Genomic DNA, 72,089 nt, shown 5'->3' with positions numbered 1-72,089 from the left:
GACTATATGTATCTAATTTATGCATGAGTAATATAATAGTTAGCACAATTATCCTCCTTTTCTTTCTCAATATAATGTGATAGTGTGTTTGTTTCCTGGCACACGGAGCTGTCAACAATGAAGACAGATTTTTTCTCTGAGTGGCTCCTGCTACTTTAGACCTCATCGGTGTGTATGAATAGTTCAAATTATTCTTTCCAATGCAGACAGCCTTGTAGAATCTGGCTCTATGAATGCAACAAATTTTAATTTAAAACCTCAGTCCTTTTACACTGATCATGAATGCAGTCTTTCACAGTTACGTGGCACTGACACCTCTCTCATTCACACAACAATTAATCTTGTGAAGACCAATAGGAACATTTTAACACTGAAAAAAGAAAGCAAGGAATGAGAAAACTAAAAGGGGGAAAATAATGAACCCCTTTCTGGATTTCAGTCACCTTCACTTCTCATCCCTCCTCTCTTCCCCTGGGAACTAAAGAAATGTGCTTAGAAATGCTAAGATGTTTACAGATTAAAGCAAGTTGCAAACCTGTAGGTGATGAAAGGAGCCTCAAACTGATAAAATATATGTCAGGGAGGCTATATCCTGGGTGTCCTGAATGAAGTTTGGTTTGAAGACAGCTAGCTCTCTTGCCCCCGCTATTCTGATAAAGTAGATTGTTTCCTACAAAAGGTTGTGTATCTCTGAACTGGTTAGTCTCTAAGGTTGCACCTGTCCTGCCTTCTGCCTGGCTTCAGCTAACCACTTCTGTACTTTGTGTGTGATAAAAGACTGTTCTGAATCTTGCTCTTCAGATTTTTTAAATCCTTTTCTAATTTCCAGGCTAAGTGTATTCCTGGCTAGTTTATAGCCATTTCTTCTTGTCCAACATTATCCTGCACCCAATTTTTTCCTTTTTTTCCACCACTAGCCATTCATAGATAGCAGGGACAGGCTCTCAGGGTCTTGATTTTATTGACTAAACCAGCCAAGCTCCTTTAGTCCCTCTCATGGGAATGATACAATCCTTCCCAGGAGTGTAACATGGGGCAAGCAAGCAGGACACATGCCCTGGGTGTCACCTTGAGTGGAGGAGTGCCAGAAGGATGGAGCAGGGACACCTCACCCTGCCATCCAGGCTGCAGAAGGAAGCCGGTGTAGGCAACGAGTGCCATGCAACACAAGGCATTCTGGGTGTTCTAGTTTTGTAGAGCAGCAGCAGAGTTCACTGCTGCGGGAGCTGGGGGGAGTTGGGGGTGAGGGGCGGTAAGTTTTTTGCAGGCAAAATCAGCATTGTTTGCCCTCTCAACATAGGTTTTGATGGTCAAAAAATAAGGTGAAAGTTTTCCCCCCAGCATTAAACTCCCTTGTGGCTCAGAGAGTTATGGTTTTCAGGCCGCCTTGTACTCGGTGACACTGCCTGGCTGCTACTGGCTGCGGTTCCTGTGTGCTGCAAGCCAGAAGGTAGAGGAGGAGGAGGGGGCAGGAAGGAGGAGGGAGGACTGCCCAGTCACATTTTTCCCACATTGCATCTTTGAGTCTCCCATTTTCCTTATTGTCCTAGCAGTCAAACTCTGTCCCTGAGTTCATTTTCCTGACCACCTGGGACTGTGCACAGTGTTTTCGATGAGTCTCGCCAGTGCAAAAGTGCAATACTTCTCTTCTGTAAATACCTGGCTTGATACATTTTGAATCACATTTGGCCTTTTCATGGCTACACCACACTGGGCGCCCACAGTCATACTGCGAATTTGCTAATACAACCAACTGTTCTCTTTCTGTGTCATTGCCAGCTGATGAGCCATCCGTTTTAACAGCTCTTTGGATTTCGAAAACACTCAGCCTTTTATTCGAACAACAGCTCCATTGCAAGTCCTGTGTCAAGCTATTGTGCTCAAAGAGGCAGCAATTCTATCTACAACATACTAGCTTATTGTGCATGAGTGAATGGCCACTGTTATCTGTTGGCATCTGGGTCTATGGAGAGGACCAGAGGCAGAACATTTCTTTCTGGCCGATGTGGTAAAAGTTCATGTTCTGACGTGGTGGTGATTCACCTGTGTTTGAATGTTATTACATGGCTTATCTCTTTTGCTCCTAAGTTCACTACTTAAATTGCGCAAAAATGAAGAGATCAAGGACAGGAAAAAATAGACCTTGTCTAACGACAGACCTCGGAATTGAAGCAATGTCTGGCTAATGCAGGGAGCCTAGAAATAAGATCTCAAAAGAAAGGGATGAAACAGATTGCTTTTGAGCCAGTGACTGGCCAGCAAACAGTGCGTGACTGTGACGGCCGGGGCCCCATCCCACCCTCATTGCCTGCAGCTTTCCTGCTGGCTGTGCAATTCTTGCTGAGATGCAGAAAGAAAGATGACCAGGTCCTGCCTCGCTGGCAGCTCACAAGGCCAAGGAGCTCTTTGCCATAATCTGCCCTAGGAGTGGCTTACCTTTTTGGCCTTTCCCTGAAAAGGCAGAAGCACAGTTAGCTAGTCAAATGAATATAGGAGGGGTGGGCGGGGGGTGGGTAGAAGCTTTCCTGGCCACTGATGTTATTCAGCTTTCTGGTTATCGGTCAACTCGGACACAAAGACTATGAAGAAAATTTAAAAGCATAAAGGTATCAGAGCCTTCACAAAGTTTGATTTACATATTGGTTTTGGAAAGGAACTTATTGTATCTAGTAGGGTTGAGCTGAATTTCCTTTCTCCTACCTATGAACCCCTCAAAGTCAGTGGGAGTATGTCCATTGGTATCAGCACTCTTTTATCTCCCCTTGTTGTCTACCTCCTCGCTTTTGATTATTATGTTGTATGATGTGTGGTGGTTTCAAGGAAAGCAATAACACTTTTATGCCTCATCCACACGTTTCTGCTCAGTTTGAGGACCCAGCAAGCCACAATAATGCTTAGGGATTTTTCTCTCTCCATTTCCAAGTGTCACCTTCACCTAGAGCAGTTCTGAGTAAAACTGATCTTGAAATGGCAATGTGATTTACATGTTAAGTGGAAGGGGCAACAGCAGACAGATTTTTTTTTTTTTTAATCTTTTGAATGTTTGGAGGATCTAGCAACTACAGCCCTGAAAGAAATGAGGAGTAATGACAAAAGATTGATCTACTGCAAAGAGATATGTCAAATGTCCACTTGGGGAAACAACCTAAATTGACTGACTGTATCTGGGTAGGGTGCTGGAGAACCAGAAGGTGGAAATGAAATTCAGATGCATGAATATGGTGGGTGATGTGTAGAGAAAAAAAAATGTCTGAGGCTCGAATAACAAGTGTTTAAAATAAACTCTCAGCCATTTACCCTTGGGCGTCTGAGTTTGTATTTAGCTGAGGTTGGCTGGAGTACAAGGTTGGTGGCTTCCCATTCAAGCCTCATGAGGACATTCATCCACACATCGAAGCCAAGGTACATTTGACTGTGGTTTATAGGCTTAGGAGAGGCCTGACATTGGGAAGTAACACATTTGGACTGAGGTGCTATGACAGGCTGGTGCAAACCCTGCTGCAGGCCATCAAATAGAATTCATTTAATGGATGTTTTGAATTTCGGGGTAAAAAGGAGGATTACGGTCACCTAATCTGACCTGCACAGCACAGGACAAAAAGCCCCAGCCAGTAAGTCCTACATGGGGTTCAGAACATCACTTCTATGAGCTTTGAATCCTATATGTGTAAAAGGTTGAATAATTTCTCCAGGTACAGCAGTACCCTTAGGACTTTGATTCAGATCCTCAAAGATGTTTAGAAGTTAGGTATCTAAACACCTTTGAGGATCTGGGCTTAATGATATCATTAGCAGGGAAAGCAGGAGTCCCTGCATGTTGAATGACGCATATCAGCAAGGAGCTATCTTTTTTTGCTACTAACCCTGCTCTCCCAGAATCACAGCCTTCACCTGGGTCTGGGTTTTGTGATCTGTTAAAAGAATTCAGATCCAAGCACTGGTCTATCCCAGGGGATGGGCAAAAGGGTTGAAATCTGCACCTGAGCTAAATGTAAAAGCATTTGTTGCATTGCGCCTGCACGATTTGGTAAGATAAAGCAGGGCTGTCCAACTTCTAAGTAGCTGGAAACTGCCCACCACATGGGTGCTCCTCCACTGCACCATGCTGCATGGACACCCTGACTTCAGACTCCTCTGGCCCTGTGGGACTTGCCACACTGCCCTGTCCCCTAAGGTAGGGGCAGGGAGAAGGTGATGGAAAACCCAGAGACCCTGACTGCTTCTGCAGCTGGAGCAATGCAGGGAGTGATAGACAGGTGGGAGCCCAGGGGCAACAAGTTAATCACTGAAGTGCACGCAGCCCAAGGGCTATGAATTAGACAGCCCAAATAAGGTGCCTTCAGTGTTAAGTTCTTGAAATCAGGCCCTAATACTAGGCTGACTCATTTGGAAACTCAGGTGTGAACTGCAGTATAGGCTGATTCTTGAGCAAAACATTAATTTCAGTTCACTTGGTTTTTTAAAGCAGATTTATGAAGAATGGGACTTATTCAAGATTGCTCCTCCAAGCCAATATCCACTGAGTATTTTATTCACCAAATAGTAGCTATTAGTCCTCAGAAGTGGTTTTTGTCTCTGTTTTCTGTGCCATTTCTGCATGGAGAAAGAGCTGCTTTTTCACCCAGGAGGTGGCCATATTTTAATGGCAGTTGACTCTCTTTCATCCATTTATGTTTCTCAGTATAAAGGCGTTGAAATGCTTCATCGAGAAAGGTATGATGAAAAGAAAAGCCATTAATAACTATTACGGGTTAAATACTGACATCTGTGTTCATCATGAATAGCACTTACTTCACAGCGTGCCCCACTGGCACCAGTGCAAATAAATGGATCAAAATCCAGCCCAGATTTTTCTTAACTCTTCATGATGAGATGTTCTAGCAATGCCACATAAAACAGATAAGAGAAAGTGCCTTTTTTCTCCTCGCTATCAAAGCAGCCTCAGTCCTGCCGTTGCTCACAGTTCGAATGAGTCATCCCAACTCCTCTCCTGCAGACCTTTGGGGAGCCTCTGCCACCTGGATCATCTGCAGTTTATTAGCTGCTCTCCGGAGCTGCATCTGGGAAGGAACATTACGTCCTGATTACAAGGCTGGAATTTATTTTCCTAATTGGAAAAACGGTTTTGAAAAATAAAATATTCACAAATAAAATGTCAACAAGTAGCTCATCTCACTGGCTTTTTCATCAGCTGGTGCATTTAGCAACACCAAATACTTGCTAACTAAAGAGTTTCCAGTCTGATGATCTCTGTTAATCCTGCAGGGCCCTGAGCCTATACACAGCGTGTGCTGCTTAGTAAGTCTCTAACTAGGTGGGCAGGGACATGGCTTGCTTTGCAAGCCTGCTAGGGAGTCTATTTTTCACTCTAACTCATGTCTAAGGGAAAAAACCTCTGCTCTTCCTCCCTGCCACCCTCCTAATAAATCCCATCTCTTGGCAGTTTGACAGAAGCATCCTAATCAGGAATTCGCCAGCACACCACTGATAATTTGGACGGGGACAGGAAGAATAGGTCGCCATGGGAGGGATGAGAGACTGAAAAGTCACTAAAGACTGATAATGAAGCTGGTGCCATTAGCAGAGATTTACATTTTAAATATGCACACTGGGCCTCTCACTTGCAAATTAGGCCTGCCTGCACCAGACCAACCCACAGGGATCAAACCAGCATCAGCTGCAGTGTCTGAATGGCACCCGCTCACCTCTGTGGAAGGAAGTGCAACCTTGGCCCTGGACTGGGTCATTACCAGGGATCCAGGGTTTCCATTTCCCATGGAAAAACAAAGGAAGCCATGGATTTTTCCCTGTGTCAGAGGAAAACTGTGATTTCTCATTTTACTTGAGAAACCTGCAGAGTTGGCAGTTTTGCAGAGAGCTTTCTCTGCAGGCTGCCAGAGTTGCAGCCTGCAAGGGGCTGGCAGGGAACAGGAGGGCAGTTAGGCAGGGGGTGACATATGCATCTAAATACACATGGCTGCCAGACAGTCTGGGGAGCAGCTCTGGCAGGGAAGTGGGGCTGGGATTGAGGCCCCTATAGGGAAAGAGTTGGACAGGGCTGGGACTAGGACTGCTGCCCAAACAGGCAGTGCATGGGGCTTGGGGTCCGGGGCTGCAATACAAGGCTGCAGGGCCCCTGCAGGAAGCAGGACTGAGCTGCAGGTGGCTTGTCTGGGGAGTCAGGAGGGGTTGGCTCCCCACCTCTGCATGCACTCCCAGGGGGCGGGGGGGCTTGTGCCCCCCAGATCTGTGCACAGGCTGGGAGCGGGCTTCCCGCTGCAGGCTCGGGCTCCCTGCCCTGCTGCCCTCCCCCTGGGCCTCCGCAGCCCAGTGGATGTAACCCAGAGCTGCAGAGCAGAGTGGGGCCATGCAGGAAAGCTTGTCGCTGCTGTGAGCACTGCGCTGCCCTAGTGACGGGGGTGAGGGGCTTTTCATTTAAATCACGGAGTTGGGGATTTTTATCAGAGAATTCACAATTTTTATCAGATCATTTGTGGTTTTTTATCAGGGACAACCAGGACCCTTGGCCATTAGACACACCTAAGGAAGAGGTGATGCATCAACTGTATGTGCTAAAAGTTCCCCCAGAAGGCAATGTTGTGCCTCAAATCCCTCCCCACTTCAGCTGCAATCTCCTTCCCACTCCCTTTGCACTCTGCTAGAATAGTAATTTGCTCCCTGATGCACCGAGGAGAGGTCACGGGCAAAGCTCTTCCCTATTTTATGCTCCAAGAGGGAGCAAATGCCTGCTTACCTCCTGTGCCTACAGACCAAAGATCTGGGGCACTGCACGGTGCTTCAGGAGAAGCGGATTCTTACTGGTCCTTACCATCCCAGCCTAGTCCAACTCCCAACCTAGTTGAGCATGTATGCTATGGAAAGGATGTTCTGTGTAACCTCTACCCTGCCTTAGAAGCTGCAAAAAAGAAACGACAGCTGTTGGGCTGAACCTCACCCAGGGTATCATTTTGCATGCCATCTTAATTTTGTGGCACCCACAGCACGAAAGAAATAGCAACGTATATGCTGGGACCTGAGGCTCAGATCTTCCCAGGTGAGTTAAACACTTGAGGACTTCTGCAGATACCGGCCTTACTTCCTATCAAGAGAAGTAAAAGTTATTTCATAGATTTCATAGACATTAGGACTAGAAGGGACCTTGGGAGATCATCGAGTCCAGCCCCCTGCCCAAAGGGCAGGAAGTCAGCTGGGGTCATAGGATCCCAGCAAGATAAGCACCCTAAGCGTTTATTGTGTGCAAAGATGTTTTTAGGTTATTATCTTTACCTCACTGCCATGCAGGCTCCACAGCAGATGAGAAACACAGCAAAACATCTCTCCTAATCCCCCTCATACTGGGACCGAGAAAACAGTTTCTTTCCATCAGGCTTAACTTCTGGCCCTTGCTTGGCTCACCTCTCTTGAATGAAAAGATTGGAACAGATTGGCAAATGTTTTCACTTTTCTCAGTTTCTGTTCTGGCCTTGTGGCAGTGCACCTTTGGGTCCCTGCCATGTCAAAGGCAGAGGTAGGCAGCTACCAGGTACCCAATGAGGGCAGCCATTGTGGGAACCCTAGGTATATGAAGGCTGCATTTTGCTGCTGCCAGCCCAGGCAGAAACATTGCCTGGCTGAGCAGCATGGAACATCTAGAGGTGAAAGCAGGAGGCTCTTAGTCCTGGGCATGACCTAAAACTTCACCCGGGCAGGGAAGGGTGGCTTGGTGGGGCTCCTAGTGGCGTGGAAGCCCCCAGGAAATGCCAGGCTAGTTACCACCCTGGTGAAAGGTGAGGAGGGGGGCCTTAACCCTAGCCCCCACCATCTGGTGGGTAATTCTGAGAGCTGGGAGAGCAGTGGGGGCCAGGTATGCCCATATGTAAGTGCCTGAGCCCAGCAGGGATGCAGATCCCAGAGACCCCAGAGGGGGTAGTGTGTAGAGCGCTGGGAGGCCCCGCACAGAGTAGGGCCGAAGTCAGAGTAGGCCTGAAGGGCTGTGCACGTGAGGGGGGCTGAAGTGCAAGCAGGCCTGAAGGACAGTCCCAAGGGTGCGCTGAGTAGGGCCAAATGGGAGTAATCCTAAAAGCCAGCGCAAGCGTCCATCCTGTGAGAAGTTGGTTGCAAGCTTGAGACAGAGACGCCAGGGTGACCCGTATTATAGAGTTTCCCAGTGAGGGTCTTGGGGCAGAATTAGCTCAGGGTTTGGCACAAGGCCAGACCACGTAGAGTACGGGAACTTGGGGGAACCGAAGGATTGTGTGCCGAGACCAGTATGGGAGTAGCAAGGCCTGATGGCCCAAGAATCATAGAATCAATGAGTGGGAAGGGGCCTAGACAGGTCATCTAGCCCAACCCCCTGCCATGGGCAGGAAGGAGCACTGGGGGTGGGAGGGGTCATAAGACCCCAGCCAGGTGCCTATCCAGTCTCCTCTGGAAGATCTCCAGGGAAGGTGAGAGCACCACCTCTCTGGGAAGCCTATTCCAGGCTGTGGCCACCCTTACCGTGAAGTAGTTCTTCCTAGTATCTAACCTAAACCTCTCCTCCCTCAGCTTGTGGCCATTGTTCCTGGTGACTCCAAGGAGGGCCCTGGTGAACAGAGTCCCTGCTGCTGGCCCCTGATAAGGTTGTAGGCAGCCACAAGATCCCCCCTCAGTCTCCTCTTGTGGAGACTGAAGAGAGTCAGGTTCCTCAGCCTCTCCTCATAGCGCTGGCCATGGAGGCCCCCAACCATACGAGTGGCCTCCTCTGGACCCTCTCCAGGTTCCCCATGTCCTTCTTGAAGTGTGGTGCCCAGAACTGGACACAGGACTCCAGCTGCGGCCTGACCAGCACCGCATAGAGGGGGAGCAAGACCTGTCTGGTCCTGTTAGTGGTGCCCCTGTTGATGCAGGACAGGGTGGTGTTGGCTCTGCCTATTGCTTTGTCACATTGGCGACTCATATTCATCCTGGAGTCAATCCTGACTCCAAGATCCCTCTCTGCCTCTGTGCTGCTGAGAGAGTCAGCCCCTAACTTATAACCATAATGCTGGTTCCCTCTCTCCAGGTGCAGCACCCTGCACTTGTCCTTGTTGAACCGCATCCTGTTCAGATCCGCCCACTTCTCCAACCTATCCAGGTCTGCCTGGATGCGGTCCCTGGCTGCCGGTCTATTCACTTTCCCCCACAGTTTGGTGTCATCAGCGAACTTGAACAGGGTGCTCTCCACACCCTCGTCCAGGTTGCTAATGAAGATGTTGAACAGCACCGGCCCAAGGACCGAGCCCTGGGGGACTCTGCTGCCCACACCCTCCCAGGTCGACATCGACCCGTCCACCACCACCCTCTGGGTGCGCCCCTGGAGCCAGTTTGCCACCCATGTGACCGTGCATTTGTCAATGCCACAGCCCCTCAGCTTGCCCACCAGAATTGGGTGGGACACTGTGTCGAAGGCCTTCTGGAAGTCCAAGATGACATCAACTTCCTCCTTCCCATCTAAGCTCTTTGTTACCTGGTCGTAGAAAGAGGCCAGGTTAGTCAGGCAGGATCAGCCTGGGACGAACCCATGCTGGTTACCCCTCAACATCACTTTCCCTGTAGGGCTTTCACAAATGTGGCCCTTGATAATTTCTTCAAAGACCTGCCCCAGGATAGAAGTGAGGCTGACTGGCCTGTAGTTGCCAGGCTCTTCCTTCTTCCCCTTCTTGAAAATAGGGACCACATTGGCCCTTTTCCAGTCCTCAGGGACTTGGTCCGAGCACCAGGAGTCCTCAAACAGCCGTGCCAATGGCTCTGCAATGACACCAGCCAACTGCCTCAGCACCCGCGGATAAAGGGATGTGGATAACCTTGAGAGGGTCCAGAGGAGGGCCACTCATATAGTTTCAGAGTTGGTAGGGTCAGAAGGGACCTGAGCAGATCATCAAGTCCAACCCCCTGCCATGGCAGAAAAGGGTACTGGGTCAAATGACCCCGGCCACGTGTTCATCTAGCCTTCTTTTAAAGACCCCGAGGGTAGGAGCCAGCACCACTCCTCTTGGAAGTTGATTCCAGATCCTAGCCGCCCTGACAGTGAAGTAGCGCCTCCTGATGTCTAGCTTGAATCTACACCTGCTTGAAGGGAGTGGCATAGGCTCTTTCTAGGGCCCCACTAACAAAGCAGCCCCAGTGCAGGAGAGGGGAACAAACTGTGGCTCTTCCCTGAACTCTTCACACACTTACCCCTGAAAGTAACAGGGAGTAGAGACTGGGGGCATTTGTAGACCTGTGCCTTTTTCCTCCCTGGCATGTTCTCAAATGTTCATCTGGAACAGGATGACTGCTGCCAGGCTTGCCTGTTCACCAGGGATTCAAGCAGAAAACTCACCTGTATGTTAGAACAGCAAACCATGCCACCCTGTACTGGTTTCCTACATGTCTTCTAGTGTGTCTTTTTCTCAGAAACCCAGTGTTGAATCTGAAGGTAATATATCACTGCAAACCCCAAATCACAAATCAGAGCTTAAAAGTAAATATTATGACAACTATGAGAGCTGACAATAGTGCTTTGTTGTTCACAAAATTAAGAACTTGTGATCATGTCCAAATCTTTATCAAATCTGCCCCAAAGATCTCCAAACCTTAACTAATGCTACACTAGTATTAAAAAAAAAAAAAATGATGGAGTTACCACTGAAACTTGATTGTAGCCCACCTAATATTAAAAAAAAAAAACAAAACATAAAAATAAAAAAAAAATTCAGCATGCAGATTCTAGCAAAGTAACAGCAATATATTCAGGGGATTTTTTTACCCCACGATGCTATTATTATTGTTTATACATGAAATCAAAACTGACAAAATAATCTTTTCACTAGAGTTGTTTCTATTTCTCTTTCTTATCATGAAAAAAGAATTTCACTTTTTAACAGTTGCCAAATGAATGGGATTGAAGCATTACTGGAATGACAGTATGTATCTTTTGGATGATGCAATTCTGGCTTTTCAAAGATTTTTCAAAGCAGGATGCTAATGAATTGGAGAATTATCATAATTAATGGTTGAATATGTAGCATTTTTAATTGTAGAAGCAGTTGCAATTATTGATCTTTATATTCCCAGATCAGATTCTCTGACAACAGTGCAAAGAAAGGATAATTTGTTGTTCTAAATGTCTATGGTTAGTAGAATAAATATACTTGTCATTCAAAGGCATTCTGATGTATATTTGTGCTGTAATCTAAAAAGGAATTTGCAAAGTATAACATTTCATTTTTTTAAACAATGTACACAAAGCTATCAAGAGAGGCTCTTCTGAAGAAAGTATCTGTGGGAGAGTGGTGTAACATGGTGAACTGCAAAATTGCATATGGAAAAATAACAAACGTTAGTAAAATGTGTTGAATCATTTTGGATAGAAAGCCTGCTGAGTTAGTTGTACAAAACTGTCAGAAGAAGATCCATCATACTCTGCTGCTGCCACCTTCTTTTATCTCATTAGTCATGGGTGAGAACACTTATCTGTGGTGTGGAAGACCCCCAGGATCCCCCCTCCAGCTCAGGCTATGCAAACCTGAGTTGGCAGCTCTTTCCCCTTCCCCACTCCCTTTCTGCTGAGCCCAAGAGCTGCGCAGGGGAGGGGCTGGGGGGAAGGCCACCCCTTGGCTGCAAGCAGGCTCCTCAGGCTCCTACAGGTAGGCTTGATCCCCAGTTTCACCCCAACAGGCAAACATCTGTTGGGTGGAGGGTGCTGTAACTCGTGGCACTTTATGTAAAGCACTCTGGGTTAGAGCAGGGGCCTGCACATCTGTTAGTGCTCAAAGTCTTTCTGTGCTCAGTTCCTTTGACTTTCCTTTCTAACCCAGAATAAGGAAAAACTTCAAGTTCTTAAATAGAAAATCTCTAAACTCTCACAGCTCTTACCCATCAGGACTCCCAAACACCTCAAGTATCCTACCCTTTTCCACCCCTCCCCTTGGAGGTTCTTCTTCAATCTACTCAAGCATTCTACAGGGATCCCTTTCAGTAATCAGCCTACAACAGACCAGACCTACAGGTGGGATGAAGTGATGTTTCTCCAACCCTAGTTGACCTTATCTTTGATTTGTTCCCTGCTACTACCTCCCTAACCCTCAAACTCTGCATTTTATGTGCTGTGCTTTTTTATTTCACTTGTCACCCTGCAACATCTTTTGGATTTAGGTTGTGCTGTCTTACATCGGGCATGGTAAAGTAAACCTAACTATTGTTGTAGCATACCCCAAACTCCCACTGACTTATCTATGTTCTTGGAAAAAGCAAGAAAAGCAAACCAAGGTCCATTATCAGACTATTAGCTAGCACTCAGATACTAATGCACTAGGCAGCAGTAAATAAGTCCTAAGATAAGGTAGCTGTTAGTAAGACAAGCCGGCTCCTCTTTTATCAATACAAAAATGATCATATTTGTCATGATCTGCAATGCAAAACAAAGCCCCCAGTGATAATTAGCTGAGCCCATTTTTTGTAGTTCACTAATTCTTATTTATTTTTTTGGAGGCTGCTGCCATCAAATTTACAATCCAATTACATTTTCCGGATTGAAGGAATGATTTCTAATTATACTGTTTCCCATCATCACTACAATTGTTGCAAGAAAGAATGGATTAATGTTGGGTGATTTTGCTTTCTTTGTTGCACGAGTCAGATCCCAGTGTTCCAGTCTGACTTAGAAAAGGCATATTAAATAAACTATTAGTGGAGTTTTTGCAACAGAAATAAGATGTTCCATAAACAGGACAAATGGAAAAATACTTGTTCATTGTCTCTTTCCAATACACCTGCAATGATTATGTAATAGTAATAAATATTCATTGCCTATTCCTATTTACGTAGTCTGTAAATAGAGAGGGAAAGTGGTTTAATGCTTGGGGAACTGGCCTGGGTTTTGAGAGGGTTAGATTTTTCTGCCCTAGACTTTCTGTCTGACTGTATGACTGTTGCTTAGGGCCAGATTCTGTTCAACCTGTTAGGAACCTAATTGGACTTAGAGACCCAAGTGTGTTCCATTCTATCCTGTGCAAGTCCCTGAAAACCTGTTAATACAGCTACTTTTGCAATGGACCATTATATTACCCTTAAGACTGTGTCACAAAAAGTGTGGCAAGGATGAGGAGGACCTATCTGCCTTTTGCATGAACTGTTTTTTCAAGGAGCTGAGCAGGATGAAATAGAATTGCACTTAGATGCTTAATTCCACTATGTACTTGATAGGTAGACTAGAATCTGGCTGGAAATCTTTCTGTACCAAAATTGGGTATAAATGAGGGCTCCTTGCAGATGTCAAGCACTTCAGGGTAGGAACTCTGCTATTACCTTTTTGCTGAGTGCTACATATTCATGCCCCAAATCATGCCAGCACAGGTTCAGAGCTGAGCAAAGGAACAGAGGAAGGCGAGTACAATTTTTAAAATTCTTGGGCTGTGGGGCCAGCGTGGTCCATGGCAATCTACAAACCAGACTTGAGGGTGGTATTTTCTAGCAACACTGCTGGCAATGCTACTAGAGTGTCACTGGAGAAGAGCCAGGGTGTAAATACACCTTGGTCGGAGTCAGAGAGCATTTCTGAGCACATCCTCCACAGAGGACTTTGAGGGGAGGAGGCAGGACCAATGACTCTGGAGGTAGCCCTATGTGTTGAGGACATTGTCCACATATACCATGATCTTAAAGGAAAAGCTGTAGCAATCTTCCACAGAGCTGTCCATTTAATGATGGATTCATCGTGGGCAACTGCAAAGCGCACAGAATCAGGGGAACTTGTTTCCACTCAATCCCTCCCCTAACCTGTAGAATGGGCCATCATTTTCTTGTACGAGGGGGTGGGAATGGCCATCTGCAACCATGCTGGGGGCTAGTCTGTGGCCACAAGAAATGCAACATTTCATGGACCCCAGGCACCATGTAAACTACTGCTGAGAGTGGGGGATGCCACAGCTGCCCTGCTGCACGTGAAGACAAAGGCTGAGTCACAACAGGTATCAGTACGTCTGCTGATAGCAATGGAGTCGAGTCCTCTGTGCCCCCTGCAGCAGCTGAAATTCTGGCTCAGGCACCACATCCAGCTCTGGTGCACCACCATAGACTGGAAGGTGATGATACTCAGGCCTTGACCCAAACTCCTCATGTGTGCAGATGCATTTGCTGATTTATAAGAACCCGATTCATATACATTTGGGTCCAAAATGTTTCTGTTCTTGTACTAGTTTTCAATCAATTACTATTCTGGTGGACTTACTTCTCATTCACTTTCACCACCAGACAGAGGGATTAAGCCTGTGCTATAACCGTGTAGCCATCACTGCATGCACAAACCGAGCAAGCAAGCCCTGGCCCTCCCTGGGACATAGTGGGTCCAGTGGTGGGACTTGCTCCTTCTACCCACCAGTCTGTGGATAGTCAATAATCGAACTGATTTGGCCTGGCAGGAAGTGGAGGAGGGGCAGGCAGAGGCTCATCATCCACAAATCACAAGCCTGAGATTTCTCCACTTCCCATGCTTGAGGGGCAGAGCCTGGAAAAGTCAGTCCAATTTAGATGCGACAAAAATGCTTTGGAGGAGCAAGGCTTTTTGGTACAAAATGGCAGATGTTCTCAAATATTCCTCCGAGGCCAAAAACCCCTCGAGCTCTCTTTGGAGTGATTTATTGCCCTGTGTGCAAGATCTGGACACTGGGAGCCTGATGGCTGGATGCCAGAAGTCAATGGGAGTTAAGTGTGCAGAACAGGCTCCGGAAGAGACCCGAGGGGGCACATCTTGTTCAACCCTCAGACCGCTCAATGTGACATCTCAATCATATCTAAGTGGCAATGCAATGCTAATGCGAGCTGGCACAGAGCGCCTGCTCGGCAGTGCGCCTCTTGCTTACAGAGTGCCTTATGCATCATCAGCAAGCAGCAGCAGCAGCAGCTTTCCCCAGTTTAATTCTTCCCATCTATAGCTTAGGGGAAGAGCCAACAGGTGGAGCACCCAGGAAGTCCTTTCCCCTTTTATTTTAATATATATTTTTTTAAGTAACACTTTTCTTTGAGCCTGACACTTTTGCTCTCTTCTGGCTGACAACAGCTGAAAAGAAATAATCGGGGAAGGTGTCAGAGGATCTCCGCTCTTGAAGAAATTTAATTTAAAGCTCATCCCTGCTGGTTTTAAAGCTGCTATGTCTTTTTAAGCCCAGGCTTGGCAGGTTTCAGCCATCTCCTGTTTCCATTTGACTTCCCAAGCGATACACCCTGGAGAAGTTTACCCAACCTGCCATTAAAGTGACAGAGCGCTTGCACTTGACTGGCACTGCAGACAGGATGGCAAGGAGAAAGCTCGGTGTGCATACCTACTTCCTTTCACCTTCGAGAAAAGATGCTTGCCAAGCTCACTGCTTGACAATGGTGGGAAGCAGCAAATTGTGAGGGATTTCAAATGCCAGTCCTTCTTTTTCAAACCATTTCTCAAATGGCAGGGCCGCAGTCATAATCCCTACGTGGACTGGAAGGAGTCAGAAAACTCCCCCCCCCCCCTTTGGTCCAAAATTGCAATGAAAAGCAAGAACTCTATCATAGAATATCATCCATTTTCCACAGAAATGTATATCTTCTTTCTTTGTAAAAATTCAAAAATAGTAACTGGGAAAAAAAAATTGGATTGAAATCTGTAACACTTTAATTTGGAAACACCAGCGTGGTGTCTTATAGAAAATCTTGTGCCCCATACTTTGATTCTAGTCCTGATCAGACTTCCTTTATTCAAGAAAGGAGACAGACATTCGTGATGCACTACAGCCATGACTTGCATAGTTCTTAGCTAACAAGACTGGGCCATAATGAATGGAGACATGAGGTGTCCAAAATAAAACTCACATGAAGCACCACTAGTGGCATTTCTAAGTTGAAATAGTTTTACGGGATAGCCGTTCTGAATTTCTCTCTACCTTAGTCATACCAGAGGCCAGCACTCTCAGTGTCCTCAGTTTTGGGTCCCCAAGCAGCTACTAATGAAGCAAAAAAAGCACTCCCTTCACCCAAGACACCCAGCAATGAAAGCACCCAGTATCAGAAGCCTTTTTTTTAAAATGCAGGTCTTTAATGCACCCCTTCCTGCTTGATCAGAAAATGAAAAGATATATTTATACGAACGCTACAAAGCATATAAATTAGCTGAGCCAAAAACAAGTGGTCCTTTACCCCATGCAACCGCCGACTCCGCAGTATCATCAGCCATGTTGAGAATTGACGTAAAAGCCCATAATGGGCTCTGTACCGTGCAAATCCATAATTAAGGGGCTCTTAAAAATATGTCTTGTGGCAGAGAAAGTGCAGTAAATTTATAGCCTGAAGCACAGCTGTAATGTCATGAGATTCAGAGAGGGGGAAAAAAAAGCCTTTCCTGGTTGTCATTTTGGGTTTCTTTTCTATATTTGGCAGGCAATGACAGTAAAACACAGCTTTGGCTCCCATTGGGCTGGAAGTGCAGTGCAAAAAATAAGGAGCAAAATTGAAAAAAAAAAGGTAGTGTTGAATTTTCCAGGGATATTTGACAGACTTTGAATCAGCCTTCTCCTAAGTTTGGTTTGGGGAATTGCCAAACCAGCTCCTTCAGAGGAAGTCATCCTGTTTCCGTTATTTGTCGGCATTAGGGTAGAATTTACCAGTCAGCATCAGAACCCTATTTTGCCAGATAAAAACAAAAGAGCTGCATATGAGAAGCTTATGTTCATGTTTAATGCAAGGCTTGGCAAGTTGGCTGGTAGCTTGCAGTCATTTAAAGAGAGGTGGGTCTTCCTGCTCAGAAGTCCACCAAGGCTCCTTTCTGAAACAACTACGGTGTACCGAAAGGCATGACTGCGACAGAACGTGGGCTCCCCCTCTCGGACACAGTGCAGACTGCAAGCAGGGGATCCAGACTCAGAGGCCTCAGCTGTTTTCACCCCACCTAAGGTGACCAGACCCCAGTCACTACCCTGTGCAGACTCTCTCTCTCTCAGGGACACCATGTATAAGGCTCATGGACTGAGTGGCATTCTAGGAAAATGTGTGCAAAAGAAACTATGGGAAATCAGTAATGCACTTTGAGGCAGCCGCTAGATTGTGAAGTCCACCTCTTTCAGAATAGGTGTGCCAGAGAGAGCAGGATTTTGAAAAGGGGAGTACAGATGGCACGGGGTTTCATCCCATACCGCAAGGGTAAAAAGAAACTAGAAGCTTTACTACTATGTTAGGGGTCTAGGGCTATACTATTTAGTTTAATGTTGAGCCAAAAACTAATACAACTTTGCTGAAATGAGTTAAGAACAGCCTGCAGGGCTGTGAAATAGGAGCTACCTTATCAGGAGCAGCTAGCAGCCACCAGGATTGCAGAAGAAAGGCTAGTTTGATTAGTGGAACATCATGACCATTAAAAAGGGCCATTAATACCTGTTGAACGACATATTTAGAAGGAATCAAACAGATTTATACACACACTTTAACTCTTCTGGAGCCATGTGCCAGTGCAAGCAGACAAATACTGGTGAAAGCACCTAAACACAACGCTGCTTTCCTTAACACGCTCTATGATACTCATCTGAGAGCCAACTATGCAGGCTGCAATGCCCTTCACCCTGCCACTGATTGCGCATCTTCAGACATACAGTGCTTGCCCCTGCCTTGCTGTAGTTCTGGTAGGAACTGCTTTCTTTTAGCTTGAGCCAGTGAACACAGCCCAAGCGCACAAAAGCCACCTGCTGCTCTTTTACAAACTATCAACTCTTGCATTCTTTATACCCTGATCAGTCATGTTAAACAATAAGCAGGTGTCTGTGATCTAAAAGGTTTGTATTGGAAGAGGGCATGGAATCCATAGCTCTCTGGGGCACACGACCAGAGGAGCTGTCAAGGGCAGCAGTAATATCTTAATATCCTGAGTGAAAGGTAAAATAGCACACTGACCTTTGACACAGACGCAGTGCAACCCAAGTGTCCACTACATAGATTTCATAGACATTAGGGCTGGAAGGGACCTCGGGAGATCATCGAGTTCAGCCCCTGGCCCAAAGGGCAGGAAGTCAGCTGGGGTCATAGGATCCCAGCAAGATAAGCATCCAATTTACTCTTGAAGGTGTTCAATGTAGGTGCTTGAACCACCTCCACTGGCAGACTGTTCCAGACCTTGGGGGCTCGGACAGTAAAGAAATTCTTCCTTATGTCCAGCCTGAAACGGTCTTGAAGGAGTTTGTGACCGTTCGACCTCGTCATCCCTTGGGGCGCTCTGGTGAACAGACGTTCCCCCAGATCCTGGTGGTCACCCCTGAGAAACTTATAGGTGGCCATCAGATCACCCCTGAGCCAAGCTAAAGAGCTCCATGGCTCTCAGCCTGTCATCATAAGATCTGTTTTCCTGACCTCTGATCATGCGCGTGGCTCTCCTCTGGACTCTCTCAAGCTTCTCCACATCCTTTTTGAATTGTGGAGCCCAAAACTGGACGCAGTACTCCAGCTGCGGCCTCACCAAGGCCGAGTACAAGGGGAGAATGATGTCCCGGGATTTGCTCGAGAAGCATCTATGGATGCACGCCAGCATTTTGGTCGCTTTACTAGCCGCAGCATCGCATTGCAGGCTCATGTTCATCTTGTGGTCAGTGATGACCCCCAAGTCTTTTTCTTCTGTAGTGCTAACCAACGTAGCACTGCCGAGCCTATAAGGGTGCTGCAGGTTTTTCCTCCCAAGGTGGAGAACCTTGCATTTTTTGGTGTTAAACACCATGAGGTTCTTGTCTGCCCATTTGCTGAGCTTGTCCAGGTCAGCCTGGATCACCCGCCTATCTTCTGGCGTGGATGCTTTGCCCACTTCCATGGCTGCCTCTGCACAGAAGCCCCAATATACTTGGAAGTGGAGATAGCTTAAGCAGGAGGGTAGGCAGTTAGAGTGCACGTGGCTCTCAAGCAACTGTGGCACAGATCTCTCTCAAAGATCTAGAGTGCTGGCAGTAAAGGTAGTGTTTTTTCACTGCCATTGCATCTGCAAAGTGCCAGCCCAGAGAAATACAGACATGCTCAGGGTGGCAAACAACCTAGTTCAGTGCCCAGCTCATCTCTGTCCAGAAAACACATCTTCAGTTCACTGAGACAATTTTTCCACTTACTGTGCAGACATGGCTGGGGAGGAGGAGGAGGAAGGGGAAGGGGAAGACCACTTTTGTTGCAGTCAGAGTTTGGAGTTGAGGAAGCTGTCTTGTCCTGTTCCTATAAATAATTTAAAAAATTGTTGTTGCTTGGAAAGACGAGGGAAGAGGAGGGCCACTGCTCAGTGCCTCAATTCAGGAGGGCAGGGTGACAGATATTAAATCTACAATTGTCTAACCCCTAGTTAGTCAATGAAGATAACATTGCTTAACTACCTGAGGAGCGAGGGTCACCCCATTCCCCCTTTTAGGGAGAGATACTGAGCAGGTAGGTGCCAAAAAGCTCCAGGCATCTCTGGCTGACATCAGTTTCTTGGATCTCTCTCAGTCTAGTTTTCATCTTGAATGTAGCAGAGGCTGCACCCATGGCCTTGGTTGATGATCCTGGCCTGAATACGGGGGCTGGACTTGATGATCCTCCAGGGAACCTTCCAGCCCAAATGTCTATGAAATATCGACAAGGAAAGTAGCCAATCTTTTAGCATCTACCGAGAATGCCTATACTTATTTTAACAGTCAGCGCACCCTTGACTGTAGTCAATAAGCTTTGTTTACGAGGAAACCTTCCATCTTTCATTAAACAGGATACAGTACAGGCCAAATTTGTATGCTGCCTTTTGTTAGATCCTGTGCTCTCCATGAAAGTCATTACCCTGGCTCTGAAGCGGCTGGGAACTTGGGATGGGGGCAGTTTGCTCTACAGCCAGGGTCGAGCCACAATCTGTTGCCTGCACGGGGGATCGCGGCTCTGCCTCGGCTCCAGACCAGGCTGTTACCACTGCAAGGAGCCGGGGCAGAGTCGTGATTCCCTGCCTGCCCATCTCCGCCCGGAGTGCACAGGCTTCAGATAGTGGCTCTGCGCTGGCACCCGAGCAAGCTGCAAGTTTTGTGAAACTGCCTCCAAGAGACAGCTCATTACAGTAAAACGTGACCTGTCTTGTTAGCCATCATGTGGCTTCTGATGGTGATGAAACTAGTTCCCAACAAGTCAACCACAACAAAGGCACAACTCTACGAGAGGCAACTGCTATATTTATTAGGAAGGCTCACTGACCAGTCTTAACGTCCTCACCATTCACTGACTGAGGAGATGGGCACATGCTTAAAACCTGTTTTTTAATTCCTGTATTTCTCCAATCTTGGGAAAAAACAACAAACAAAAACCAAACAAACTTCCCCCTCCTGCTCCAGAGTCAAAATGAAGCCAAGGTTGCGATTTGAACACATCTAGCAAGAATTGTTCATAATAAGACTTTAAATATGAGACTTAAGTTATTTATCTCTTGTGACTTTCAGCCACCTAATTACCAGGTTTTCTTGGAAGATCTGCCTTGCTTCAGTTTGAGTTATTTGTAGTATTGCAGCAGTTCAGCACTCCAGGAAACAGGACACATTCTTACGTGCTGTACAACATGATGGACAATACATTCATTATGAGCACAGATTTACCATGTCTTCTGTTATTGCAGGATTATAGCTCACCAGATTTTGAATGGTGGTATTAGGACACCTGCTCTCACTGCAGAGAGACAGCAGGAAGACTAACTACATTGTTTTCTTTTGAAAAAGCACAAAACTGCTTTTGGTAAATAAGGACACAAGTTTCTGCAACAGTCTTTATGGAGTGTGTACATATATATATTTTATAGAAACATCATGTAACATAAGTTTCCCCAGCTGATTTTAATTCCATTATAATGAAAACAACTTAAACTCAGTCAGTTTGTTATAGCTTCTCCTACTCATTTACAGGCACCAGTTTGAGTTATCCTTACAATTTCCAGGATGCATTGGTAATCATTTACAAGAAACAACTCTCACCAAATTTGTTTTCAGAATGCCAGCTCACTGCAGCAAGTCCTATCGTTTGCAGTATTTCAAAAACAGTCAAAGCAATGCACCAACCGGTCAAGGTGGAAGGAGAAAATTAAGACAATAAGCTGGAAAATAACGCAATTTGCAAGTTACAAAGTTATGAATATACATTTTCATAGGGAATTACAATTCCTCTCTTCAACAAAAATATAAAACTCTGAAATATCAACTCAGCCACTGCATGGGACATTGCTTCACCTTTTAGATCTCAAGTCAAACATAGTTTTTAAGGTAACAGGCAATTACCCCCCAAACTTTCAGCAACTGTAAAAGATAAACCCCCATGTATGAGGGTTACATTGCATAAAGCTCAGCAGCTTTGGACAGAATATCCGGATGCAAGTTTACACATCCAGCTGCATGGATCAACAGGATTCACCCTGTAGATGCAGCAATGTTCATTTAGTGGACGGCATACATTTCTACCTACAGCTTAAATTAAGTATTTACCAGCCAGTAATGGCCAAGTAAGATTGCTTTTATCCCCACCACCTTACCCAACCCCAAAAGTCCTGGGTGTGTGCACAAATAGCTACTGGACTCTACTTAAAGCATCATATATTGTGCAGTACTTTACATAAGCCAAAAATCAAAGTTTTAAACTGCTCTTAAAGCTTCCAGGTAGAATGGTGGGCTTTGTTCATTTTAGTAACTACTGCCTTGGGATGATTTAAAGAGAGAAAAGAAGTCACTGAGTTTCAGTAATTCAAAATATATATTAATTTTAGTGCTGAATTTATTAATTTGCTACAATTTACAATCAGGTGACCATGTCTGAAGAAAGGACAAGCTGAAATAAAAAGTGTATGCCCTTAAAGTCAAATTTAATTTAAAAAGACTCATGTCAGTCATATCAAGGTGATCAAGCGTTGGGGGCAACGAGTATAAGAGCCAAGGTGTTGTACTGACATTTCCACGACAGAAGATTCCAGAGGATTTTCTTTTACAGCAATTTCCTTTTCTCAAACTCCTTCAAAGAGAGAACAAGCAGACATATTACAGTTGTGACAAGTGTCCTCAAAGAGCTCTTACCATCAGCAAAGACAAAAACATAGGCAAAAATGCCATCTAATGAAGGCATTTTGAAGAAATCCTGTTCTAAATTACCCTTGTTTGAATATAATATTTCAGGGAGACCAGTGTAGGGCTTCAGCTTGTCACCTATTGGCGGAGAACAAAGCTATGAATGACAGCAACGCTTGTTTTTGGTGACAATTACTTAAGTAATGCATAGTGCTGTGAAAATACTGTAGTTGCTCTCACGTACCCTTTATTTTTAAAGCACAACTGCCCAAATAAGAAGTCAGATTTGATATTTGGGGGGAGGAAGGAGGAAGTGACACTCCCATTTCTATCGTCCATTTTAAACTATTCTGCTGGCTTTGTTTTAAATTTGAGGCTGATTTTTTGAGTAACACCGCCCCCTCGCCATATAGAGCCAATTTCTTATGCCACTCTCAGCAGGTACGGGGAAGGGAGGAGAAGGGGAGAGACATGGAAAGGAAATCATTAACAAAAAACAATTCCCACTGCTAGAGCAAGCAAACAACATGCCTTAAAAATAATAAATAAATAAAATCAGAAGCATGGTCTTGGGCGACAGCAACTTTGATGACTTGGTACCCAGTTAAATACAAGCAGATGGTAGCATGGTGGGGAGAAGTAAGCTCCACAGCTCAAGTTCAATAAAGGTTTTTTGTTTTTTTTTACAGCAGACTTTCCCTGCTTCCAACATCTGTCGTAGACTTAAAAGGTTTACCAATATTTAGTCACTAACATTTCAGCTGGATGAGGCAGATGCATTGCAAAGAAGCTTTGGTTAATATGGAGAACATAAGAATTTCTGTACTGGGTCAGACCAAAAAGCCCATATAGCTCAGTGTCCCATCTCCAACAGTCTTGCCCTGCAGCAGCAGCCTCAAGAAAGATGCTGCTGCCTCCAGGTAGAACTGCCTCAGGTGCCTCCATTTTCAGAAAGCATCTCAGAGCCAAACTGGGAAGAGCTGCAGCAAAAACAGTGTGCCTACCGGCATAATATAATGCAGGCAGATGTGCCTTTCTGCTGCAGCCACTTCTTAGTTTGGCTCCATTCTTTAGAGTAGATTGCACTTTTATTTTTGTGTGGCAAGACACTAGACAGCGCATGTTTTGACAGAAACACAGGCCAAAAAAGCAAAACATAGTATAGATCTTTCCTAGTTATCTAAGCAGTTCTCTCAGAAGTGTCAGACAAAAGCAAAATACAGTTGTAAAGGGACTATATATGCACAAGGGCACAGTCTGAAGGGGAGGAATTGGAAAGAGGATTTACATTTTTTGTATGAATGATTGATTTCGGCCCTGTGCACATGCTCAGGGTTCAGAATTATTCCACATGCTTCGGAAAAAAAAAGAAATCAATTCTTGTGGGAAAAAAAATTAAAGGGCATTCTCTCATCTAGAGATTAAATTTGAATTTGTTATTTTAATGTGACATTTAGCTTCTATAAATTAGAACTTGTTAGTCCATTGTAATCCAAATATTATAGTGTCTCCATTTTGCTACATGGCTTTGACAAGACATGAGACAATATATAAGACTGCCAGCATGCACAAAAGCCTCAACTTTTAAACAGAAGCTGCAGTTTTTGTTTAGTAGAGCCATTGCAACTCTAGACACAATTCTGAATTGTTTCAGCTGGGGCACTGCACATTAGACCTGTTTGCAAAACAACCTTCTCCACCTCCAGCAACAACAAGGCTTTTAAGAATCTTGTTCTGCTTAGCACAGGACTTAGGGTCGGAAGGGACCTAAACAGATCATCAAGTCCGACCCCCTGCTCTGAGCAGGAATGGGTGCTGGGATTGTATCACCCCAGTCCAGCCTCCTCTTGAAGACCTCCAAGGTAAGAGGGAGTACCACCTCCCTTGGGAGCCCATTCCAGAGCCTGGCAGCCCTAACTGTAAAGTAATGTCTCCCAACATCTAGCCCAAACCTGCTCTCTAATAATTTGTGGCCGTTATTCCTAATAACCCCAGGTGGTGCCCAGGGGAACAGAGCCTTCTCCAATTCCCACTGGTCCCCCCTGGTGAGTTTGTAAACGGCCACCAGTTCCCCTCTCAGCCTTCTCTTGTGGAACCTGAATAGCTTCAGGCCCTTTAGCCTTTCTTTGACTGGCCTGTCCTGCTGCCCCTTGACCATGCGAGTGACCCTCCTCTGGACCTTCTCAGAGACAGCCACATCCCTCTTGAAGTGCAGCACCCAGAACTGGACACAGTATTCCAACTGCGGCCCGATCCATGTCATAGAGGGGAAGGATCAGCTCCCTGGACGGACCTGCTTGTGATGCATCTGTAGATGCATGACAATGTGTGGTTAGCCTTACTGACCGCTTCCATGCATTGGTGGCTCATGTTCATCCTGGAGTCAACAAGTCCAAAACCCGTTTCTGCCACTGTACTGACAAAGGTGTTCTCCCCAGCCTATGCTGCTGGTTCATTCTCCCTAGATGCAGCACCTTGCACTTGTTTGTGTTGAACTCCATCCTATTCTCATCTGATCACCTCTGTAATTTGTCTAGATCTAGCTGGATTCTGTCCCTCCCCTCAGCGTGCCCACCTTGCCCCACAACTTAAGTGTTGTCAGTGAATTTGGACAGCATGCATTCTACACCCATATCCAGATCGCTGATAAAGATGTTGAAAGTACAGGCTCCAGGACCGAGCCCATTGCCCACACCCCTCCATGTCGAAAATGACCCATCCACCACCATTATGTACATGCATGTTCCATAATTGCAAATAATTCAGGATGTCCAAATACTGACCTTGTGCATAGTGCTACCTAACTGAGCAGGAGACATGCTCACAACAACGCCAGCATTTTGAAGTGCAGCAATCTTCTCTTTAGCTCCACCTTTCCCCCCAGCAATGATTGCCCCAGCATGACCCATCCTTCTGCCTGGAGGAGCGGTCAGGCCAGCTATGAATGACACCACTGGCTTGGCATTAGGACCCTGTGGTGAAAGAGCAAAGATTGTTTATATACTGTTAAGAGACACTAACCACAGACATTTGAGTTCTAGAAATTTTACAAGGAAGCAGCGGCCTGCAGGGATGAAGACAGCTTTGCTCAGAAGGGATGTGTAAACAGTCATCAATTTAAAACAGTTCCCATAAAGGGCAGGCATATATGGTTCACAAAAATAATAAGAATGTTAGCTAGCAAACAGCATTATAGGACTGAGATCAAAAACTGATACCCTGGCCTCTGAAGAGACTTTACACCTCACTGTTAATTGGTTTTAACTAAATTTTCCATGTTTTTAGTTCGGTCTCAAATCCTCAATTAAATGAATTTCTCTTAAGTGGCAAAAATGTCCAGAATGCCTTAACTGTATGAGAGCAGCATGCTTTAGGACTTACAGAGTTATTTTCCTTCAAGAAGGCTGCAGCATCTTCTTCAGCACTACCTCCAATCTCACCAATCAATATAATTCCCTCTGTATGAGGATCCTTCAGGAAGACATCAAGGCAGTCAATAAAGTTAGTTCCATTGAAAGGATCTCCCCCAATCCCTAGAAAGAGGAGTAAAAACAGGAGCATATTTACTTTCAGACTAATATCAGGACTTAACCAAGACCTGAAAGACTCTAGCAGGTACTACACCACACACAAACCTAGGCAACCCATGCACAGTTCCTGTAAACTAAGATACAGGTATACAGAAGAGCTTTGGAGAAGTAAAATATATATAATTCCATTTTATAAGGAATGAAAGTATAGGCCAATCAAATGCCTTCTCTCAGATGAGAAAGACTGCAATAGTGCTGGGATCATTTCTGTTCCAGTCCACACCAAATATTTTTTGGAGAGGTGGGGGAACCTACATAGGTACTCAAAAACTTGTGTTGAAACACCAATCTATACTGCCCCCCCCCAAAAAATACATTTTTACCATGCTAACACACCTTCGTTTTCCCCCCACTATGAATTCTCATGGAAAAAGGTCTCTGTGCAGCAAGGTTAACCTCAGGTGCTCAGAAAAATACAGATAGATGAGGTCAGTGTTACAGAGGTAAAAAACTAGCTGGATTATGTCTCCACTAGGATATCCCTATGAAGCATCTAACTTGCATTAACCATCTTGCTATACCACCACTGTAGAGAATTTAGTCCAATAAGCATGCTAAAACTAGTCTCCCTTTTATATTTAATTAAGAAACCATGCTAGGTTCATGTGTTCTCATGGTTCTTAGTGCAGTTCTGCTGTCTGGGCTTTTAACCAATTGAGAAGATGAAGGTTTGTTATATTCTGGCACGGTACCTGGATACCTTGGACAAAAACAGTGCAGTATTTCTAAAAACATTTAAAAGCTATTCAGTGCTTTCCTACTAGCCTCTACAATGCAACATGCTGTAGTTTGCAATGAAGAAAGAAGCTCAACCAGTGCACGACAGACTGTTTCTTCAGGAAGACACCCACCAACACAGAAGGACTGTCCCAATCCAGCTTGCGTTGTCTGATGGACAGCTTCGTACGTCAGGGTGCCAGATCTTGACACAATACCTTAAAAGAAGGAGACTGGTTACTTCCTTCTATACGTTAAAATCAGTTGGCTTCTACTCATCACCCTTATTCATGTGTTTTTAGAGCGATCAGGAGATCACAAGAAGTAGAAAAAACACGTTTCCAGTTACTCCACCAAAAATACATATTCTGTTTAATATTTGATTTGTGTCACTCATTTCCTGGTTGGTTTTCTTGACGTTCAGTCACCTGAAGCTGTCCACAAAGTCCACAGCATCAAAGAAGATAGCATTCCTCACACTAGGGTGGCAAACATCTGGCCAACCGAGCTGCTCATCGGTTGGATGACTCCTCTCCAGATACGACTTACAGGGAGTCTATCCAGAGCTGCTGAAGCTGTGGTAGCAGCATGAGCCAGAAACTGGGGATAATGCCACAGCTGCTTGACCTCCTCCCTTCCCCCTTCACACACACAAATTTCAAGTTTTTGATCACTGCTGGAAACAAACAAAAAAATCAGCATTAGTTCACACTGGGAAAAGGGGAGTGAGCCGTTTTAATTCCCTGGGAGCTGACTGCAACACCACAGTGGCTTCAGCAGCCACAGCAAGAAGCCCTGCGATTCCGATCTGGAAATAAGTCATCTAGCCTCAGAGAAGGAACACAAGCTAGATGACCTGCTGGTAGGGGAAAACGGCCTGCTACTCCATTAAGTTTGACACCCCTGCACTAGAACTTTACCTATGAAGTCAATTTACAACAGCATTACTTCCTTCTCCTAAATGCATGCTCTACTGCTGTCCACACCACATAATAAGGCTGGCTGCAGTCTAGCAAAGGAACAGATTCCATATCTTTACCCTCAAAAGTATTTTGCAATGGAAAATGCTTGCAGAAACCTAATTGCTTCTGTAGCTTATTACTGTGTCATTATTGCCGTTTAGCATTGGTGCCATGGTAGTACCCACAGGACCCAAGTCCAAGAGCTGCTCTCATACAAAGTCACTGTTGTTACTTGTCATCTTGAAGCAAACTGTTTTTAAGGTAACATATTATGATGGACTGATTCATACAGGATTGAAGCCAAACTTTTTGTTAGCACTATAAAGAAGCTATCCAGAATATGGAAGACACCTGGGCATCTTTCTTAGGGAAAGGGGTAGGCAACACAAATAATGCTATTACCAATACTTAGAAAGATCTAAACTTCCAAGTCTATGTGCTGTTGAAGCAACAGAAAGTCCTCCCCTCACAATTAATATCTCATTTGTAAAATATTTGCAATCAACTATTCAGATCAAATATCTTTTAAGAAACTGCAGTTTAAAGATCAGAGGACTGGTACTATTTTTATAGCTTATTTCCGTTGCCCCTTACAGCAACGATATCCCAATGTAATTCAGTAATAGAAGGGAAGGATACTTAAGACTACAGCCAAGGACCACACAGCACTACTAAAGAATGGTACCAAAAAATATGGCTCACGTCTGCACTCGCACAATCCTTGAACTACTGCTGGCCAGGCAGACGCGAGAGATTTAAGACTATCACATAGTACTTTACGTGCCTTGCACTTAAGATTTCTCTCTAAAACATTTTATGAGTACAAGATATTTTCAAGAGCTTTTTAACAGTACTTTGATTCAGAAGAGAATGCAAGGTGATGTCAGCCATTTCTGTCTTTTATCATCAGGCCAATATTTTATGATTCCATCTACAAAAAGGACATAATTGAACTCCTCTTTGATTTTTCAATTTCAGATTTATAGGTACTTCTGAAACTAGGTGTGTGACTAGGGTGTTAATATTTCTTACTGCACTAACCCAGAACAAACTAGTCTCTAAAAAAAGCTGATGCCAAGAAGCTAAACACTAAGTGATAAGGAGTAATTTGCACTATGATAATGAGCACCACTGTGTAACTAGGGTACTCCTTTGGGTACTATTCACCCTGATGGTGCATCCTTGCAAGAAATCATCACATGCTGCATCTCAAAGGCATTAGACACCTCTCTTCCCCAGCACTTTTTGTTTGATGCAAAGCACTAACATTAATAAGAGTGCTGTCACTGGGGTGGGCGTTTACAAACCTGAAGAGTCTCACCAGCCACATTCTGCAGAAGTCCTCTATTTACTAAGTCCCAGTATTTGTTTTTGAGATTGTATACAGGCTATGCCAAGAAAAGCCTATATACATGTTTTGTTTTGTTTTTTTGATAAGTTCATGGTATCTAGTGTTTTAAAGCAGGGACTAGGAAGTCAAGAAAGCATGATTCTATACAGCAAAGTAGAAACCAACTTTGGACAAATTCTCCAACTTCAGAAGCTGGTATGATTTGTTACATGTTCATCCCATGATGAACACATGCTATTTTACCCAGTAAGTATTTAAACCAAAAGTAAATTTGCTTCCTTTCTCTACATAATGCTAAGCTCCTTTCAGGTATAGGTTCCTCAGCCTCCACTGTCAAAGCACTGAAAGATTAAAGATCAGAAGTGTAATGCTTGAAAATCCTCATATAAAGAAGAGTCAAGGAAAGATAAGCCAACCACGTTACCTCAGGAATCTGTTTCAGTACCTTTATGTCCATTACTACTGCTCAAGCAACATCCATCAAGGTAAAAATAAGGGCTTTATTACCAGTGCAATCACTCATCTGTCTGCATTTACACATTATTAAATTCAATAAATGATTACATAGCACCTCAAATGCCTTAAGGGTAAGAGTTGATTAGCAATTCGTTAAATTACATCATAAAGGATGATTTCATCTTACAATAATGCAAATTAGAAAGTAAAACTTACCAATTCTTCCTTTCTTGTGAATGTGACCTGGCATGATGCCAATTTTACATTCTCCAGGCTAAAGAAAAAAGAACCATAGATCAAAAATCAAGAAAAAAAGAGTCTGGAGTATCACTAAAAATGGTCCAGTCTAAGGCTTTAAAACACACAACATCTTTGCTTTATAGAACTTACATTGATAACTCCAGGGCAGTTTGGGCCAACTAACCGAGTCTTATCTTGACGAGTCAGTCTGTGCTTAACCCGAACCATGTCCTGCTGTGGAATACCTTCAGTAATGCACACAACTAAAGAGATTTCAGCATCAATAGCTTCATTAATGGCAGCAGCAGCAAATGGAGGAGGCACATATACAACGGAAGCAGTAGCACCTGTTTGCTCTTTGGCCTAAGGAATATATTAACAAAAATGTATTACAAACACATCAGAAGAATCTTGAGAACATCTATCCACTAACCACTTAAAATATTCCTGTTCATGGATGTGATCTAAAAAGAAGCAAATTAAAAAACCAAGACCACAAACAAAACCAAACAAAACCCCAAAACAAAAACCAGAAGATTCAGGGTATGAAGTCATACCAACTCAATGCTTAGCAATTTCATTTGGGTTGATGGGACATAAGGAGTAGAGGAGTAACTGCAACACACATGCCTAGAAACAGGCTATATAGTGTTTACACGTATACAGTGAAGACTACTCATCAAGTCACACTTCTTTATTCCATGCGGTAATTAGCAGAAGCTAGTCACATGCACAGAATATATGTGCAAACAATTCAACTGACATCTCACCCCTTTAATTTACACAAGTACGTGAAAAATGGATTTTACAATGAAAACAAAATTCAGATATAGATATAGGCTGGACAATTTTATATTTTACTAGTACTTAAACCAGAAAGTTAAGTCATATCTCTGCTGTTATTCCCTCATGTCATGTCTGGATGCTTAAGGGAGCATTCACGTATCCAAATCTGACAGCCTTTCTGTCTCCATCCCTTCCTTTCTAAGATTTTGTCCACTCTTGGAAAATTACCTCCTTCACAGAATTAAAGACAGGCAAGCCCAAATGAGTTTGTCCCCCCTTCCCAGGTGAAGTTCCTCCTACTAGACTGGTGCCATAATCCAGTGCCTGTTGGCTATGGAAGGTGCCCTGTAGAAAGAGGCAGAGAATTTCATAAACAATAAAACTCAAATCTTTGAAGACTAAAAATCTTTGAAAGCATTTTTAAATGTCTTTTTAATGCAAGGCCTACTATATCCAAGGCAAAGTAACAACTTTGTCCATAAGAAAGACATGTCAAAATCAGAGCAAGATGATTTTGCTGCACACAGTAAAAAACAACGCGCCTTAGTTAAAGTGCCCCCTCCACCATTCTGAAGCACAAAGATGCTGATACATGAGACAGTCCAGGTCCTTTAATTAGAGCAGTTCTGGAAGCCACTCTAATTAAAATGCTGCTGCCCCCCACCTCTGGAGTACATGTAAAAACACCCAAAGGGGCCATCCTGCCCTCCCTTAAGGCATTAGAATTCACTGGAGTGCAACAATGGTCATTTAGAAAGATTCAGGTTCACACTGCATGATAAATGCACTTAACACACAAGCGTTCAAGCAATAAAACACGCATTGTGTGCTTGTAACATAGCAAAGTTATGATTTTTTTTGCACAAGAAGCATTTCCAGATAATATTAAATAACATGTGTTCAGCTATCAGACTTCTTCATAGTGATAAGGTGAGCAATTTGCAGTCCTCACCCAGCTCCAGGTGAGACAAGGAGAGCCACATACATCAGGAAGAAGGATCCTGGATCTTTCACTTATCAGGATCCTCCAGAATCGAGTACCTGCAGCCCCAGAGGGTTCAAGGGCTGGGACCAACAGTCAGATGACTGCTGGTCCCAGCCCTGGCACCTCTCCAGGGCCAGTTCAAGATTCCAGCTGGGAGCCACAATCAGTGACTCCCAGCTGGAATTACAGATCACAGTAAACACTACCTTGCAATTTTAATACCACACAGATTTAACACGTGTTAAGCGTTTGTGCAATAAGATCCTTATAAAGCTGCTCTCTTTCTGTGCAACGGAAGTGATGACGATAGTTTCAAGCGAGATGTGAAAAAAGAAAACAAAGTAAAGAGATACAAAAGTTCCTGACAGGGGACACACCATGGCACCAAAAGGAGGCAAACAAGAAGCAGGCAGATGGAAGGAAGGGTAGAGGGGAAAAAAAGTGTTAAGACAAGAAGTCAAGGGTAAATATAGCTTGCATTTAGAAACAAGACAGGAAGACAAAGGAAGTGTTCAAGAACGAAGAGGATAGCTTCAGAAAGTGACCTTGAAGAGTAAGACAAGTCTGGTCAAAACTCTGTCCCCTTCTAACGTATTTCTAATGAAAAATGAAAAGTTAGTTATTAGGGATACAGAAGTTTAAATGATTTATCATTTAAATGATAACTGCAGTGATAACTGGTTATCCTTTAGTTCAGGGGCTAGGCATCATGGCAAAGAAGTGGGGAAGGGAAGCCATGCAATGCCCGAGCAAGAATCAGAAAGCAGCAGGGCAGGTAGGAGGGCCAAGGGGGACTAGTACAAGCAGCCTAGTGATGATTCATCAATTTGCTGGTTCACAGGTGCTCCCTCCCAGTGAAGGGATTCACCTGGGCTGTGTTGTCTGGCTTGGCTTGGCTGCTGCTCCTCCCCGCTCCACCCAGTCAAAGGGCCTCAGGTGTGGCTCCCAGCAGAAGCTATGGGAGCTGCTGTGCTATCGTTTAATCGATATAATTAGAGGAGGTTAAACAAATATTTTTAAAACAATATTTACATCCCTATTAGTTACCGAGCAGTAACATGCTTGTTTAACCCAATCCATGTCCCGATTGAGGATATCAGATAACATGCAGTTTAGCTAGATGCAGTTAAACTGGTTTATCACAAAGAAAAGGGTTTGAGACTGAAACAGAAGAAAGTGCATGCTATGAAAAAAAAAAGAAAAAAAAAATCAAAAAGATAATGTACAAAGTAAGATGCACAAAAACCTCTCTTGGCTCCCAAAATTCGAACAACTCAACGTAGGCGTTTCAACCAGAAGACCGGCATGGAACACAAAGGCTACAGTTAATAGGTCCCCCCATTCCCGATATGAATGTACAATGTACAGCACAACAAACTGATAGGACAAATAAATAATCTAAAATGCACAGGAATGTTTTAGATGACCTTCAGAATAATATGAAGTGGCTTCTTCTTTTAGATCAGAGTTGATGTGCTCCAAGTCGCAAGACAGAGTAGCTGGTTTTCCCCTTGCTAATACTTTGAGAGCACAGTGGAGGTCCACCCTTTATTTCTGCATATCTGTTCTCACAGATCATAGATATGATAATCAAGTCAAATGAATGAATATCAGCAGCTACTACCAGTTTATATCAATGTGATTCTATTGTCAGATGCAGACTATTTTTCATTCAAATGTGTAACAGTGAGAAAATGTGAAGAGAAGATTAAATGAACCAAGATGACAACAGGAATTGCACAGAATCCCTCTGGAAAATAAACTCTAGATTTGAACACAAAAAGGCATCGTCTCAAGGTAACATTTGAATGAACAAACACTAACCAAAGACACTGAAGAGCCCAGTTACTGAATCTGAGCATGAACTGGATTGGAAACAGTAGGATTCCAGGTTGCTGTTAGAAATTAAAAATACAAAAAGAACAAGAGTATATACACAGCACCATCACATTTAGATGACAAAGCTCCAATACTTCCTCCACAGTGATTTGTTTCGTCACGCGCACACACATTCACAGAATAGTCGCCAGACATGTCACAGAATTATACACTGAATATGGTTTTAACACGGTTGTAAGCCAGTGTCCAGAACAAACTACTTGAACAATGACGAACATTTCCCTTTGTCCAGACGTATTTTAGCAGAAATGCGGGGGGTCCTTCTACAGAGCAGAAGTTTCCCTTTCAGGTTTTTTTTTAAAGATGTTATGCTGCATACAGTAGCAAGGCTAAAATTGCAAAGTAATAGCAATAAATCTGTAAGACTGGTTTATTAAAATGTATTAATTACTAAAAGACCAATCAAAGCATAAGATATGGAACATCTTTTAGGATTAGGAATGCAGAACTAAAGAGTCCTTTTTGGTGACATAATCCAGTCCCATGGCATCATCAGCAAATGGGTCATTTAATCTCATTCATAAACTTAAAAATTTTGAGTGATTACTCTTTTCATAGTGGAAAACTTTAGTCTATACACACCTGCTTGCCAGTAAAACCCTGACAAATGATCTTGGTATCTTTATTGATATAAAGATTTTTCCGTGTGGCTGAATACGAACTGTGTCTTACTCCATTCGGTTGCACTGAAGGAAACGGAGAGAAAGAGAGCAAAACATTACACTTGAGCATTACCAAAACTTTATTTGATTCTTCTACAAGGCTTTACACATAATAATACACTAGGCCATAAATAACCCTTTGAAGTTGGCAAGTAAGCCATGGCATGACTACATCCAGGAAGGAACAGAAGCCCAATATTCAGAGATGCCACGCCTGGGTAGCACCTACTGACTGCATTAGGAGCTGCTGGTGCTCAGCATGTGTAGATGATAAATGCCTTATATTAGGCTTCTAAATAACAACACCCCCGCCTCCCCCACACTTTTTTTTTTTTTTTTAAATGATCTGTGACTTGAGGTTTCACAGAAAGGGAACAGGCCTCGATATTCAGGAATCCTATTGATTTCATGCAGGCACAGCATGACTTCCATACCTAAGCCAGTTGGAAGCGTCAAGCATGCTGAACCACTCCTTAGCAAAATAGTACTTCCAAGCAATATTTAGAGAGACCTACCTTCCAACTACAGCCAGGTGCTGAGGCTCAGAAACCACAAAGATAAAAAAAAAATACTTGGATCCCTGAAACCTCCTAATCCCCCAAATGTCTAGTGACTCCAATCACTACTAGTTTCCATCTAATCCTTCAAAAATTGTTTAACTGTTTTCTTTCCTACTGCTTCCAACCCCTTAAAAATATACAACTAAAGGAGATTAAGAAGAGCACAGAGCATGCCAAATGACAGGAAATAAGATTCATGGCCCCTCTACTGAAAATGTAAGATATTATTGTGTAACTAAACAGCAAGACTTACATTTCACATTCAAATAAGCTACACAGGGGGGCCAAGAAAGAATATTTAATTTCCATCCCCTCTTCCCCCCCAAAGTACAAAAAAAGTTTGATGCATCCTTTTGTCAAAATCAGTTTCAGTTCATCTCTAGGATCGACTATGGTGCTGATGACTTCATTTCCATGCTTTACTCTGAGTATTTTACACATTTATTATTGCATTAGTTCAATAGGTAAGTGCATACTTCCACTGTATAGCGCAGGTAATGAGTGTTACTCTAGGGGTAGGGCTGCAGAGACAAGTATTCATCAAATGAGAATTACAAGCCTAAGAAAAAAAACGTTGAGGGAATCAAAAGCTTAAAAAAACCCTCCCCTCCCAAAAATTCAACAACAACAGACTCTAGATAGTCTCTCAAGTTTGATCAAGATGATACTCAAGCACATACATATACGAGCTACTGTCTTTAGCTGGAGAAAGGAAAAAGGAACCACACATTTACAGGTCATCTGTACTTCAACATACCCTCTACACTTCAACACAAAGGCCTACGGCAGGATCCCTGCATGTGTCCATTGTTTTCAGACACATCACTAACATACCTACAGGTTGGGGAACTCCCCTCTTATCAGCATGGAGGCGGAAAGCGATCTGGGGGTCATCATTGACTCCAAGATGAACATGGGCCAGCAGTGTGGGGAGGCAGTCAGGGAGGCCAACCGCACCTTGGCATGCATCCACAGATGCATCTCGAGCAGGTCCAAGGAGGTGATCCTCCCCCTCTATGCGGCACTGGTCAGGCCGCAGCTGGAGTACTGCATCCAGTTCTGGGCGCCGCACTTCAAGAGGGATGTCGACAGCACGGAGAGGGTCCAGAGGAGGGCCGCTCGTATGATCAGGGGCAGCAGGGCAGGCCCTATGAGGACAGGCTACGGGACCTGAACCTGTTCAGCCTCCACAAGAGAAGGCTGAGGGGGGATCTAGTGGCCTGTTATAAACTAGTCAGGGGGGATCAGCAGGCATTGGGGAAGTCACTGTTTCCCCAAACACTGCCAGGAGTGACCAGGAATAATGGTCACAAGCTGGCAGAGGGTAGGTTTAGGCTAGATATCAGGAGGCGCTACTTCACAGTCAGGGCGGCTAGGGTCTGGAACCAGCTTCCAGGAGAAGTGGTGCTGGCTCCTACCCTGGGGGCGTTTAAGAGGAGGTTAGATGAACATCTTGCTGGGGTCATTTGACCCCAGTACTCTTTCCTGCCATGGCAGGGGGTCGGACTAGACGATCTGCTCAGGTCCCTTCCAACCCTACAAACTATGAAACTAAGTGAGAATAAGAATGCTGCAAGGTTTGGGGTTTTTTTTAATGATTTTTGTTAAGCATATAAAAATGAGATGCATGCAATTCCCGAAAGTCATGAACTTACAAAGTTATAAACTTATTTTTTCGACAATGGAAGTACAGGGGCTGCAATTCTTCTAAGATATTTCTTGGAAAAGCATGGAGAAGGTGTGCACTGTGTCCATTTGCCTAGTTAGGCTAAACTAGTTGCAAGACTGAACCAAAGGTTCAAAGTAGCCTGTTAACTTAAACCCTTATATCCTAGTGTTAAAACCAGCCATGTCCCTGCTTCTGTTTTTTGCATACCCGACAAGTAGTGAAGAACTATAAAAGCATATGCCTGTCCAGTTTTCACACACAATGCAATACTAGTCCATTTCCAAGGAGCTATGCTTAAAAAAAAAAAAAAGTACAGAAGATTTAGCCAATCACTAATAACATGCAGTTCAATACAATTTTAAAGGGAAACTCAAATGAAAGGGCATAGCACACACATTTATGACAGAACTGCCATTAGATAGATATGTCAGATTTTCACAGTCAGAGAGACTTGGCAACATTTTAATCCAACAAGTTTTCTCACTTGAATAATATCTGCGAGAAACAATACAGAAGCAAGTATTGCTAGAAATAATTCTTACTGTTACAGAATAGTCTTTAAGATGAAAGAAAGTACAGTAAAAAAGTAAAACAAGTATATAGTTTCATAGTTTCTAGGGTTGAAAGAGACCTGAGCAGAACACTGAGTCCGACCCCCTGCCATAGCAGGAAAAAGTACTGGGGTTAAACAACCCCAGCAAGGTGTACATTTAGCCTCCTCTTAAAGAACCCCAGGGTAGGAGCCTGCACCACTTCTCTTGGAAGTTGGTTCCAGATCCTAGCCACCCTGACCGTGAAGTAGCGCCTCCTGATATCTAGCCTAAATCTACCCTCTGCCAGCTTGTGACCGTTATTCCTGGTCACTCCTGGCGGTGCTCAGGGGAACAGGGACTCCCCCAATGCCCGCTGATCCCCCCTGACTAGTTTATAACAGGCCACAAGATCCCCCCTCAGCCTTCCCTTGTGGAGGCTGAACAGGTTCAGGTCCCGTAGCCTCTCCTCGTAGGGCCTGCCCTGCTGCCCCTGATCATGCGGGTCCTCTGGACCCTCTCCATGTTGTCCACATCCCTCTTGAAGTGCGGCGCCCAGAACTGGATGCAGTACTCCAGCTGCGGCCTGACCAGCGTCGCATAGAGGGGGAGGATCACCTCCTTGGACCTGCTCGAGATGCATCTGTGGATGCATGCCAAGGTGCGGTTGGCCTTCCTGACTGCCTCCCCACACTGCCGGCCCATGTTCGTCTTGGAGTCAACGATGACCCCCAGATCCTTTTCTGCCACTGCCCTGACGAGAAGGGAGTTCCCCAGCCTGTAGGTATGGTGCTGGTTCTTCCTGCCCAGGTGCATCACTTTGCACTTGTCGGTGTTAAATCCCATCTGGCCACCCCTGTAACCTGTCTAGGTCCGATTGCAGCCTATTCCTCCCTTCTAGCATGCCCACATCCCCCCACATCTTGGTGTCATCAGCAAATTTGAACAGGGTGCTTTTTACCCCCTCATCCAAATCACTGATGAAGATGTTGAACAGCGCGGGCCCAAGGACCGAGCCCTGGGGGATCCCACTGCCCACATCCCTCCAGGTCGAGAATGACCCATCCACCATCACCCTCTGGCTGCGGCCCTCCAGCCAGTTGGCAACCCATTTGACTGTGTGTGTGTTGACACCACAGCCCCCCAGTTTCTTAATGAGAATGGGGTGAGAGACAGTGTCAAAGGCCTTCCGAAAGTCCAGGAAGACTATGTCCACTGCTACCCCTGCATCTAAGGGACATGCCTATAGGAGGTTCAAACCATACTGAATAACAAATTGTGGTTACAGGTAATCCTTACGGCTAAGGACAGAAGTTGCACATAAACCAGTTTAAGAGATCAGAAACTGGTTTAAACCTGTAACAGAACAAAGTTCATGAACATAAACTGGTTTCAAAAAGGCTGAAACTGGTTTAAGATAAGCCTGGTTGAATGTAGTATCATACTTACCCAATTTAGGTCAAGCCAGTTTATGGAACTTCTGTCCCAGACCGTACAAGACTAGAAAGGACTGCTATATGTGTGAACTTCAGTTTAAGACTGTCTTCTGCCACATAAAAGGACAAACCACATTGCTGTAAGCAAGTAAATAAGGGTCCACACATACAATTGTGGACTCCAAGATGAACACGAGTTGTCAATGTGATGAAGTGATCAAGAAGGCTAACCGCACTTTATCGTGCATTAGCAAGTGCAAGACGAACAGGTCCAGGGAGGTGATGCTTCCCCTCTACGCAGTGCTGCTCAAGCCAAAATAGGAGTAATGCATCCAGTTTTGGGCGCCACACTTCAAGAGGGATGTGGAGAATCTCGAGGGTCCAGAGGAGGGCCACTTGTACAGTTGGAGGCCTGCAGGCAAGGCCCTGCGAGGAGAGACTGATGGACCTGGATCTCTTCAGCCTTCTCAAGAGAAGGCTGAGAGGTGATCTTGGGGCTGCCTACAAATTCAGTCAGGGGAGGGCAGCAGGGAATAGGAGATGCTCTGGTTACTAGGGCACCCCCTGGGCTAGCTAAGAACAATGGCATTAGAAAGAGCTCCTTCACAGTAAAGGTTGCCAGAATCTGGAACAGGCTCCCAAGGGAGGTGGTGCTCGCCCCTACCCTTGGGGTCTTCAAAAGGAGACTGGACAAGCACCTGGCTGGGTTCCATGTATTTCACTGTTTAATACCAAGTCAGTTATGCCAGAGAAACTTTATTTGGATCCGACCTAAGTGGATTTGAATCTGCACACATATGAACACTGCCAACATCCCCAGTACAAAGAGAGATCCTGGACATTTCAGTACTGCATATAAACACCAGCCTTAAACATCTGAAGTTGAAGATTATGCATGCCTGTTAAGGATTGCTGAGCTTCCTAGAACGAGAAGTAACTGCCGTATGTGATGTGTTCAAATGCAAGTCTCAACTATATGACATTTCAATATCGACAGCGTGTCCAAGCTTTAAAACAAAGTGTTCTCACAGCTTGCTTGCTTCCTTGAGCACAACACAAAGTCCATTTCAATCATAAGTTTCAGTAATTTAGTTTGTTTTATCAAAGACCTGTGACAAACAACCAAGTTTATTTTATTACAGCGTCACGATAGCAATTCCACAGTTAAAGGGCTTACAGGTTTCATGATGGTTTAAAAGCTAAATGTCAGATTCTCAGCCCTATATTATATAAATATATATATTTAAGTGAATAAGAAGAGCTTGCGAGCCTTTTTCAAGTTATTCAAGTGTGAAGAGAGATACACTTGGCAATCCTTTCCAAGGCAGAGCACAGAACGACCTCTAATGCAAAGCCAGCTTAAATTCCAAGCTTTTTGTGGATTTAATCCAAGAGTGCATGCTTTTCAAATGGCTGAAGAAATATGGTTTAAAAATGGGAAAAAATAGAAAAGAAACAGTTGTTTGATAAAGTGTGGTTCTACATCTGAGCAGTTAGATGTCTGGGGAGCCATGCACTTCACAATAAATTAACAAAGTCACTTTATCCTACCTGTGCTCACAAAATATATATATATATAAAAAAAATCATCAATATGTTATAAAATGGCTCCATGTTTATAGTTTTCCATGCCTGTCTATACTGAAAAAGTTTACCAAAGATTGCCACTGATTATTTTATTGGTTGGGACTTCTACCCACACTATAATGAGACTGGAGTTTTGTGATATGAGACTTAGAGAAAGACAGTTCCTGCTACAAGCAGCTGGCGGGACAGATGAGGGAAACAGAGAACTGCAATGATGCATCTAAATTCACAGGAGGCAAAGAGCAGGCCTAGGGATAGAAGCCAAGGGACAGAAATCCCAGTGAAGGCCTTTGACCACTAACTACACCACACCACCTGCCTCTGAGCAGGTCTAATCAACTGCATGGAAGAAATCAGGGTGCCTCCATGCAAGTACAACTAACCTTTGTGGAGTATAGCAAAACTCTTCTCCCATTACTTGGCTTCAGCCTTGTGTTAGTAAGTGCCAAGTCCATTCTTCACAAATGCATCCCTGAAGTTTATTCAGTGACAGCAGTTCAACTTGGACTGGAAACCTTAGCCTTTGACCACTGATATCAGAGATGAGTGCTGCCGCCACTGTTCACTTTTATTTGTGGGAAGGAGAGGAAGGGGGCTTAAACTCTCAAATCATAGGAGGTAGGCATCCCTCTATCTATCTAGAGAGACAACAGAAATGTGCATCTCGCTGGACATCTGGGAGTGTGGCTGTAGAGCCCCCTCTGAAATCAAAGCTATGAAAATAGCCTATTTCAGCCAGATTGCTTCTCTGAGCCTTTAAAACCTACATCAGTGGTTCTCAATCAGGGTGTCCTGGGGTTTCCCCAAGATCCTTTGAAGGGCGCCATGAGCTGTGAGGAGAAAAGGTAGTGGTGAAGAGATAAGTAGATAAGGCCAGGCTCAAGCTTAACCTGCCTGTTCTCCTACCCCCACTGCCCAGCCCCTCTGCAAGGAGGTAGGCACTGTAATAAATAAGTTTGTTTTTTAAATGAGGTGCTGCTCAATTCACAAGTTGTGGAGGGGTGCCTCAAGTCTAAAAAGACTGAAAACTACTTGGTCTATATAATAAAACCATATATAGCAACATGAACTAATTTTGCTGCTGTTCACTGAAAAACCAAATGACATAAATATGAAGCAAGCATGAGAAATACCCCAGGATCAAATCACACTTCAAGTTGGTTTGAGCCCTCCTGGGACTGACTGAGACAGGAACTTAACACCCCTTGCTGGAATCCAGGATGGCCTTGCTCTAAGTACGATCTTGATGTAGTTTCTCAAAGTAGCAGCACCATTTATCCCATGGATATCAATGCAGACAGATAGGCCCCAACTGATCCTACAGATCTGAAGGTCAAGTTCTTTGGAGGTCAAGTCATGAGCTCACCCAAGTACTTAGAGATTACATAACCTGGACTTTGGGGAAAGGAAAGGAAGGGGGTGTAAATTCGTAAATCATAACAGAATCAGGAGCTTGATATGGTACAGTAACAGAGAGCATAACATATGGCTTACAAGTATCTGCTTGCTTGTTGCAAGTGGAAAACTTTGCAAGCAGAATGCTTCCTAGGAAAAGTTTTGTTAGATTCCACAGAAAACAAAGGACTCTTCAATTGCCTCCCTTTTCTCTTTAAGAAAAATGAATTGCCTAAAAGCTTAATTTTAAATTTCTTTAGGAAAGCCAAGTTTAAACTTTGTGTTTATAAGTTTATTTTCAACGCTGAGATCGAGTGTAGTATTTAAGTTTTTGTCCACGCTGAGATTTATTGCAGCAACTTAAATCCTGACATGTTTATGCTGGCGTAGCACCCTCAGATCTTGTACCTTGCACCCTGGTTTTTATACGTTACAGATCAGCTTTGCGAGAGGCTAAAAAGCCCTGGTAAACATCACTTTAATCTGCATAGGGACACCCCAGTTGAGTTTGTTGCTGCTCAGCTGCAGGGAATTGAAGCAGAGTGAAAACCAGTTGTGTCCATTCCATTAATGTCCACAAAGTTCAAAGGAATGAAAAATAAATAAATGGACAAAATTCAAATCAAGCTCCACCCCCCCTCCTGCTGCCTGGAATTAAACATTTGAGTTAAACCCAAACATGAAGCTGCTCTGTCCCTGTCCAGCTAAGACATCCCCTTTGCAGCAACTGAAGCTGAGGATCTGTGCACTGCCTCTGCGACAGCCAGGAAGCTGGCAAACAGATTGAAGGGGAAACACTTAACCCTTCTCCCCCTATATTTGCTTGAAATAACCAGGTGGCTTGGGCCTGTCAGTGGATGGATGTGGGTGAAAAAGGAGGAAACAACCACTAAAAAGCCATTTCAATTAAATAGTAAGTTGTCAGGCTTCTGTGTGACTGCTTAAAATAGCTTTTTTCCTATAGCACTAGATGTACCTAAGAACATCAATGGCTGCCATTTACTGAATCACGCTATAGGTCGATCACCCCCAGTATCCTGCATCACACACAACCTCCTGCTGAACTCCTGGCTACGCTTCTACCTGCACCTTTTCTTGTATGCACTCCCCATCCACGGCCCCACCAAGCCCCAGGACCTCCTGGTCAATCTCCTCCTGGCTCTGCCCACCCTGGCCATCTAGCAGGCCAGGAGGGAGCCTGAGCAAGCATGGGGCTGTTTTCCTCTTACTCCTGCTCATCTCCAGGCAGAGATTCACTGGTCAGCAACCACAGGGCTCTCTGCCTGGTTCAGAGGTCAGTGGTCTCTAGCCAGCGTGCCCTGCTCAGTGTCCTCTTTTGACTCCCATATTGTTAACCTATGATCATCATGATCATGCTTATTTTTTTCTTTCTTTTGACCCCCATAATTGGCTGTTGCGCTCCCACTGGCCTCCCCAATTGAAGTAGTCTTCTCGTTTTCTTGGTGGGCCTAAGCCCACCATCCCTAGGTGCAGCATAAACCTGTATCACATAGTGGGAAAGAGTGGATGCTGAAAGAGAGAGTGAACAAGGTATAACCAGGTCCTCCCCACCCCATTCCCCTTCCACTTGCAGGCTCCAGAATTCAGGTAATGTTTAGGTACTTTTTTAGTACCTATGTTTTCCCCTCCTGCTGCCTAGGATAACACTCTTGAGTAAAATTTTAGGACCATTTAAGAACGTGTAGATACTGAAGGAAGCATCTTTGTTCAACCAGGGATGGCATTCTCCCTGTAGGGAAGCCCCAGACTACAAATGGAAGAGTTCAAGCATAGCAGCAAGCCAACGGGTCTGAAAGGCAGCCCAAATACTAAGTAGAAGATGCTTACAACAAACATGAGGAGGCCTAGTGCGAATGGCCACCTGGACTAGTAACTCCTAGTCCCTACCAAATTCCCTCCGTCTCCTGAGTCAAAAAGCTTAGTGGGAGCACAGAAATGCATGTTTCTGTCTGGGTACCAAGTGCAGATTCAGCTGCCTTGAAGCTGACCAGCCGGGGAAGCCGAAAGGGAAGCTGCTTCAGCCAAATTAAGACAAAAACCAGAGACAGCCATGATCAAGCTTCTCAAAAAGTAGCTGCTTTTGTTACAAGCTGCTGAACTTGCCAGCCCTATCCCAGACTCTCTCCCACCCTCACCCCGAGAAAGGCCAATAATGGCCAGTGACACAACAGCCTCCACACAGGAAACCCTGGAGCCCTCTACAGGGTGTTAAAAAATGAAACCAGTTTGCAAGGGATCGTCTGGGGGAAACATGCAGAGATTTACCTATTTTATCTTAAGCTCCCTCTTCCTAGCCTGCCCCCAAACTAACCTAATAACGAAGATTTCATTTAAGACTTCTTCTTTTTTTTCTTTTTTTTTTGCATGGAAACAGGGACTTGCATCGCCAGGCCCGTGACACCCCTCACACGCATCACAAAGCCAGTGTAAGGGTCTAAAGGTACCACGTATTTAAGCAGAGTGTGCACTCGCTGGACAAGTGGTTAACTGGTGCTAGGCAACAGGCAAAACCCAGCCGGTTCTTGTGGTCTGCAATTAAACACGTTAAGCCCTGACCCAAACTGCACTGCAGGGCAGCCCCCTAGCCCCACAGCCCCCGCGTCGCACTGGATGGGCCTGACCCAAGTGCAGGGACTCTCAACTCAGGGCACCTCAGGAAGGGCCAGCTCTCAGCTTGGACTTGTTTTTGGCCTACAGGAAACAGAAGGCAGGGCAGATTTGCACCTTGCAGGCTGCCAAGACTGCGTGTGCGCGTGCCTATATGCACGCACTTGTGTGCGCATGTGGGTGTGCCTCCATGCATGTGTGTGCATGTGCAGGTGTGTGCACACACACACACACACACACGTGTCTGCAGATATACATGTACATATGTGAGCATGCGTGCACCAGTGCACATATTCATGTGTGTACATAGGTGTGTGCATGTGGACATATGCATGTGCGCAGGCACAGGTGTGTGCCCACATACATGCATCAGCATGTGCAGAGGTGTGCACGTGTACACATATACATGTGCCTTCCCGTGCAGAGAGGTGTGTTGTATGTACACACATATGGACATATGCACGTGCACACACATATGTGCACAGAGGCACGTGCATGTATATGCACAGGGGGCGAGTGTGCGTGTGCACACGTATATAGACATGCATGCGTGTGCACATATACACACGTATACAGCTACACGCCTGCAGAGGTATGTGCACATTTATGCATACAGAGATGTGTGCGTGCGTGTGCATACAGAGGTGTACGTGGCGCACCTCTGTATGTGTGCATGCACACGCGTGCCTCGCCGGGTCTGTGTCAGGCCGCGAGGCGCCGGGACGAGGACCAGGCCCGGGAACCCCGCCGGCCCCAAGCCACGGCCCCGCGGGCCCCGCTCCTGGGCCGAGGGGCGGGGAGGGGTGGGGAGGAGAGGCGCGGGCGGACTCACGGCGAAGGAGGCGGCCGAGGCCGCGCGCGGCGCCGCTGAGGTGGGACATCGTCTCCTTCCCCGCTGACCCCGCAGCTCGGGCAGGGTGGCGGTGCGGAACGCCCACTCGGAAACCGCCCCCACCACCGGCAACGCGCTGGGCAGCCCCGCTCCCGCCCGGCTTTAGGACCCCGCGCAGCCGCCGCCGCCAATCGGCGCCGCGCGGGAGGACCCCGGCGCCGCGCGGCATTGTGGGGGGTGTAGTTCGGGAAGGTGTGTGGGGCAGGAGCTCTGTACCGCAGGTGTGGCTGTAAGGGGGCGGGGGCGGGGGGGGGGGCGTACACGCTGCTGGCACTGGGTATCCACAAAATAACCCTAGAGATTCACAGAAGTGTAGGTGTCAAATAGGGGCCAGGCAATAAGGGTGGCAGGAGGTTGTGTCCAGTCCGGACCCTGCACAGAGTCCCAGTTGCATCCTCCCAGACCAGGGTTTGTCCGCCTGGGTTTCAGCACCGTCCGGATTGGAGATTGCACCAACTCTGCGCTGGGCGACCGGTTCAGTGCTTCACCCCTATCCTAGGGAGAATGTTTTTCCCTAATATCCAGCCTAAACTCACTGCCACTGGAGCCCATTGCTCCTTGTCCTGTCACCCGCGACCTCCAAGAACACCCCAGGTCCATGAGTTCGGTAATACAGGCAATCCTTGGACTTACCATGCAGTTGTTTCCTGAAAACTGCATCTTAAGTTGAAACATTGTAACCTGTAACCCTTTTCCCATAGGAAACAATGTTATAAATGGGGAATTGCTTCCTGTACCAGAGCCCGATACCCTATTTTCACCAAAAATAACCGAGAATTTTGTACTTGATCAATTACAGATGAGTAATATAGCTACGTTAATGTATTTATATTGTAAATAGCAATCATATTGATTTGGAAGGACTTCTTTGAGGTGACTTTGCTGGAGGTTTTGAAGGGCTCTAGGTGGGACATTTTGAAGGGTTCTTGACTGGAGTCGTCTCAGGAGTCTCAGCTGCAAGTTTTTCTGGATTCTTGTCTGCTTTCTGAAAGAAAGTGTCCAAGCAATTTTGGACAGATGTTCTCCAGGGAGATGAGCAATGCAGTGAACTTGTTCGCTGATGTGGCGCCGTGTCAGATCAAGCATTGTAAACTCAAAACTGACATCAGAAAGTTGAAACAGGGTGTCAATTTATAAACGTTGTAAGTGTGAAATGTTGTAGCTCGAAACATTGTAAGTCAAGGACTGCCTGTAATCAGGCATGTTACATTCGTGGATGCAGCAGGGACAAGTCCGGGCCTATAGAAGTGCATGGGGAACCATCTGTCAGAGGGCTGAAGGCTGCTACAAATTCCCCCTAAGTCTCCTCTTCTCCAGACCATGCAAGTTTAGTTCCCTCGGCCTCTCCTCAGAAGTGATGTGCCCCTGCCCTGTCTGCCCTGCTGTGGGTTTCTAGCTCTTGGCTGCAGAAAAGTGCTTCCATCGAGAGACACAGGTGGCCAGGTTAGTCTGAAGTCAAGTAGGCAGGGCAGATTCATGTTTTAAGACTAACTGGAGCAGATATGTGCATAGAGAGCCCAAGCTTTCATGGGCCGAAGCTCACATCATCAGATGCCGTGAATCATCTCACGAGTACTCCCTCCATTCGAGGATGGTTTCTATCACAGTTTGGTGTATGAGTCTAGAGATGACTTCAGGGGTTGTTTCCTGTGATGCAAACCCCTGCATAACTTCATTTAACATGAGGAAACACAGCAACAGCAATCACACAGTCTTGACAAGGTGTCAATTTGGGCCCCGGGGCAAAAGAAAACACTAGACCAACAGGTCACAACCCAAAAGTGGGCTGCAAGGATATCTAAAAGGGTCATGAGCCATTATGGAAAAATAGGAAAAAATGTGAATGTCACTTGGGAGTAACATAGGGCCTCATGTTGATATTGCTGTTAATGTTTCCCAGTTGATATGTATGTCTGTCTTTCAAATGAAGACTATTGAGCGGCTTTAACTTGTAGCATGCAAAAATATTTTGGGGGCAAAATACTTGTGTGTTTTCTACTTAAACTATTTACTGGGTCGAGGTTTACAAATGGATCCCTGGACAAAAAAGGTTGAGAACCACCACCCTAGATGACAGGAGACCTCTGTCTAGCTGCAGTCTTCTTCCATCTTTGCAGCTGTTAAGATCCTGACATCTTCCTCTGCTTCAGCTGCTATTGAGGACTTGGGGTTGGACTGTGGTCTGTATGCCAGCTCCCTGCAGACTTGTTCACCTCCTCACCACAGCTGCCGGTGAGTCTGGATCTGTGCTGTGAGAGTCCTCACAGTCTGGATCCAGCCTGGGTCCTGGGCTAATTTGATACCCCTTGGTTGCATGAAATTTGGGTCAATGATGACACGTTTTTGGTCCCCAGGTGATATGGTTACATGGAGTGTACTCCATAATTATTCTGAACCTTCCTTCCCACCCCAATCCCCACCTGTTCAGCTGAACTTGATCAGAGCGATGGTGTAATCAAGATTACAGAGGCCTTTGGGACTTGTTACCGCTGCATCCACATGGCATCATGAATGTAACGTACCTGATTACTGAAATCTTAAAGCCTTGATTTAGGGCATGCTTCTACCATGTGCTGAGCAATTACGTCCTGAGCCAACAGTGCTCTTAATCACCTGACATTAAGCATCTGAACAGGCCCCTTCAAGTTAAGGCAAAGTAGTTTTCTGGTTTGAATTGGGTCTCCAGAGTGCTCTGCTCTAGTTAGCTTCTTCCCCATGCTGCTCCATGTTCTGCAATTCACCATTTTAAAATAATAGTCCCCCTAGGCAGGGGAAGGATGGTGAAAATGGATCCTCATGTCTCCCAATTCCACTGCTAAACTAAAATACTTTGGAAGATACTAGTCAACTAATAGAATCCATTGTCCTTCTTTAAAAGTCAGTGCCAACTTACAGTATGAGCCCACAGGGCCCAGCTCCCTGCCCCCAGCTAGAAAGGGCCTTAAGATTCATCAGCCAGTGCCAAACACAGACGTGTGACACGTGCCCCTACAAGAGGTGCAGACATCCCACAAGTACACAAATGCACATTCAAATACATGTTTGTGTAAAATGCAGAAGACTCCTGCATGCACACTGAGGAGGTACAAATGCTTCCATAACCGTCGAGTGCTTGAATATATAGAACCCTCCAATCTCTCTGTGCAGGACCTCCAAAATCTTTCAGTCAGGCCTGTTAAAAGCCATGCCAATCACTTACAATAGATTACCAGAAAGCAACATTTTAAAAAGTCCTTAACATCAAACATTCAATCGGACAGAGATCATTTAAAAGTGTTATTAATTATTTGCTTTGTAGCAATGGCTAATGGCTGAGCTAAAAGTCAAGGCATTGTGCTAGGCACTGTATATTTTCTGCAGCCGATAGTACCAAGCAGAGCCAGACACAGGCATGGGCAAACTGGATGGTCGCCCAGGTCCTGGACAGAAAGGGGGCCTGAAAATAGTAATTTAAAAATTATTATCATCATTATCTCTGGTAAGGGAGGCCCATTACTAAAAGTTTTCCCAGGGCTGCCAGAAGTGTAGGTATGGTGCTGGTACCAAAGAAAGTGATGTGATGAGCATCATATCCTGTGCCTTGAACTGTCCAGCCTATTTAGTGTGGAAATGAGTACCAGTAACTCTCTGCCTGAGTCCAAACCAAGCTTCCATCCCAGACTTCTAGATCCACAGGTTGCTGTAACTGCTCTGCCATTGCGTCCATCAGTGAAACCAAATGGTACAGCAAAAATAAGGACTGTTGCACTACTGAAGGGTGGCAAGGTAAAGGTTTGGTTTTCCCTTCAAAACCCCAGAAGTAGAAATTGGCCTTTGTGCATTTGCATTCAAAACCCTGTGGGTGGATGCAGTCTTCAAACACACTTTGGAACATACGTTTCAACCTTTGAACATACGTGGAGGTTATCATCATCGTTACATTGAAGAATCTTGAGCTAGAGACCAGCCCCAGCTAAGAAACATATACTTGAGTAGATAGGTGTGGAAATGGAAAAAACAAAACAAAATCCTTTATAACACAATAGACTGGCTCACATTAGAGCACACTCTGATCCATTCCACTTAAATTAACTGACTTGGTAAGCTGCCAGCTCAGAAATTGTTCTGGCTAGGTAGGAGCAATAAAACAATGACCAATACCCTAGTAAAATGGTATGAGATTAGGACATCCCTAGGTATACAGCACATCCAATGTACTCTCACAAAATGTAGCAAGAGGTCAGTTCAGCCTAGGAAAACAAAGGGTATTTATAGAATGATTAACCAAAGGGCTAAGAAAGAAACCTTGTAGATATATGTCTGAGAACAATATATTTCAACTGCTACAAGAAATACAAATGCCAGATAAAGGGCAGGCTTCCTTCCCTCTCCCTGTTTTCCCTTTTTCTTTGAAATGTCATTTTAAAGCTAGTATTAAGCCTGGAACCAGAGCCTGATGAAAAATCCCATCTGGAGACCCAGCTGGATTTCATGAGAAGCCCCAAAGAATTTATCTCTCTTTCCCTATGGCTTGCTTCTAACCTCATTCAAAAGCAGGTCTTCATGATATTAAGCACAGGATGGAGCAGGGCGTTTGTCTTTCAGATAGTGGAAGGCAAATGGGGGAAAAAAATCTCCTAAACTTTTCCTGTGTGAATGCTTCTTTGATACTAGGTCAGGGCAAATGCAGCATTTCATTCTATGTATCTTCAGATCTTCCCAGGAATAGCTAACTACATGAAAAGGAGACGAGGCCAGTCCTTAAATATTGTTTGCTTGGTCCTTCCTTGCATTCATAATTGCTAAGCATTTAAGGGCTTTATCCAAATACCACTGCAGTTAATAGCAATCTTTTCCATTCCACTTTTCCAAGCCACTGACTTGGCATTTAAGAAGAAAATACTGCAAGTACAAATTTGGCAGGAAATTGTATTGCAGAGGTTCCTACAGTGTGTGCTCTGGGAAAGGAGATGTAGAGCTAGGTCCTGTTACTCAATGACACTTACCCAGTCAAATGGCATTCGGGGCACTTGCACACCATTTTGGATTCTAGTTTGCCCTCTGGTACAAGGGAAATACCCTGCACACATGCACATGTTCTGCTGGGAAGAAGGAGAGCCCTCCCATGATTAGATAACAGCTCTTGCTTTCAGTACTCAGCTAGGAAGTGAGAGACAGTCTCCTAGGACACAGTTCCAGGTGCACTCAAAGGCGCATCTTCTATTTCTTATCATACTGCGCCAAACACCAAAGTGCAGGGCAGGCATCATCCAGCCTCTTTCCCAGCCCTCTTCTTGAAGCTGCCCTGCTTTAAATTTAATATGCATTAGATAAAGTGGATGAAAAGCAGCTCAGTGGGGAAACTCCTGCCCCTTTGCGACCAAGGGTGTAGGGCTGGGCTACCACTCAGCCCCCCTTTCTTCCAGAGCAGTATCGATTTCACTGAGATACATCCCCTACACTCTTTTTCCTTTGGAAGAAGCTGCCCAGCTGAGAACTAGAAAACAAGTTTGGTTTTTGGGTCTTTTCAAAGACCCGTGCCAGGGGCTGGGCTATGACGCTCGCCAGCTCCTTGAGTACCCTAGGGTGCAGATTGTCAGGGCCGGCTGACTTGAAGGTATCCACATACTTCAGGTCACCTGGCTTGACTAGTCAGGTCCCTGTGTCTCACTGGTACTTTGCAGACTGGGCAGAGCTGGTCCCATGTGGTGTATTTGGCTTCCAGATGAGTTGAAAAGACAGAACGGGAGGAAAACTGTAGGGGAAAAAAAAAAAGCACACTGTGAAAGCAAAAGAAAGCAGAGGAGGATTTGACATTTGTCAGCCTGAGGTCCTCACAAGCCCCATGGTGAAGGTGCGGCATTCTTTCATAGACATTAGGGCTGGAAAGGACCTCGGGAGATCATCGAGTCCAGCCCCCTGCCCAAAGGGCAGGAAGTCAGCTGGGGTCATAGGATCCCAGCAAGATAAGCATCCAATTTACTCTTGAAGGTGTTCAATGTAGGTGCTTGAACCACCTCTGCTGGCAGACTCTTCCAGACCTTGGGGGCTCGGCAGTAAAGAAATTCTTCCTTATGTCCAGCCTGAAACGGTCTTGCAGGAGTTTGTGACCGTTCGACCTCGTCATCCCTTGGGGCGCTCCGGTGAACAGACGTTCCCCCAGATCCTGGTGGTCACCCCTGATCAACTTATAGGTGGCCATCAGATCACCCCTGAGCCTGCGCTTTTCCAGGCTAAAGAGTCCCATGGCTCTCAGCCTGTCATCATAAGATCTGTTTTCCTGACCTCTGATCATGTGCGTGGCTCTCCTCTGGACTCTCTCAAGCTTCTCCACACCTTTTTGAATTGTGGAGCCCAAAACTGGACGCAGTACTCCAGCTGCGGCCTCAACAAGGCCGAGTACAAGGGGAGAATGACGTCCCGGGATTTGCTCGAGAAGCATCTATGGATGCACGCCAGCATTTTGGTCAATTTACTAGCCGCAGCATCGCATTGGAGGCTTATGTTCATCTTGTGGTCAATGATGACCCCCAAGTCTTTTTCTTCTGTAGTGCTAACCAACGTAGCACTGCCGAGCCTATAAGGATGCTGCAGGTTTTTCCTCCCAAGGTGGAGAACCTTGCATTTTTCAGTGTTAAACACCATGAGGTTCTCGTCTGCCCATTTGCTGAGCTTGTCCAGGTCAGCCTGGATCACCCGCCTATCTTCTGGTGTGGATGCTTTGCCCCAAAGTTTGGTGTCATCGGTGAACTTGGCCAGTCCACTCCTGACTCCAATGTCCACATTGTTAATGAAGATGTTGAACAGGATGGGTCCCAGGACAAAGCCTTGAGGGACCCCACTGGTCACAGGGCACCACGATGAGTGACTGCCATCAATCACAACCCTCTGGGTCCGACCACGAAGCCAATTTCCCAGCCAGCGGATCGTGGTGGAGCCAAGACCACAACTGGGCAGTTTGGCCAAGAGGTGATCATGGGATACCAGATCGAAGGCTTTTTTGAAGTCAAGATATATGACATCAATCTCTTCTCCCTTGTCCAGGTGATAGGTCACCTGGTCATAGAAGGAAATGAGATTGGTCAAACAAGACCTACCCGCAACAAACCCGTGCTGGCTGTCCCTTAGGATGTTAGCCTGGGCCAGTCCCTCAAGGATGGCCTCCTTAATAAACTTTTCTAAGATCTTCCCCAGGATAGAAGTCAGGCTAATGGGCCTGTAGTTAGCCGGATCCACTCTCCTCCCTTTCTTAAAGATCGGCACCACATTGGCCTTCTTCCAGTCTTCAGGCACTACACCAGAGCGCCAGGAGTTTTCAAAGACCCGTGCCAGGGGCTGGGCTATGACGCTCGCCAGCTCCTTGAGTACCCAGGGCCAGCTGACTTGAAGGTATCCAGCTTCTCAAGGTGTTCCTTTAAGAGGTCAGCATTGATGGAGGGTAGGGGATCCCCCTCACCCAGATTTCCCTGTCCCATACCAGGCATGGGCATCCCGGGTGACTGATGAAAGACTGACGCAAAGTACCTATTTAATAGGTTGGCTTTTTCCTGGGTATCAGTTGTCAGTTGCCCCATCTGTTTTAGCAGGGGTCCAACATTGCCCTTGCTTTTCCTCGAGCTCCCCACATATCTGAAAAAGGACTTTTTGTTGTCCTTGATGCCTGAAGCTAGTTGGAGTTCAGTTGCAGCCTTGGCTTTCCTGGCTTGGTCCCTGCAGGACCGGACCAGCGGGGAGTAATCCTCCTTGGAGGTGAATCCCCTCCTCCATCCTTTGTAGGCTTTCCTTTTTAGCCACAGTAGGTCCGCTAGGTCTCTGGAGAGCCGGGGGGCTGCTGTGCCTTCTTGCTGCCTTTCCTCCGTATTGGAATAGATTTAGCTTGTGCACTGAGGATCGCTTCCTTGAGAAGCAACCACTCTTCTTGAACTCCCATCTTCCTGGGGTCATGGTCCCTGAGGGCCTGACCGACTAGCCTCTTGAGCTTGGCAAAGTCGGTTTTTCTGAAGTCAAGGACTTCTGTGTTGCTGACTGACTTGCCGGCTTTACGGCGGATGGTGAAGGTGATCAGCTCGTGGTCACTGTCACCCAACTTCCCATCAATCACTAGGTCGCCGATTAGGTCGTCCCCCGTAGCCAGTACCAGGTCAAGCAGTGCTTTGCCTCTCGTTGGCCCATAGACTTCTTGAGTCAGGTAGAGGTCATCCACGCATGAGAGAAAGCTTTGCGCCCGCTCAGATTTTGCAGAGTGATCTTCCCACGAGATGTCCAGGTAATTGAAGTCACCCATGACAACCAAGGTCCTGGAGCAAGCCGCCTCAGTCAGTTCCCGGGCGAACTCCTGGTCAAGCTCGGGACTTTGAGTGGGAGGTCTGTAGTAGACTCCCACCGTTGTGTCCCCTGTGCCTAATTCCCCACGAATTTTTACTCAGAGGGTCTCTAGCTGTCCATGCCAGTCGCCAACATCAGCTTGCAGGGACATGTAGCTTTCCTTCACATAGAGAGCTACACCCCCGCCCCTTTTGTCAACACGATCCCTCCTGTATAGGGTATAGCCCTCTATACCCGTGGTCCAGTCATGGGTGGAGTCCCACCAGGTCTCCATTATCCCAATGACATATTTCTTTGCACTGAGCAGGAGGACAAGCTCGTCCTGCTTGTTGTCCAGGCTCCTGGCATTAGTTTACAGGCAGGCAAGTGTGCCCTTGGGGGCTCTTGCCTTGCCCACAGATTGTGCCAGGGCTGGGGCAGGGGTGGGCTCCCTTAAGTGCCGCCTTAAGTGCCTTGGTCCGCTGGCTTTGCAAGGGCCGTTCAGCAGGTCAGCAGGGGCAGTAGTCCCCCCATCCCCTAGCGGGCTTATTTTAAAGCCCGGTGGAGCAGGTCAGCCAGCCCGGCTGAGAAGAGCCTCCTCCCCAGGGGAGAGAGGTGGAGGCCATCTCTTCCCAGCAGCTCGCTGCCTCTCTCTCCAAAGAGTGGGCTGTGGTCATGGAAGCCAAAACCTTCCCGATAACACCAGCGCCGCAGTCTTTGGTTCACCACGTGGATCCTCCTCTCCCTCTTCAGCCCATAGCCCGAGACTGGGAGGATCGAGGAAAACACCACCTGAGCTCCCAGACCCCTAAGCCCCGCTCCCAACTCCCTGTAGCGCCTCATGACCTGGCTGGGGGTGCTCCGAGCCCTGTCATTGGTGCCCACATGAATAAGGAGCATGGGGTAGTGGTCTGTGGGCTGGAGGAGCTGCGGGATCCTCTCCGCAATGTCTCGGATGCGGGCCCCCGGGAAGCAGCAGACTTCCCGGGCTAAGGGGTCGGGGCAGCAGATTGCCCCCTCAGTGCCCCGCAGGATGGAGTCTCCCACAACAAACACCTTACGCTTTGTCTTGGGGAGAGCGGGGCCAGTAGCTGTGGTTGAGCCTGGGTTGCCTGCGGGAGCTGGCAACTGTGTGGGCTCTGCTGGGGCTGCAAGAGGCACGAACCTGTTGCTAAGCTCCGGCGGGGCAGGGGCCTTGGTGCGGCGGGCCTTGGGGCCCTTGACCACCTTGGTCCATGCTCCTGACTGGGCAGAGCGGGAGGTCCCAGAGTCCTCCTTAGTCGCGGAGGGAGACGGCGCTCTATCCTGCGGCTCCCGGGGGAGAAGGGCCTGGCAGTAGGAGTCTATCTCCTGCTCGCAGTCCCTGATGGCACGCAGCCTCTGGACTGTGGCCTGGATCTCCTCCAGCTGGCACGCCAGAGACCCCAGTAGGGAGCAGACCCTGCAAGGGGAGGTGGCCATGCTCCCGGGCCCCAGGGCCTGAAAAAAGGACAGGCAGCCTCCGCAGCCAAGAGCCAGGGGCTCCGTCTGCATGAAGCCCGGGACCACGGGCTCCGTCTGGGTGGCCGTCTGAGGTGCCCGATGGGGGGGCCACAGAGCCCGAGGGGACCCTCGGGGTGCGGCACGTGCCCATCCGTGTCATGCCTCTGGTAGGCTGGCTACGGCTGGGGCTGGCTATGGCTGGGGGGGGTCGCAGGCAGGGTCTCGTGCCCTCCCGCGCCCTCCCCTGTGCTAACTCAAGCGCCTGTTCGCAGGGCTCTGGTCGCGGGGCTCCCTGGGGGGCTGGGCCAGGTAGGGGCCTGGGCGGGGGCTTGCCCGGGCCCGGCTCCAGGCAGCTGCCTCCTCCCAGCAAGCGAGGAGTTAACCCCTTCCCACCACGAGCCCACTCACCTCCGGGTGATAGTGTGCTGATCTGGATATTTCAGTGATCAAAGGTCACCGACAAAGAAACAGTTGTTCGAACAGGGCCTGTAAGCCTTTCTCCCAGAGCTTATTTTGCATGCGCAGTGTTAACCCCCAAGCCCCCCGTTGCCAATTAATTTACTTTGTCTTTAATTAAGTGTTTAAACTACAATTATTTCACTGGGTCTGGCCTCCTAATTGGCAGCAGATAAAAACATTTTTCTTTATGCTGAGAATCTTAAAAGGCTTAAGAGCAACAATGCTGGTATTTAAATAATGCTCAGGGGATCTCCATTAAAAACAGCATTCAAGTGCTAAATTCTAATTTCTGAAAAGATGGTGGCTCTGGTAAAATCAGAGATTAATGAATTCTGAGACTGAGATGGCATCTGACTAATCAAGTAGTTCAGGCAATAAGCATGGACTTTGGCTGAATGTCAGGATGCACTTCAAGATAGAGACCCCAAGCTCAGAATAACATCCCTTATCGTGCTATTTTACTATCATTAATTATGCTACTTATGCTACTTGGCCTGTCACGTTTAACCTGCTAATATCCACCATTGCCTTACAAGGAACCCGGCTTAATTTTAACAAAGAAGAAATAGCTCTGCCATTAGTACTTGTCACAAATTTAAAATCAAAGCATATTCCAAAGCCACATTTGTTTCCAAAGCTCCCCCATGCATGCCACTTTTGTATTGTCAAAACCTTGGGACTTCCTAGCTTTCTTGTTGTTCCCTCTTTTTTTTCCTTAAAAATATGTTTCCCTTGGCTCCCTACTTACATTTCCAATGAATTTAACCTACATCTTTAACTTGGTTTAAATGCATATTTTCTAAATGGGGCCCAACTTTTTGGGCAAGCATGCCACAGATTAGCTCTACACCCTCTCTGAATGCTACTTGGATGCCTTCCCCTTCCCAATCCTCTTCCTGTCCCATCTGCCACCGTGCCGCCTGTCTCCTCCTCGCTCTGCCACATGCCACACACAGAGGCTACCACGTTGGCGTCCCTGCTCTAACTGATCATTTCATCTTACAACCTCCTTGGGGAAAACCGTCATCTTAGAGACGGCAGAAGAGGAGCATGAATGCAATACCTGTCCTCTCATTATTCTGTCCACCAACCAGGCATGATTTCCCACACACCAGTTTTGCTGCATTAATTTACATACTTTTTTTGTTTACCACTTGGCATCTTAACGAGGATCTTACTTAGGCTGTATCTCCAGACCTTTGTGTTTGGACTTGTCAGTGCCGAGTATTATCGGTGAACATAAACTCTTATAAACTTTCATCCACTTTCCAATATTGAAGTTGCCAACTGGAGCACAGCTTATTCAAACCAGAGAGCAGGGAAATGAGTGAGAGCACCTTCCCTTCTTTCTCATTACAGAAACATCTTGTTCTGCACCACCACGCTGAGCACATAGTATATTCCCCATGCAGATCACAGGGTGCACCTGGTTTCATTTCTCGGAGAGGGATTTGGCTAGCCCCATCTTCATCTCCCCGTATTGTTTCCCAGAAAGGGGGACTCTGCAGCATTTTGAAACTACGTTCCACTGTCCATGTTTTTCGGATGATTTTTCTCTTGGTCTCTGGTTGAAAAGGTCTGGCTCTGTCACTTATCAAGGCTTATCCGAACTGACTCATTTTAGCCAGTAAATTTTGCTGGGGGATGCTTCAGTAACTCAAGCTGTTAAAGAGGATCTTGACATTTGATAGGCTTTTGTAGCAGTTCAGTGGTCTGCAGCCAGAAAAGTCGTACATGTTCCACTGCCATCCTCTCCTTTGGCTGCTAGCCAGCCAAGCACAAAAGGCCAATTTATTGGAAAATGCAGGTGTCAGGCCATGGGATGTTCCTGCAGTTTCAGGAAATGTTCGCTTGGGCAGGTTTTGGGGCCCAGCTTTTCAGGTGGCCAAGATGCCTGGCTGGTGATAAACAGACTAAGCAGAAGGATCAAGTCTGAAAACAGGAGGTCAGGCCACGTGCTACCCTGGATTACTTTCCATGCTGCCCTAGTAAGTAGCATCCCACTGGGCTGACATTAGTTTCTAGAATCAGATGTTACAAAAAAAAACTAGTATGGGGCACTATGAAAAAAAATCTAGAAAGCCGGGTCATGCCTGGGCCCAGTGTATTATCTTAGCTAAGTGGCATTACCTTATCTTCCCCTTTTCCCATCATCTTCTCTATTGACTTGATGGGATCTCTGGGTCAGGGCCTGTGTCTTACCCCATGTTTGTTCAGCATTAGCACCATGGGGGTGCTGTTCCCTATGTAGGCTACTAGAAGCTGTATTTTTAGCAATGATTAATAATACTCAATGCAGAGATTTCATTGTACTGTCCAAGAAAGGCAGGCTACTGCTTATTCAAGCCAGAAAAGTGAGTTTTTCTCCTGTCTTCAGTTAAAAAAGGGTGACCTTTCTTCTACCCCTTTCAATACCTGTCTAGATCTGAACACTTCCCCCCACAATGTTCACCCACCCAGAATGTTTTTTTCTCATTGCCTTGCTAGCAAAACACCACAGTAGAAAGCAACTTAATGATATGTATAACCAGGGAATAGAAATGCAATAATCGTAGTATATTTACAGTGGCTGCCAAAACAATACAGTCAAAATGAACAGTAACAATTATATATAACAAAATAACAGTGTTTGTATGATTTTTGCTAAAAGCAGGCAATAAGAGTGTTCATTCTACCAGTTTACATGAAGTTAAAGCAGAACGTAGTATATGATGATACAAAAAGTTACAGTGATATAAAAAGCAGTGACCAATAAAACAAAGCTGGGGGTGGGGGTGTCCTATTAAGGTGGGGGTGTCCTTATTCTTCGTGAAAGTAATGCAAACACACCTAAGGGCAGGCTCTGAATTGTTAGCGAGCAGTCAGAACGGAAACATATAAGTGCCTGAAAAGCCTCTCCATGTGGGCTAGACGCATCATTTTTGCAGAGAAAGAAGTTCAGAGAAGAAGTGGTTTAAAATCCCACTTCTGCAGGGTGGCAGCCCTGCTAAAAGGAATCCAACTGATGCTTCCTCCCTGCTGGGTAGGCAGAATTAATAGCTTCTGCATGGTAGGATGTAGATCAGCATCTGAACTTTGGATGCTTTTTCCACTCTGAGAAGTAAAGGCCTAGTCTTCAGATGCTTTTAAACAGATAGCTGCGTTGATCTCAGTGAACCAGGTCTTCAGCCAGAGTACATCAGCAAGGATCGCTGACCTCAATGGCTCTGAATTTTTTTGAAATTCCTCTGTCAATGTGCTATTTGGGAATGAAACACTCTGGTTCCCTCCCCCCAGGATTTTGCTTTGTTATTTAACAACAGGAAAGCCATTAGCAGAAAATGTAGGCTATAAAACAAAGTGACTGGGAATAGAAAAGACCGCGAGCAAGAGAGAACACATTGGACAAGATGATCTCAGTTTATTTAATTATAGCAGGCCTATTAACACAGTGGTTCAGGTTCTGCCCTGTTGTTCCTGGGTATTGGAAGACATATGGTGCCATCTCATTAACTCCGCAGAGTTGCAGATCCAGCTGCAATGTGATCTTCACACCAGTTCCCCCCGCTTCCCCTTCCCACAGCCACTCTCATCACCTTCACTTTGGTTTAAAAAGTCCTTGAAGTTTGTTCCTTTCTGCACATCAGCAGGCTCAACTGTGGTGTCTGCAAGGAGGGGAGTGGGAGGACAATTAAAAGTGTGGGAGTGGGTAAATGATCTGTATTCCCTCCAGGAGTGAATTAATATCTAACTAAAGGGTTTCTTTTACTACCTCTCTGTACTATACTTTGAGTAAAATTTTACACTCCTCCCAGCAGTTTTGCTTTGATCCCTGGATAATGAGAGATCTTTATTGACTGCAGAAATAGAGAATTATACGAGTTTCCAATCTCAGCTCCCCAGCGCGCTCTCATCAGGAACAACCACAAACTGCCTCCGACACGCCCCCACGCAACGTGTTCATTGATCGGGTGCTTTGGTTCATTAAAATCAATAGAGAAATCAGTGGGAGCAGTTAGGATTGGTCTCCTAAAATTGCTGTTCTCTCTCCAGCTCTTCCAGTGCTAGATAAAAGCAGCATGTGCGTACGGGCTTGCGTGCAGCCACATCTCAAACGGATTCACTAGGGCACAGGGCGTTCAGTGAATGTGCTCAGCAGGATCTCGGTCATGGCGTGGAGTTTAGAAAGAGGCAGAACCGAACTCCCCAGGTGGGAGCAGGGAGGAATAGACGCTTGGGAGGGAAGCTGTGTGTGAGCAGCTCCCACGTGGCTTTCCCCAGCAGGTGTCGAGCTGAAGAACTTCTGCCAAAGTTTGTCAAAATGACTCATCCAGCAGTTACTGCAAAGGCCTGAGAGTCAGCACTCCCTGCTCTTGCTGCCTAATCATCTAGGCCAGCTGAGCGACGAGGAACGTCTGCTCCAGGGTATCTCAGACTAAGGGAGGGTTGGGAGCGGGGCATGAAGAGACGATGCCTCGATAGTGTATTTTTAAAGTCACGATTTAAGGAAATGCATCACTGAGTATTGGAACCATCATCCTGTGTACATCACTGGTGGGCGCGTTTGGAGACGTTCATTGCTGGTAGCCCCCTATTCACCTCAGTGCCCCCCACTGTTTTCACAGTCCTGGTGGATTTAAGGAGCTTGATTCTGATTTGCATTCCCACTGCTGTGCCAATATATTTACCCCCTCTGAAAATCACCTTTATGCTGGCAGAACAAGTTGAACGGAGGCCCTAAAGTCTTCTAGTAAGGAATCGAGTCTGCTGATGTGCTTGTCCAGCACGTGACTAGGGACTCCGGGAACTACCGCGACACAAACACCGACCCGTACTCATTAATAGCTAATAGTGAGGAATGACAAAGGAGCAGTAGCACCTGTTCATTGCAAACAGCAACAGAGGTAAACGCAGTGTGTGGAAAAGCCATTGTACAGCGTGGGAAGTGAGACAGTCAGCTGCGTTAATCTGAGATCAGGTAGAAGGCAGGGTAGATTTGCACCTTATATAGTCAGAGTAAACAAACACACACACGAGGAGGAGAGGAGAGGAAAGTGCTAATCATAGAGATAATTTGTTCCCCAGGTAGGAAGTGTTGCATTGCCATACCATTACGCACTGCAGGAGGCCTCTCCTTTGTTCAAACACTGTTTTATTGTATCATAAATCTCATGTAAAAGCAGGAGCAGCAGTTCTTTTGTTTGGAGGAGATGGAGTGCAGGGGAGGAGGGGAGGGGAAGGCGAAAAGAAAACTATAACTTCTGTGCTTTGTAACCGATTCACACTCAGAGACAAAACAAAATTGCCGTGGCTTCCCTGGTGCCTGACTTTGATCAGTCCGCCGGTGACCCAGACAAAGGTCTTTGGGAACTGTCCTTGGACGTGGCACAGATTCATCCAGGCCAAGACACTTGGAATGAAACACTGCATGTTTAACAGAAACATCCAAATAGTTCCACTCATGAAGAGCCCCAAAAAATGGGACACGGGGGACCCGACACACAGGCACACATTTCATCATTTATATAACGTTCTTCTTTTCACCTGACTATTTTACGAGACGGGCCGTATGGAAATAGTTCACCCTGACCGCACACACAGACAATACAAGCAGTTAACGTCCCAACTTTTTCATTTTGGAAGTCTCCAAGGACTATTATCTTTGGTTTAAAAGCACTGGCAGGGTGCAGATAGAAATGCAGCTCCCTGCTGCAACTGAGAACACTTTGCAGGAAGCGTTCGGAGTTACAATGATCCCCTGGAAGAAACAGAAGTTCAAGGTTGGCTCCAAGGAGGAGGGGACCCTACAGCCGGTTTCCCCTACCATCAGCCCCTCCTGTCTCTGTTTCAGAATGGGAGGTGGGAAAAGGGAGCAGAGGGAACTTGTTTGTGGGGCTCCTCAGCCAGTGCTGGAGGGTGGGGTGCATAAATTGAAGCCCCCCAATGTTGGGAGAGCTCCTGTATACCCACCCAGCCTCCAGCGGGGGCTGAAAACCTCCCAGACTGAACCCTCCGCTCTCTTTTCCCTTCCTACTCTGAAAACAGCAACAGGCTGGCAGGCAGCACAGACAGACGTTACAAAAGACAATCTGTTTTGAAACATCTATATCTGACCCTCATGCAACGAGGGTTCAGATTTTCACTCGATTGGCCATTTTTTAAGTGGTCTCCAGCTGTGCATTTCTGTTTGGTCATGGCTATAGACCACTTTCTGTGGTCAGATTGGGCAAAAATTGTCACTTCTCTCGATGCCGTGAGGTTCACTTCTCCCCAGAAGTTCACTTTCACATTGAAAACTTAAAGTGATGCTCAGGAGAAACCACCACTAATTCTAGATTTTCACAGAAGCCAAGAGAAATGGTGAGCCTATTCCTGAATCATTGAGGGGTTCATCCTCTTCATGATCTTGTATGAGTAATAGGAGTTATTCATAAGCCTTTACCAACCCACCAGTGTGGAAGTCTGGTCTTCTCTTTCTCTTTGTGGGAAAATATGTCATCCCAGTAACATAACTAATCGGGGCTACCGGGGCAGTCGAGTGGTGTACTCACTTAAAACCACAAATTGGTCTTTACACAACAACAAAAGTCTTTTGCAGCAAACTGTCCTACTGTCAACTTTTGTAACTGTCCTATCAGCATGAATCACATTTTCCTTTTGCAAAAAACCCCCCCAAAACCTAGCTGAGATGACAAGAAAAATGTTTTGCTTCTTTTTAAAGCTGAGTTTTTGTTTTGGGCTCTATGATCTGCCACACAGAAATTTCATCCTGAAAATCTTAGTCCTCGCACAGTCACTGGAGTTCTTGCTTCCGGGAACTTGGTCTTATGATGGGATACATATATATATATATATATATAGTACAAAATACATGGGGCAAAATCAATAATAATTGCAGTCAAGTCACCAGCTCAGTTCCAGTAGTTTGGGGTTTCTCACTGTTGTAACTAGAATAAAATTTTATCCCTTTCCCACATGTGATCTTCAGCTTCAATAGAAATGATATACATTTCTATTAATTACTCTGGGTAAAATCCTATCTCTGTTGAAATCAATGGCGAAACTGTCATTGTCTCCAAGGGGAAAATTTAACTCTTAGAATTTTTCTGTAAGAAAGTCTTTCTAAGGCTATGGGATATCTTTCTTCTTCTTCACCAGTGAGTATAAAGATAACGCAAATTTTGAGTAACCCATATACTTCAACTGAAATACTAAAAAATAAGTTCAAATCATTGGTTTTTATGTTAACTGAAGGGTTATCAAGGATCAAACTTCCACAAGAGCTATTTTATATCTGAATATCAGCCTTCATTTTTTCCCTCTCCAAAGCACTGATTTATAAAAGGGGTTTCTTTCCCCTCTAATCTGTATTTACTTCAGAATATTTTATTAACACCAGTGAAATCCAGTTGAATTCACCAAAATCTCCCGTTATTCCACTAGATGTCACAATTACATCACTATTTGAATGCCCTCCTAAAACTCGTCTTAAGGAAGCATCTTGAAGAAGAAAAAGAGTGCTAAAAATAGATGTATGTAAATGCGGCCTTTACGTTAGTAGACTGAGATCAGAACTCAGGGCCGTACAGTCAAAGATGACAAAAAAAGCTTCCAACCTTAAAGATACACAGAAGTCAAGTTTCACAGGGCACATGTTGGTAAGGTATGCCAGCTTCTATAACCAAAGGCACACCAAGGAGGGATGTGGGCAGCCTCCTACCTAGACATCTTTGTCTTCCCAGCCTACATGACTGGGTACCCACTTACAGTTGAGGCAATGGGAACGGCCTTTGGCCTGAGTCTGGAACAACACTTGAACTCACACTACCCATGACATAGCAAGACACTTTAATCACTATTAAATCAAGACACTTTAATCACTGATCCACTATTACAGGGATATCAGTTCAAACACCTGTGAAATGGTGAATCCTCCAGAGAGTTATGGCCATCATAAACGGATATTTTATCTTTCATTTAGACAGAAAAGGGAAATACATACAGTAGGGTTGGCTTGCTTCTGAAATGACTCTGTGTACTATTTTAAGCTATACATGGAAAACAGGAAGAACAGAAGCAGTGCTACAGATAGACAAGCAGAGTTATTTTTAGAATAAGTGTTGTCCTTCTAATCTAGGCCCTTGCGCAGTGCTAGAATAAAGTAACTTTTTCTCCTGTCTTTACCAGTGTCACACTTCATTTACTATTTTGCTGTGATTGCACCTGGTAAATGATCCTGAGTACATACGAGTGCTATCAGCATGCAGCAACAAACTGATACATATTGCATGTGCACCTGGGACCACCTGGAACTGGAGCACATTAGGACATTGCTAACCTGCTCTGATAGTCTTACCTATAAACATAGAAAGCAGCTGTGCATGTGTCTATAGGAGCATTTGAAATTTCATAGATTTCATAGACATTAGGGCTGGAAGGGATCTCAGAAAATAATCGAGTCCAGCCCCTCGCCCGAAAGGGCAGGAAGTCAGCTGGGGTCATAGGATCCCAGCAAGATAAGAATCCAATTTGCTCTTGAAGGTGTTCAACGTAGGTGCTTGAACCACCTCCGATGGCAGGCTGTTCCAGACCTCGGGGATTTTTTTTCCATGCAAGAGTAATATTATAGTGAAGGAAGAAATGAAAAAAGAGATGGAGGAAAAATTGGGTCAGATCAGGAGAGGTTCCCATGTCCATCACTGATAATTACAAGACAGTATTTCCCAGGCTTCCTAGAGTAGTTGTATTTCCCAGTAGCTTCCCAGACTTTGAATATACATTCATCATTACTGATGTCCAGGACAAAAGTACTACAGACATAGGTACACAAGATTCAGGGGTGATCATACTCAGTCCCTGCATTTCAGGCACTTAAAACAAATGTTGCTCCATAAGGATTGACAAGAACACCCCAGCCCCTCCCAGACATCATAGCCAAGACCAGTGCCTAATGCTTTATAATAGTCTTAAATATCAAAATATGCAATATACCACTGGAGGGCAGCAAGAAACATAGACGTCCTAATAAAGCTTTGGGCTCCAGGAGGGGCAGGGAATTAGATAAATTATGCTCAGAAGATCCCTAGGAAGTGGACCATGCCCCAAACTACAGGGTAAGAGCAAAAGCAAAAAACAAGAAACAAGCAGATCTTGTCAATCTAACCTGGGGCAAAATTATTCTCTTGACTACACATTTTCTGATCAATGTTCTGATTTTCTCATCAGTTTTCCGCATTTTATGATCAATTTAACCCTGGGTTCATGTGCAAGACCCAAGCCAGGCACTTGAGAGTTTTCTTGGTTCTACTAGGAACACCAGTTTAGCCCACTCATTCTTGGTAGCTAGTTGTGGCCAATACTGGAAGCTTTAGAGGAAAGGTGAAATAAATCAGTTAATTAAATAGAAGCTAAGTAATTCTCTCAAGGGGGGAAAAGTTCTCTCTGGCCCTGGAAGGCAAGGGGCAGAAGTTCAGAAGCATTTATCCAGTATAATATGGTGCAGCCAGTATTGCAAGCTTATTAAAAAGTCAAGAAGCAGAAGAATGGACCAAAAAAGGCAACATAATCAGGAAAAAGCTGTCACAACTCCTCATCCAGACCTTCCTTAGATGCACACATAAAAGAACAGATTTCCCCAGCATCCAGCCTTAAGCATGTCCTCCAAACACAAACTCATCTCAAGGAGACCAGGTTATTGCAAGCGGGTCTTCTGAAACCACAGCCACACAGCACAGACACTTGACTCCCATCAGCAGTAGGAAGCCACATCTCACCCCAAAACCACTTTCTCCAGCTTCAGGCTTTGCCTTTGAATCTTGCCCTCAGTGTCAGCAATGACTGGTTCTCACTGTGATACAGTCCAATACAAAAACCTATTTGTACCAGAGCACCCTGGCTATGAAGCATGTGAGAGCAGTTAAGGATGTTTCTTATGTAGTTTGTGAGGAATCTTTAAACCACAGTGGTATCTTGAAAGGAACTAAGTATTCACCACTTGGCAAGATACTCTTCCCTGGGAAATAATGAGCACTGACATAACACCAGGCAGCTCAATATCTACAACACCCTGTGGTAGCTGAAAAGTATGTCTGTGTGATAAAAAGTGCTTGCTGAATACTCTATGAAGATTAAACCATGTGTTTTTTTCTGTATTTGTTTAGCTATTAAGCTGTAAGTTGTTGCTAAAAGCCTAATTATAGTTTAAGATGTAGTGAGGCCTTGTATAAAGTAAGGCCTGGTAAATTTAGCAAAGCCTAAAAGTAGTAAGGCCCTGTAGCACAGTTAAAATGACCTTATCAAGGGAATGCAAGGCTTGTACTGCTATTGGTCAGTCTAAGGACAGTTGAAGAAAAACGAATCTAAGTGGTTGTATGTTATCAGTGTCTTTCAAAAGCTATAAATTAGCTGAAATATCTGGAAACCATTCAGAAGGAAGATGCAGCTGTGTGAAAAGAATTAATTAGCTGTTGCCTGGATCAGTGGGCCCGAGGACCTCGAGGAGCCCAAGAACTGCATTTCAGGGTCCTTCCCAGCACCCCTCACACAGCATTGTTCGGGAACGCCTGACTTCGCTGAACTTTGTGGAAAGAGAAGCTTTCCACAAAGCATTTATTCAGTATAATATGTGCTTTGTGGAAGGAAGCTTGCTGTGTATCAGGCATCAGAGAGACTGTCGATAAGTTGCTGACACGAATTGCTTTTGTCTGTCCTTGTTTGTCTTGTTAGTATGCATAGATGTGTTTTTCTTAAGTCAATAAATCTTTCTTACCTTTCTACCCATGACCACACTCTCAATCTAAACCATCCCTGGGTGGCTGGGACAGCACCCCTACATATATCACCCATTCTATCACAGTGTTCCCTTAGTGTCCTTTCATCTTTTTAGCCATTATTTAACCACTTCTTATTCAAAATGGCACAAAAGGTCGTTAGTTTATCTTGGCCCATATTGGAACCCTCTGAAATGTTGCCCTTTAACATTTGTTGGGGAACAATTAAGATGTTTCTCCATTTCCATAGCATCAAATGAAGCCAGTGTTAGGCCACTGGAACAGGCTGTTCCTTGTTCCAAAACATACTTTCCACTCTAAATGATTGATTCCCTGAAGAAGATCATCACTCATTAAACCCTTCATACTCACCATCCGTATGAAATCTCTTGTGGATTGCAATACTGCCCATGGAGCATTTGCCACTGGATCTGGAGGTACAAGTAGGCTGAAACAATAAACTGAAGTTGGACATTTTCCTCCTCCACCTGGCTGTTCCCATGCTCATCATCAGGGCTGCTTAGTTTCCCTATTGACAGTTCTGAGCTCTTGGAAGGGAGTTTCCCTTTTGTCCTCAGAGACTTTGGGGGCCAAACTGTGTCTTTTGCTGCACAGACTGTTTCCTGCCATCTCTCACTTTCTGTCTCACAGTTCTTTCTCACTCCACACATCCCCCAAGGCACAAACCCAGCTTCACTCAGAGACTTGTAGAGCTGACAGTCGCTGGGTCCTGCTTCTTCTGGTTCCATGCATGGGAGACAGGAAGGTCCAGGGTACAAGAAGCAGGCAGCATATTCTGCCCTTCTATAAAGGAGCCCAGGGATCTGGGATTATCAACATGAATTTTCATGTTTGACTCTGGAAAACTAACCCTTCTCTGCCTGGCTTGAGTCAACCCTCCTGCCCTGATACACCATTGCGGGGCTTTTCACATGGAGCTAAGGAGGCACTCTCCATTTCATCTACCTGATGCCTAGAAGGAAGTTTTACTTACACCCCTGGGGAATAACTGTTCTTCTGGCATGATTTAGTACCTGCTGTGGTGTTGGGGCTTAATGCCCATTTTATGGAAATGGGACGTTCCTCCCTAGCTTGCTCCTGCGGTCATATGGCTGAGGGCAGGCGAAGCTTGGGGGCATCTGAACCCTAAGCCTCGAGGTTTGGACCTGTACATAGGATGTCCACCAAAAGACGTTGGAAATATCTGAAGCCCCTGGTTGGGGGGAGGGTGTTTGCCAGTTGTAGGGCCACTTACGTTTCTGGATAGACTTATGGATTTGGACTTGATTTGGCTTGTAATATGAAACATTACTTAAAAACAAAACAAAAAACCCTGATGCCTAGATCTCAGGACTAGGGTATTGCTTTTTCCCTCATGTTGATGCTGACACTTCCCTTTTGGCCTTTGGAGATTGTTAGATGATGTGAAATGTTCTTGCTGCTCAATAATCTGTTTGATCTGTCTTCCTGCCTGCTCTGCCCTCACACTGGTGTTGAAGTTTATGAGCACCTCCTGTGCTGATTAATAAATTAGCTCAGTGCTGTTATGTCTTTTGTACTGATAATTAGCCATTGAAAAAAATGGATAAACAATACTGGAAGCAGGGAAGAGGTTTCATTGCAGAAGGTTTCACCTATAATGAAGAGGATGATAGACTTTCTTGCACATTTTCTTACTATGAGGGTGGTCAAGCACTGGGACAGGCTCCTCAGGGAAGTTGTGGAATTTGCATCCTTGGATATTTTTAAGAGCAGGTCAGACAAACACTTGACCAGGATGGTTTAATCAAGGATGATACTTCCTTCAGCGGGAGACTGGATTAATGACCTTGTGAGGTTTCTTCCAGTTCTACTTTTATATCATTCTATGACTCTTTCTCTACCACATAGTGGTTTTGTGAAGATAAATGTGTGAACAACTGTGAGACATGCGGACCCAGAATCAATGAAAATTAGGTTGTCCCCTTTGAGAATCTGGGCCTTGGATCATGTTGATTTATCTTATTTTAGAGAGATTCTGCCAACTGAATTACATTGTCTCAGGTATGAGGAGATGGCATAGTAATGTTGTTATTTTTTGCAGTTATGTTTGAGTAATAAGCACATAGCAGATCACCAAAAGGAACACAAGATGCCAAAAGTCTGTTGGCGTCCATCAGGCTTTGCTTTCTACTCAAATCTTAACCTTGACATCAGAATATAGGGCATCACTAACAGTAAGGAGGCAGCCAGTGCTACGACCATGCAGCTCATTGAAAATATTTCATATGGGACTTTATAATAAGACTTCAACATCTGGAGATACATATTGCAGTCTGTGCCAAGGCATGATCCAATTGCTGTTCCCTTTGCCTTGTCTCACCAGCTCTTTGTGTACCAGAGTTCATGGTTTTCCATTGTTAAGACTTCTTGAGACACTGAGTAACTTCCGATATTCTGTTTGGATACTTCCTGGAATAATGGAGGTTTCACCTTCATTGCAGCTTATAAGTGCTACTCTAACACAAGAAACAACAATCATCATATATAAGTAAAAATGAGCCAGTGTCTCGACATCCTGCCAATGATTTGTTCCATGCAGTGTTTAATTAAGAAGAGTTAAACAAACAGCAGCAGACCTCTGATGACTGGTGCAGTTCGGATTTATCCTCATGGGACCCTGGTGTAAATGGCATCAGGATATGAAGCAGAGACCAACAGCTATCCCAAGATAGCTAGACAGAAACTTCTATTCCAGAGTTTCAGCAGTCAGTGCCTTGGAAAAGTATAAGTGCCTTGAAAAAACATTTACACTGGGTTAAACTGGGGACAAGCAAAACCTACCCACAGGTACACCAGTAGCATTTTACCTCTCACTGGGTGCATCTACACGTGCACATTTACCGCGCAGTAAGGGAAGTTACTGCATAGTACAGACACATGTCCACACGTGCATGTCTGTACTGCACAGAAAATATGGTGACTTATGCCATACAGAGAAGCAACATGTTCTTTCACATTTTTGTATTCTGGATCCTTTGCCTCTTCTGTGAAAGTAAGTGTTTTGTTTTTTTTTAATATTATAACTCTAGTTGATTGTTTCAATGTCATATTCCTAAAATAGTTGTCTTTTCCTCTGTTCTAGAATCAACTGGATTGATTGTTATAACACAGCCACCTCTGGTTTCTGCATTTCCTAGTGGCCAAGTCAGTTTTCAGTATACAGCTGACAATAATGTTAATGAAGAAATGGACCTGTATCTCTTCAGATCAGGACATGTGCCCGAGGCCGTCATGTATCATACAACCAAACGCTTCCTGGGTACTCCAGATCGCTTTAGTGGTAGTGGGAGGGGAACTTACTTCACATTCACCATTAGCCAATTTCAAATTGAAGATGTAGGAGAATATTTCTGTGGCCATGACTATGGTTTTGATTTCACACAATGATACAGTCCACTACAAAACCTGTCAAGCTCCAGAGCACTTTTAGTGTGCAGTAGGTGGGAGCAGATAGAGTTGGTTCTTACTCAGTGCATTAAGACACTTCTGTGTGAAAACAGATTTCTAAAGGAAATGGAAATTCATCTCAGAACACAGTCTACTAAAGTGTTTGTTTTTAAATAATAGAAACGCATTAGGAAAGACCATTTAAGGTAGCAACAGAAACAGAAATATCTTTCAAATCACCTCACTCCCATAGTGCTCTTTAGTCATACATAAGTCCAATATGTATATTGCTTTTCATATTTGACCTGGTTCTGCATTATAACCTTATGAAATGTTGCTCTTGGCGTCATTGCAAATTGTTTCGGGGAGGGGTTCAGTTGTACAGTCACATCACACACAAGGTCACTTGCTACAGTGCTTGAACAGACTGAACACAGGTTTTAAATGTGATTTGCAACACAACTAAGCAATTCTTTACAGATTTTTATTACAGCTTTCATCTTACACAAGACCACGTTGTTTGGAGCATTGCAATTACTGCACATCACAATATTTCTTCTTTACTTTATACCAGAGTCCTTTGTGAAGGAAAAATGAAACATATTCCCTTGCTTGTTTTTTTTCTCTGTTAGAGTTTCATGTATCATAAAGTTTTTCTCCATGTTCAGTTGCAAGATCTGTTTCCACCCTGAAGATCATCTAGCTTATTGATCTTTAAATTCAGATAGTGCTGGGCCCACAAAAGGCAGTTAGTTCCCCTTTAGTCCCAGGAATATAGTTCAAGGAGGCTCAGAATTTGTCTGCTTGTTTGACTGATATTTTCACTCTATCCTTGCTTTCCTTTCTCACATCCATTGGTTTCTTTGTCCATCTCCCACCCACCCATTCCATTTCCATTCTCCTACTTTCAGTAGTCTTTAGAAGTTGATACCTACTCTGTCACTGTGACTGTCCCCCTGGAAACATCATGTGCGGTCTTTATAAAACAGCATTACTTAATATTGGTACTTCTGGCAATGTGGCTGCCACTACTTATTGATGACACACAGACCCAAGGTCAGATTCCAAGTTCATAAAATACACAGGTATCAATAAACCAGATCGGAAACTCTGTATAATAATCTTCTGTCCAGGAACACCAGAAACCTCAGAAAAACTGAACTTCAACTTTTGAGATGGGCTGGGGCTTGCTAATTTCATTATCCTTGTCTGGAACTCACAGGTAACATTTTCTAAAGCACCTAAGACTTGAGATTCCCATTAGCATTCAACTACTAGACCACTTAGGTGCTTTGGAAAATGTTAACTAGGCCTCTCTACTTGATATAGCAGAATAGAGGCAGAACTTCCAATAAATACTCCATGATGAACAATGTTTAATAAAAATCTTTATGATTTTAGGTGATGCAAGATCAATGCATTAACATTGCTAGTAATCAGTAGAAATATTAAAATGAAGCATACAAACCAACCCCTCTTTTTTCAGTTCATAGGCAATCAGTCCCAACTGATTCCTATGAACTAATAAGATGGAGGTGGAGGACATTTATCACTAGTGGGAGAGATTTTGGCTTGAACTCAATTTTGTCCATGCAAGTAAGTGCATTCAGAACCCACATAATGAATTGGGTCCTATAACAGGGGACTGGTATCAGCCCCTGTTTTAGGGAAGAAACAATGGTGGGAATACTTACCTGGGATGGAAGGATGGCACTGAAGAGGCCTGATGACATCAGTTCACAGTGGGCTTTCCAAAACCTTCCTGGTCCTCCTTGGAGAGATGCTGTTGATTGGTCGGGCTGGCCAGAATGACCTGTAAAAGAAGAAGCACTTATTTTACAAGGTACCATTTGATACTGTTAGGGTGTTGGTGCCCAAGAGAGGGGAGAGAAGAGCAACTAAGTTGGTGTGCTGGGTCTACATGAAAGCATAGAAACCACAGACTAAAGAAACTGAGACAGATGGCAGCTGGGGAAGTGTGGCCGTAGGGCCACTGGGCAGACGGATGTGGTGAGTCATTGAGAGAGTGCAGAAACTGTGGACAGAGAGAGAAAGAGATGTGTAAGCCCTAAAAAGAAAGGGTGACTCAAGGGAGAGGATACACAGTAGGCCTGTGTGAATAGGGAAGTGTTTGATTCAGATTCGAAGATTTGGATCACTGTCCTGAATCAATTTGGCCGAATTGGCTTCAGAAAATTTGGTGCTGATTCAGAAAGTTTTGGATATTAGGCCATAGACTATAATGGTGAAGCACTGAAATACCTATAACTTTGTCATTTTTTTGGCAGATTTGGATGAAAACAGCATGTGTGGTAGCCCCTTCTGAGGGCATGAAGCCTGCAGAGTTTCAAGAAGATAGGTGCAAGGGTTTCAGGGAAACTATACCTCAAACTGCTAAAAGCAAAACTTGTGCCACTTGTGTGTGTTAAGGTGGATTTGGATGAAAACAGTAGGGATGGTAGCCTGTAACAGGGTGCCTTTCCAGTGACAGTTAGATCTCTTCCTACCCACCTGTTTCTGGGCTAGCTGCACACCCTCCTTTTTCTCAGACAGAAACAGCTCACAGAAAGGACAGAAAGGCTGCAGACAGAGGCTTCTGTTCTGTTTCTACATCCTTCCCCTAGAGCACTGTGTTTAGAAGGGGACTCAGGGAAAGATCACATCACAATCACTGGCCAGCTACAGATGTCAGTCTTTCCACCCCTGCTCCCCCTCCCTCTTCTCAGTTTCTGTTCCCCTGAAAGATTGCCTTCCAAATTTCTGAACCTTTTCCTGAATCTTTTCTGAATTGATGTGGAGGGTTTTTTTGGTCTCCTGATTCAATCTGGATTCGGTGATTCGGCCTCCGAATCAGACCGACTCTTCTCTGAATTGAATTGGTGACCAAAGCTTTGTACACCCCTAATTCATAGTATTGATGCCCCAGCTGTCTTTAATGACTGCTGGTGAGCACAGCTACTAATGTCTCCTGAAATAATGGAGAGAGAGAGACTGACCCCAGTTAGAGATAGAGGAGATGGGGAGGTAAAGGCAGAAATTGACCCACTGAGGAGATATATATATATATTCCAATAATGATATCTCAGGTTTCCTATACTTAGGGTGGACAGACGTACACTTATAACATTCTAAATATCATATTTAAACCTCAAGGCTGCCTATATACATGTTTGAGCTTGGGGACACATTTTAATTAGAGCAGTCGCTGCACAGCCACTCTAATTACAATATCTCACCATCGTGTGTATTAAACCTCCACATGTTTTAAAATGGCTGCAGGATGCTTTATCTAAAACTCATTTA

The 72,089-nt window shown here is 45.2% G+C and overlaps 1 protein-coding gene across 1 annotated transcript; it reads right to left on the bottom strand.

The window, feature by feature from the left end:
* Nucleotides 1–20,744: 20,744 nt before the first annotated feature.
* Nucleotides 20,745–44,468, bottom strand: SUCLG1 (succinate-CoA ligase GDP/ADP-forming subunit alpha). The gene is made up of 9 exons (XM_090035035.1): nt 44,326–44,468; nt 33,609–33,712; nt 30,371–30,487; nt 29,507–29,719; nt 29,333–29,390; nt 26,482–26,565; nt 25,422–25,573; nt 24,824–25,012; nt 20,745–21,987 (listed from the first exon to the last, which is right to left on the bottom strand). The coding sequence occupies exons 1-9, from the start codon at nt 44,372–44,374 to the stop codon at nt 21,961–21,963; spliced, it is 993 nt and encodes a 330-aa protein (XP_089891161.1). The 5' UTR covers nt 44,375–44,468; the 3' UTR covers nt 20,745–21,960.
* Between the last annotated feature and the right edge of the window lie 27,621 nt (nt 44,469–72,089).

Source organism: Crocodylus siamensis, chromosome 2 (genome assembly GCF_052110815.1).
Source record: "Crocodylus siamensis isolate JL-2025a chromosome 2, ASM5211081v1, whole genome shotgun sequence".
NCBI lineage: Eukaryota > Metazoa > Chordata > Crocodylia > Crocodylidae > Crocodylus > Crocodylus siamensis.
Note: the sequence above shows the minus strand (reverse complement) of the source record. Positions and strands in the feature narration are given on the sequence as shown.

Coding starts and splice junctions, on each gene's coding strand:
- SUCLG1 (XM_090035035.1), bottom strand. CDS start 44,374: ATGTCCCACCTCAGCGGCGCCGCGCGCGGCCTCGGCCGCCTCCTTCGC. Junction 29,391..29,506: donor ACTGCCCTGGAGTTATCAAT/GTAAGTTCTATA, acceptor TTTTTTCTTTAG/CCTGGAGAATGTAAAATTGG. Junction 26,566..29,332: donor TCACAAGAAAGGAAGAATTG/GTAAGTTTTACT, acceptor CCTTCTTTTAAG/GTATTGTGTCAAGATCTGGC.